Genomic DNA, 72,089 nt, shown 5'->3' on the forward strand with positions numbered 1-72,089 from the left:
TATTCTAGTGAAGTAAAACTATAGCGACGAAATACAATAATTCATGCCGATAAAAAAAAAACGATAATTCATGCTCTCTCCGTCTTTATATATAAATATTTTTAAAAAAATTATTTTACTCTTAAATATAAGAGATGTTATAATATTTTTAAATAATTAAAAAATTTTGTCCTTGTCTTAAAAAGAAGAAGAAGATATATTAATTGGATGCTTTATTTACCACCATCACGATATTGGTTACTATTATTGGGAGTAAAATTGAAAAATAATTACAATTTAATGTAAAACAACAAAATTTTATTAATATACATTATTGAGTTAAAAAAATATATTATATGTAGAGATGGAGAGAGTATATTAAACTTGCATATTTAAAGCAACTTCCATTAGCACGTGCATCATGCATATAAAGCCTTGTGCTGCCTCCCATGTTGGAAAAATTTGGAGAGGGTTATGGATATATAAATAGATATACTGTACATTTCAATGAGTCAGTTTTTTTTATGAGAGAATAATGCTCTTATAATAAAGTAGTTTTAGAGTTGGATTCAAGTTTTTTCAGTTGATAGATCACTTGTAATGAGAGCATCATGAATTGGTTAGAGAAATTATTATATTACATATTAAAAGGATTTGAAGAGAATCTTAAATGTATAAGCAAGTGCGTTATACGTATGGTTGAGTTAGTTTTTGATGAGAATAATGACTTAATGATAAAGTTGGCCAGTTCAAACTTTAAAGGGATAAATGAACGTTTTCTTTGGCATACACAAGACAATAAGTAAATTATAACTGCTGAAATAAATATGTAAAATCAATACATATATTTTTTAATACAAAAAATCAATACATATAGCTAAACACAAGGTATCGTTATTTCAGTATTTTTTTTAATTACGTCTAAATTCTTTTAATCATTCCTTATATCCCCTGCACTGTTTTTCGTTTGGCGAATGGACGCGTTAATTAATTAATTAATATTAATTAATGTACACAAGATGCTAAAATATATCTACATATATAAACAATCACGACTCTCAAGTACACATGTCAGTATATTATAAAGCCACATCAGCTCCATGTTTTTCACCCATGCTGATACATGTACATGGGTTAAATATTTTCTCAATAATAAATTATTATTTATTATTTAGAAGTATAATGCATGCATTTAATGTGTATGATGCAATGAATTAATTCCGTGATTTTTTTCTTTAATTTATGAAAATTTTAATCATGGGATAAATTTGTGAGGAAATTAAATTCATGAATCCATTTTATTTTGATTATTAATTTTAGGATTTAATATCAGGTAAAATAACTATAATTTTGTACTTTTCCTGTTAGTAACTTTTAATTATTATGTTTCCTCAATTTTTTCTTAATTTTCTGATTATGACCATTTTGTGCTATATTTAGCTTAATATATTTTAAGTTTAATTTTTTTGCACTTCTATATAAAATCTATGTATATATAATTTAAAATTTAAACTAAATTAAAAATTTAATCTTTGGGAAACTAATTCAAACTACATTTACATAGATTTTATAGAGGAGCAAAAAAAAAATAAGATTGGACCCAATATTAAATTATTTATATTTAAGATCATATTGTGTATTTAATTTATATATAGAATGTTGATCTCACATTTTGATTGGTAAAAATTTCTTGAGAAATTCTTATATAAACTGATTTCTCCTTCAATTTGCTAGATTTAAAAAATAATTAATTCATAATGCATGCATTAATTGATTTTGTTACGTCTATATTTTTTACTTAAATAGTAATAAGATTGGATGAAAATTTAAATTTTAATAAATTTAATGATTATTTTATTTTGTGAATATAATGGAAATGTCCTAGGATATGTTAATTTATAGTGTCATTACATTAAATACACTATAAGTATTTATTATATGATACTACAGCACTAATATGGGTAAAATCAATGGCATATCTGAAGGACAATATTCTCTAGGATATTATTAGTGTGTTTTAAATCTCTTTTTAAAAAAAATGGTTTAAAAGATTGAATTTTTTTTCACTCAACCCAAAAAAATATGGCCAAGATATATAACACATATTTATATTAAATATTAATTAATATTTTAAAATTTTATCCATTTTGTACTCAGAGAGTGTATGTATATATGTTTGAGCGCCTTGTTTTTTATATCTATATCTATATAAAATTGGGGCATGCACGCACATGTGTCATCATAGTAGCAAGACATGTCAAATGTGCCTTTTTCTCCCATCTTGACACTTGGATGACTGAATCATTATTTTTTTAATACTGCTGACATAATTTATGATGACTCGTCAGTTTCAAATATACTATTATTAAAAGAATTCAATTAATGCATATTTTTTCTTGGAGATTTTTCCTATTTGGTTATTTGACATACATACATATAATCTCACCATGTGCATTGAAAATAAATTATGCTCCCAACAAATGGTAATTTCGGCCAAGTAAAATGGGTTAGCTATTTAAAGGATTTGAATTTGATGATTGATTTAAGCCTCCTCAATCAATAATAAGTGTCTTATGCAACATAATAACAATTATTCAATTTAGTCAAATGGTTATCAAGTATTGTCATATAATACTTAAAAAGTATCAAATCTCATTTTTTAAAATATTTAAGAATATTTGTTTCTATGATAATTGTTAAGGGGTTCAAGTAAAAATAAATTAGCGTGAGAGTTAAAAATTTTGTCTTAATTATATGCTTTGACATAATTAGGTAATTAAAATTTTATAAGAAAATTTATACAGGATAATACATTAATTGGGTGTTTGTCAATTGGAGCTAGTAATTCAGACCAAATCTGAAGGATCAGCCTAGATAAATTTGAAAAATTTTTAAGATCAGAATTGATAGTTTAAAAATTTAATTTACTTTAGGCTTATTTAGGTCAAACTTAAATGAACTTAGCCCAAACACTTAAATTCTTTTTTAATTACTAATAAATAAAATTAACCTTCATTTCAACTTTTACTTAACATTCAGATGCTCGCTTTTAGACTTTCAATTCACACATTTTGTACTCCTAAATGAAGTTTTAATGTCCTAATAATTATTTTTTGAATAATTTTAAAATATTAAGAAAAAATAAACATAAGAGGTTACTTCATTTGCTTTCTTTTTTATTCTTTCAATGTTTGGTCTCATTTTAATAATGATAGAAACATGTTCATTGTAGTGTTATGTTACTCAAAAAATCTCAATTTTTTCAGATAAGAATTGAATTTGGCTCATAAAAGGAATTGAAATAAAATAATATTAATTAATTTGTAAATGTAACTATATATAATTTTTTTTTCCTAAATGGTTTACATTATTTTATGTGTAACACAATTAAAAATGAAATAAATAATTAAACTACAATGTACTTAATTAAACAAATAAGTAGTATATGGTAATTTATAGAGACTTGGCTTCCCTTCATTGAGGAAAGCCACCTTTGGACCATATGGATATCACAATTTAATATTTTTAATTTATACTTTTAAAATAAAAATATATAAATATTGTAAATTTTTTTAATAAATATGCTTATCAATTTGATAGTTTAGATTTAATATGGATGCTCTATATGTAATATTAAAAATTTAAATTGGCTTTTCAAATATCTAAATAGTACAAATATACTCTGAACAGAGCAGTAAATTTATTTAAAAAATTAATATTAAATTTGAACCATTCATATTAAACCTGGACTATCAAATTGATAAGCATGTTTATTAAACTTTTTTATACTTTTTATATATTTTTTATTTTAAAAATATAAATTAATAATATTAAATTTGGACTGTCCATATTAAATATGAATTGCCCAGATTTACCCCTCCCTCAGTGGAGGGGCAGGAGGCTTCCCTTATCGGAAGGAAGCCGACTCCAATTTATAGTGTCATTATTAAATGTTTTATAATAAGCATTAATTATATGATACTATCTCACTGATATAGGCAAAATAAACGGCATCCCTGAAGAATAATATTCTCAGAGATAATGTTAGTGCAATCCAATTTCTAACTCAAATAAGCTTAGAAAATTTTTAAGGTTGAGCTTGGGAAGATTGAATTTTTTTCACTCAACCTAAAAAAAAATAACAAGAAGATATATGACACATATTCATAATAAATATTAATTAATCTCTTAAAACTTAGTTCATTTTGCACTCAAAGACTACGTATATATTTGTTTGCATTGTTATGGATATTTTCTTGAAAAATTAAGAAGATTCATATTGTTATATTAAATTAAAATATAAATATAGCAAGAATGATGAAGCACACGGGACATAGTCAATTTAGTTGATAAAAAAGCATGTTGATTTATGAGATGAGGTGACAAAAGTTATATGAATTGTGAAACAAGTTGAAAATTTCTAGAGTCTTTCCATTGTTTAATTTGATCATTTTTTATGAAATTTGTCTAGTCTATTTCGATTTTAAACGGAAGGAATAGGGTATGAGATAAAAATTTAGTCCTTATCATTTTTTGTGATTGGACATGGGATGTGATTAAAAGTAGGGGTGGAGACAAGAGGACCAGCAGGTGTCATGGTCCCCTAACTGTTTAGTTTTGTTTCTTAGTAAAATGTTAAGTTATATATTTTTAGCCTCTAAATTTGCACATTATAGAAGCCTTAATATATTAGATGAAATTTTCGTAGTCATCTTTTACGCATTTATAGTCCAATTATTTCAATAGTTTGAAGATATATTTGTCATATGATCTACTTATTTTGAACTAGATAATGTTATAGTTGCTCTTAAAGCATTGATGTCATGTGATTTTACTTTTCTTTTATATTTGATGAAAGAAATTATGAACATTATTACTAATAAATGTTGTCAAGTGCTACAACAAAAATTTAAAGATATATTAAATGTTATGTGTTTGATATCTGCTATAAAATTACTTATTCAAAAGTTAAGAAGTTATTATTTAGATATGTTCTTCCAAAAAAATATTACTCTTTTTGTAATAATCAAGCTATTCAAGTTTATTATATAAATATTTTTACTAAATATGACATAAAATTACTTTTTAGATCTCTCATCGACATAAAGAATTTGTGATAATTAAACATCATTATAGTGTGGATATATTTATTTTACTATAATTATTAATTGAAAGAATTAAATATTAAATTCAACAAGCAAGTAATAGAGTTTTTTAGATTGAACAGAACTTTAAATTTCAATTATGCATTTAAATTATTAGGAAAATCACTCTAAGGTCTTATGGAAGCATTTAAAATACATTGAAGTCCCATGAGTTCATTAAATAGCTATCAAATTCCCAAGGACTTATGGGTAAATAAGTATGAAAATAAAATTATCAATTTGCCCTCCACCATTAAAAAGAAAATTTTGCTTGAATGCACATTTCATGAAACCCATGATCAATGATATTGAAGATTACTACATATCCATGATTGTTAATTACAGTGAGATAATTTTCACTTCCTCATATCCACAATTATCACCCTTATCTTCATCTAAGCGAGGTAGGAGTGTTTCATCCGCGACTGTAGGATTTCATCAATAAAAAAAACAATACAATAATTGTTGAGCAAGTAAATGATTTCTTGTGCGTTAATGATTTTATTATTGTTTAAGGGTAGAATAATGCTTTATGGGTATACCTGTGATTGTTTGGTTTGCATAGCTAATAGGTATGAAATAATCTGGTACAACATTGATATGTTAAAAAATATACTATATGAATGACTCTACATGTTATCAATGGTATATTCTCGTATTGTCAATATGCGATGGATAGTTGTCGATATACTATATCATGCAGGATGACCTGTAAGAATGCAAATACTACTGAAAAACATGTATTATGTTATTTACTTTCATATAGAGGGACATTTTATATATTATTCTCAAGCATATGATGCAAATTTGTTTGTTGAAAAATCTATATTGTACCTTATAAGACTGACTTGTGGCGCAGCATGACCTTCATAGGAAGAAGGTAGAATTCTTGTTATGGCTACTGAGTCATCGTGACAATGTGAAGGAGTACGAAGCCATATCTTTGTTAGAAAGATCCCAAGAAAGGAAGAAGAGAAAATAGAAGATTATTGATAGAACTTTAGGATATAACTATATTGATAATCATGTCCTTTTGTATAGTTAGCACATTTCATATAGTTAACTTAGACAATATTGTTATGAATGCTAATTACAAATTTGTAAATGTGGCAAATAGTTTGTTTTATTAATTAAATGTTGACAAGTGGCCAACTGTGATTGACAAGTAGTTTTCACTTTAATGATAAGCTATGCATTTATTATTGACTAGTATTGATATATTAGGTATTGTTATTTCCTTTTAAAAATCAACAATCTACAAGAACCTGTTGATTACTTGCCGTTGGCAATTAACAAGTGGTTATCACTATATTGACAAGCTATGTATTCATCATTGATAAATGCTAATACATTAGGTGCTGTTATTCCCTTTAAAAATCAACAAGTTATGAGAACATGTTGATTACTTGACATTAGCAATTGAGAAGTGGTTATCACTATATTGACAAGCTATGCATTCACTATCGACAAGTGTTGATACATTAAATGTTGTTATTCTCTTTAAAAATCAACCAGTTACAAGAACTTGTTGACTACTTACTATTAGCCATTAACTATAAGTTATCACTATATTAACAAGCTATGCATTTTTCATTGACAAGTGCTGATACATTAGGTGTAATAATTCCTTTAAAAATCAACCAGTTATAAGAACCTGTTGACTACTTGCAGTTGGCCATTGACTACAAGTTATCACTTCATTAATAAGCTATGCATTCTTTATTGACAAATGCTGATGTATTAGGTGTAATAAATAAAAAATAAATAAAAATAAATAAATTTTAGATACATCAACAAAAAAGTACACTTGTCTCTGATATTTTTTAGCATGGATTATAATTCTTGCAAGTCTTGAAGGTATGACCAGTCTCGTAGCATCTTGCATAATGATAAACTCTTTTGTTTTGGAATTGAGATTCCTTCTTTTACTTTTTTACCTACCCAAAGGTCTTATAGTCATTGGTGGCTTCAAGTAGGTTTGGGTTAATAAATTTGTCACCATCAATGCTTCTGGACATGGACAGTCATGTATAGCTACCGGCCTCATGCTGCTGGTATATATTTTTTGTTGAGCGGTAAACTTGTAACATTCATTTATAAAATTGTACATATTGCCATAAACTAGCTTGATTGCTGCACATGTATGTGCACAAAATATTTTACTCATTTGCCATGCTAAACGAGAGCATGTATGTGCTACTCATTTGATGATATCATTCTTGTCAGCTCTTCATACGTTATCCTTTCCTTTATTGTTCTTATTCTAATACGTCCCCAACATATTGTATATTTCTTTAGTCATCATTTTGAAAATGTCCCCTATATAGAAAAATGTAATATATGTTCTCCAGAAGAACTTGCCATCTTACAAGTCAACCTACACCACATACAACATATTGATAATTACACACAACATAATGACAACACACTCATTTACTATTGACGAGACACAGTATTGTTTTATAACAGAAATTTTTTAACAAAATAAACTTGCATTATATGCTTGGGAATAATATATAAAATGTTTCCCTATATGAAAAAAAATAACATAATACATGTTTTCTAGTAGTATTTGCATTTTTACAAGTCAGCCTCCATAATACAGTGTATTGACAACTATTCATAATATATTGACAACACAAGAATACACTATTAACAACATGTAGAGTTATTCGTATCAAATATTTTTTAACATGTCAATATTGCACCGGACTATTCCATACCTATTAGCCATACAAATCAAATGATCACAGATATACCCAGAAAGTATTATCATACCCTTAAACAATAATGAAATAATTAACGCACAAGAAATCATTTACCTGCTCAACAATCACTGTATTATTTTTTGTTAATGAAATCCTACAGTTACGGATGAAACACTCCCACCTCACTTAGATGAAGACAATGGTGGTAATCATGGATATGAGGAAGTAAAAATTACACTACTGTGATCAACAATCATAAATATCGCTGATCATGGGTTTCATGATATATGTATTCAAGCGAAATTTCCTTTTTAAGGGTAGCAGGCAAATTAATAATTTTATTTTCAAACTTATTTACCCTTAAGTCCCTAGAAATCTGACAGCTATTTGATGAATTCATGAAACTTCAACGTATTTTAAATGTTTCCATGGGACCTTAAAGGGATTTTTCTTAAATTATTTCATGCTCATGGGAAAGATGAAATCTTCATCAATTTAATGATAGTTTATATTGAGAGAAAAATTGCTAAAAAATTTATCATAGATATATTAATTAATTATTCTTATGTTATGAAAAATTGATAAGCGGAACTTAAAAAATGAAGGTATATATTCATTTTTGTTATATATATATATATGTAAAATCGAATATAAATATATACATTGAAATATTTATGCTATATTAGTGATATATATATATATATATATAGATTTAAATTTCTTTCAATTATCATATATGCTTTGTCATCTTGGTCCCCCTTGATAAAATTTTTTGGCTTTACTCTTGAGAGCTAGTAATTCAAGCCAAGCTCGATGAGCGAACTCGAATTAGCTCAAAAAAAGTTAAGGTCAGGGTCTGCTGTATTAGCTTTTTTAAAAGGATAGTATATCTCAAGCCTGATTCAAATAAGCCTGACTTGAATTGAGTTCGATTGATGAAATTTTCAACTCTATATGTATATAGAGTTGGTAATTTTGGCCAAACCCGACAAGCCAATCCGAATCTAATTAAAAAAGTTAAGCCCAACTTGAATTGAGCCCAACTCAAATAAGTCTGGCCCTCTCGAATTACTAGCTTTACCTTAAAACAATTCACTCTTGAATACCCATATTATCCACATCACTACTTATATTAAGTAGGTACGCTGTATTTAATCTTAGACTTTAATTTAAAAGGATAAAATAACCATAGAAGTTAAGAGATACATTTCAAAGTGTTTATACATGCTATATTGTGAATAAATTAGATAATAGTAAATCACAATTGACAAGTTCTTTTTTTGGTATAGTTATCTAATTGGGTTAAATTTAAGCTTTATTAGGTCCAATTGAGGATAATTTTTCCAAAGATATTTTATACATTCTCACATACTCAAACTTGAGACCTCATATTTAAACAGCTATATGACCCATTCTATTATGGATAATGCTTGTTTGTAACAAGTGGCAAATTTTAATATCCCAATTATATACTATATTATACAAAATTTACTATTTAATAATTGTATATATAAAATATTGTACAATATATTTATAAAAATAAAAAATATTCCGTTCTAGTAGAAGTTGAATTGAAAGTGTCATGCCCGTGAGAATCCCGTGAAATTCAACTTTTTTAAAATAAAAAAATATCAGCATTCGAGCTCAATCCTAATTAAGTTGAAGATCAAATCATCACGAGCTAACCCCTAGGACGGAATATGCCAGTGAAATTCAAATTCACACTTTAAGGTCACATCCAAGTAGTGCCAAATACCAAAATCACTGCTAATTAATTCTTTCTCTTATCATTTTCAGGCTAACGAACAGAATTATGAAGGGTTAACAAATTTATAAAATTAAATATACAAAATCTCATTATCACATGATGACTGGGGAATCAAGAAACATATAATTCATTAGTGATGTGAATTGTCTAACCATAGCCGCAACTTTTTCCTGTTTTAGTAATCTTCAAGTCAAAACTTAACACTGAATGGGACATTTGCTCCTTCTATTCGCCGACACCTCCATAACTCCATTACTTCACGCCCAAACCAAGTCTTTTCCACAGAGTCACCGTCATCAATTCATATTCATCGCCCCTCAATTTAGTTTTTAAGAAAATTATAAAGAGGAAAAATAATACGTTAAATTTGTCTGAGTAAATATCGTTTGGGGTTACTGAAATAAACTGTAGTGTTGGGGATATTTTACTTTTCTTTAAATAAATAACATATTCAAGAAAAACTAGATATCCTCGCTCGATATTTCACGGAGTTATTGAAAATATTTAGAGAGACCCCATTGATTTGCACACACTCCAAAACAGGTTATCCTTCACTTACAAATAATGCTAGTTTTGACTAATTATATATGTGTATGTACGTATAATTATACATGTGTATGTACGTATCTCACATATTTATATACTTAACTTTATATATTTAATATATTTTTATTTAATTAAATTAAAATATGTTAATTTTAATATGTTAATAATAAAAAATTTTATACATTAAATATTATATAAAAGATATATTTGTCTTAATTTAATTGAAAACAAGTACTTTAAGTATATAAAGTTAGGTATAAATTTTTTTTCTTTTTTAACTAAAACATGCTAACATGGGTAAGAATTTTTGTTAATTAAATAAGTAGTTGAAGATTTTTTTTTTATTCCATGGTTTTGTATCTTGAAAAACCAAGGGCCATCTTCTACTCCAACTAATCCAAACTCACAGAGACTGTTATTACTAATGACATTCTCATGTGTGTTTTAAGGATGTTTTTAATGTATTTATTTAATATAATTGTATATTTTAAGACTTGAACTTGAAACCTTAAAATAAGCTGATTCAATTTCTTTAACTAGTTAAATTAAACACCCTTGAGTCGCTAATCATGTCTTTCTATTAAGTATGATAAAATCTATATTCTTACGGCTGCAACTTTACATTCCACTATATATCGCCTCAAATTTTTGTCAGCATTTTGTAAACATATTTATTATTAATTACATAATGAGTTTTGTGCGTTATACAGTTTAAGATAAACCATATTTCAAATGACATTTAAATATTGTTTCATATAGAGATATACCGCCTCATATCCAAAATATAAATATTTTTTAATAATAATTCATATACTAATAAAATTTTTATTCCCATAAAAATATATATCATTTTTTTCTTTTTTACCCTTGGTTATGATTTATGATGAATGAGAAAAAGGTCATGAATTTACAGACAGGAATCCAATGAGAATTTAAATTAATAAATATAAGCAATAAAATGGAATTTTTTTTTGTCAAATACTAAGTTTATATTTTGAACCAAGAAGAGTAGGGAAAATGTTTATAGTTTGGACTTGGAGGAAATATATTTTAGAGAAAATTATATACAGGTCCTATTACGTAAGCTTATTTATAAATAAGTCTTGTAAAATTTAAAAATCAAAATCAAATCCCTCTGAACTTAAATGTATTTTAAAATTGAGATGTTAAGATAATATTATTCAAATGAGTATGTTGTTATTTTTCATATTAGAAAGGTGGTGATGAAAAATTAGGATGAGAGTATGCAATATGAATATAGGAGGGCAAAAGGAAGAGCAACAGTGAAGGCACTAGCACTTGAAGAGTTGAGAGTCTTTTATTATGGTGTTGATGAAAGATAAAATTTGATTTGTGATTTATTTATTTTTATATTTTAATTGTGAAGTTCTAGTTATTAATAAATGATAAACAATTTGATTTAACAATTGCTACTTGTAACATGTGAAGTTATATTTGCAAGTAAATAGTAAATAATTGAGAGTTCTTATAATGAACACAAAATTTGACTTGTGAACTAAAAAAATTTACTCACAAATTGTGAAATTACAACTATAAGTTTTTAATCGTAATTTTTACAATTTATTATTTAATTGATATATTTTTTAATAGGGATATTATAATCTTCACACTTTAATTTTAAATTATACTCATATTTTAAGAGATTTGGTTATAGTTTTTGAATTTCATGACTTTACTTTGTAAATAAGCCTATTTCACAGGACTTAAATGTAATTTTTCTTAAATTTTATATTAGCGTTAAAGTGCCTTTTTTCTTGTACTTTATTTCGAGAAGTGCTGGATATTTGTATTAATAAATTGGGCATTTTTCCTCCTAAATTATTTTTTAGAAGAGGGAGATTTTTACTCATCTAAAAAATAATTTAAGAAAAAGTTTCACCTATTAATATCGGGTATTCAATGTTCCTTGAAGAAAAGAAATTTTAGGATGCTCAGTGTTTTAAGAAAATTAATTCAAAGGCAAATTAACACCAAAAAAACATACTACATTAGCAAAAAATGATAGATTTAATGAATCACTAATAGAAATTTTAAAAGAAAAAATGTCCCACTTATTAATGTGAAATAGCTAGTATTCCTCTAAAAAAAATAGGAATAAAATGGACTTTCGCCCTTTATATTATACTAAGCGTGGGCGAGATATTATACATATTGATTATTAATTAATATTATATAAGATATAAAATTAAGTAATTAATGGCAACCATGGATACTACACGGAAGGGGGCGTTGACGTGTAAGAATTCTGTGGGCTCCTTCCTCCAACTGTCAAGGCTCTGTTCGTTGTCTATCTAATCCCCCGTGACTGAGATAAATCCAAACGGCGTTTGCGCGGGCTTTACAGTTACTGATCTCACTCCCTTTTCCATCTTCCTCACCACTTTCTTCTCTATCACTTCTCCCCCTGCATTTTGGATCGCTAGTTGATTTCTCTCCTCCTCTGAAGATTATTCCAAATGTACATATATGATATATGAGTCTGGCAGATGCTCGACGCAATTTTTGAAAGCTCTGGCCAAGTGATCCAAACACCAGTTTTCCGCATTCCTGGTTTATTTCATACCTTCTCTCTTGTTCTTCACGAGATTCTGAGTGGGTCTGAATTTGAGTGCATGTATGCTTGTCCTTTGGTTATACTTGTTGAAATGTGTGTTTTTATTAAGGTTTTTCGGGTTATTGTTGAGACTGAGAATTGGATTTGATGTTTTGACATGGCTGAATTGGTATGCTGATGGCAATTAGAGGCAGATCTTTCCGTCTTAGATGGGGAAGAAGGGTGGAGGCGGTTGGTTCTCGTCGGTGAAGAAAGTTTTCAAGTCTTCTCCTAAGGACTCGCCGGTGCCGGAGAGGAAGGTGATCGGTTTCTCTGTTCTTGTCTTTTTTGCTGTTCTTTTTATTTTTATTCTGAAATCGAAGTTCCGAAATTGCAATCTCATGATTATGCTATTCCATTTTCACCTTCGTTCATTAATTTGTTCAGTTTCTTCTGAAAACAGTCATAGTATGTATAGATACAACATCGAGTTCACAGGAATGAGAGAAATTTCTAGAGCTAAAAATACTGGCAGAACTTCAGAGATCAAGGGCTACGTTGTTGTTGCTCTTTGGGCCAGACAATGGCTCCGTTATCTTAATTTATTCTATGATAAGTCTACACATGAATCACCGATTAACATTAAAAGTCTCCTATTGCTAAAACTTTCATGTGTCATTTTGGGTAGAGTGTCTTGTAGAAGTTCTGGTTTCTGAATGAGTCAAGATTAATTTTATTAAAGATGAATGCAACGCGTTAATTACTAATTAAATAGATGTGTTTTAATAATTTAATATAATTTAATTATTATATTTTATTGTGTGTGTGTGTGTGTAAAAGAAATTGGCGGGTCACTTAACCGGAGTTCTGTATGTTTGCTGAATAAGTCATTTTCTCGCTTCCTCGAATTAGCAACCCAATCCAACCAACTTGAGCAAAATGAAAATTGCATATCTGGAGCATATAATGCAAAGTTAATAGGTATCATAAAAATCCTACCTTACATATTGAAGACTTGTCCCTTGTCCTCCTTCACAATTAGGGCTACGGCAAGTGAACAACATCCTGGATGCTGTTCTTGATTTTTTATGCACTGCCAAATAAAGTACGACCTGCCAGGCCATTTCTGAGGATGCTCAGGACCATGAACCCCTACGGTTTAATTATTATTTAGACATGGTCCCCCGTTCTGTCATGTGAATATATCAAATATCCATGTCACATATTGATAATTCCACCTAACCAAGCCCATCTTCCCTTTTATAGCGATCATGTTCACGTGCTCTCTATGTTAGATCCCCATCGTCATTGAACTCATTTGTTAAAGTTTTTGCTAGAATATTATTTCATATTTATCCTGAAAGCTGTTATAGCAATAATAGAAAAAGAAAAAAAATCAACTAAAAAAGCTGAGAGTTGACACTTTATGCATGATTCTGTCTAAAATGACGCTGTCTACTGATATTTTTGTACCTTGACCAGTAACAGTTTAAATAGTTTATTAGGCATTTTTCTTCTTCTTCAGTATTCCAAATGATTGCTAATTAGGTATGGGGCTGGATGTGCTTGATCTGTAGAAGGAAGATGAGGTGAAACGGCAACATGAAGCACCAGAGGTTGTGTTGTTTGAGCTTTTTCCTGCAGAGAGTTCTCCTGATGATATTACCAATGAGGAGAGTACCACGTCAACGCCTGTGACTGAAGATCGAAGACATGCCGTTGCTGTTGCGGCAGCAACTGCTGCAGCTGCTCAGGCAGCGGTGGCAGCTGCTCAGGCAGCGGCGAGAGTGGTTCATATGGCAGGTTATGGACGACAATCCGAGGAAGATAGAGCAGCAACACTCATTCAATCATACTACAGAGGCTACCTAGTAAGACCTCCCTGTCTTCCTCATGCAAACTCTGCTCTGCTAACAACTGCTTTCTTTAATGGGCAAACTTTATTAACTGTTCAAGATCATATCACATATCGTGGCTTATTTGGTATGAGTAATGATGTAATTATCGTGGCTTATTTCTGCATTTAATCGTTACATGTAATGATACATTGGCACTTTACCTGCAATAAGATGTTTGAAGTGTTGCTTTCAAGTTTTAACACTCTTGCAGAAAACAGAGTAGAGGAGTTTCCCAGCCTTAGTTGCCTATTTCCCATTAATGCAAATTCAGTGTCAATTAATAAAGTTAACGAAATGTATTCTAAATCTGGCAATCTTCCTAAATGATATTGATATTATATATTGAATTGATTGAATCATTTTGCAATCAATTTGGACTTCTTTCACTATACAAAATAAATTAATTATTGTCATTATATGTTTGTGGGTGTTAAATTGTGCAGGCTCGACGTGCACGGCGTGCTTTGAAGGGATTGGTGAGACTGCAAGCGCTTGTGAGAGGTCACAATGTAAGGAAGCAAGCACAAATGACAATGCGTTGTATGCAAGCGTTGGTGAGAGTGCAGGCCAGAGTCAGAGCTCGCAGACTCCAACTGACCCATGACAAGATTTACAAGAACGTGATGGAACATGATTTAGTGCCCATGAGCCCCTTATACAATGATGGTTGGAACGCTAGGCGTCACAGTTTCCAGAGAATCAATGAAAGTGACTTGTGGAAACATGAAGATGCAATGAAGAGGGAGAGGGCTCTTGCTCACGCTTTTAACTATCAGGTTCGTTACTTTTCTTTTTTGTGCTTGGTTCGTTGGTTTTGGTCTCCAGATTGTCAGTCTGAATAGTTTTAATCCTCAAAAATTATTTAGGGCTTGGATTAATATTTATTGCCCATGAACTTGGCAATGGCAATTGATAAAAACGCTTTTCTTGACTTTACTGAAGTGAAGACTGAATGTTTATATCCACACGCACAGCAGAGACTATATCAGGAATTGATATGAAAATATTTTACATTAAATAAGAAACTAATGGCGATAATTAAGGACACGATTTGCACTTGACAACGATCAAAAGATTGGTTGGAGAGAACATTTATGAAGTCAACTAGCCCTTTGATTGTGGATACATTGTTGCTGTATTTGTGATATTACTCATGTCAACAACAAACTTATTTTGACACATAATTATTTTATTTCAAGTGATTCAAAAATGCTATAATAGACTTTAGTGCGCTAAACTTAGCAATTTTCAAAGATAACATGTGCATTCACTAATTTGTCAGGACCAGGAGCAAATACGTACACGCAACAATTTTGTAAAATTATTCTGCATTTTTTCCTTTTATTACACAAGGAAATCCAATTTTTGAAACTTCTTAGCATTCTTCTCTGGCAAACCAATCACATATCTTGTCATTAGATTGTAGAAATATAATATGCAGTGTCCACTTAAAATTTAAAGTATTTATGTAGTTGGTCTAACTTGAATACCAAAAGTGATCGTATAATTAGGTACGAAACCACTTGTAAACGTGATTTTGACCACTTTTGTTTTATCTGCAGCAATGGAAACAGTGGCCACATGCGGGCCTGAATCCTGGTGATGAAGAAATGGGAACATATACCAGTGAGCTTGAACAAGCCAAGCAGGGTTGGAACTGGTTAGAACGTTGGATGTCCTCTCAAAAACATCAAGCGATGCCCTTGGGGCCGCCTGAAACCTCTTATCGCATGACCCAAGCTGTTACAACCACCACCACTGCAGATGACATGTCTGAGAAGACGGTGGAAATGGACATTGTTGCACCTCCGAACTCAAGCAACACCATCATGGGCCAAGGCCTTCTTCTTGATTCAAGTCCAATTCCCAATAGGCGGCCCCATGATCTGCAGCCCCTGGCCAACCCAAGTATACCGAGCTATATGGCTCCGACCCAGTCTGCAAAGGCCAAGGTAAGGGGTCAAGGCCCGGTCAAGCCGCGTGGCTCTTCTGTGCCACAGTGGAATTCTTCAACTAAGAAGAGCTCCGTTATTGAGTCGGGGTGTGACTCCCCTATCTCAGGTGGAGGAACGGCAAGTAATCTATTTATGAAGAGCCCAGGCCCAAAAATTAGTGGGGCCAGGCTACAGTCTAAACGGATCGCGGGAGGAAGCACAGACTATGCTGGTACGGAGGATTGGACACTGCCTCTGGGAGCACATGCTTGGGCATGATCTATAATAAGAATCGTCAAATATCAGGACAGGGTGGGTGCTCAATGCATTATATTTATGGAAATTTAATAATGTTCTTTGATGTTATGAACCAATGATAAATCAAACATTTGAAAAGGTATTTAGTTTAAATGTCTTGGGTTTATTCGTTTGTTTTCCATTTCTTTTTCAATAATTCAATATATTGTAGGATAATATTTTTTTTTTAATAAGATCCGTTAACCTCTATTTGTTTCATCCTAATTGTACAAATATTCCCTTGGTTTTTAGTATTCTATATTTTTATTTATTTTATAAGCATAATTTTATTTCATTTCTGACTTTCAATTTGATATATTTTTAATCCTATGCTATTATAACATTAAAATCAAATTTTTAATACAAGGCTGCATTTCTAAGCATGTTTACGTTCATTAGACACATGCACCCTTGAATTCTTCAAATTCCCGTCTTCACTCTTCAGTGTTGCGATCAAGGCTTCTCGAGTCAGGTGTCAGCAGTTTTATTCTCTGAATCTGCTACCATTGAGCGAAGCTTCCGCCACGGCCTAATCTTGCGCCACGGCCCTTTCCAAGCAAGTTACCTGTGTTATCCAACTATTCTTTCAATGCTTTTTAGTATTAGTATTATTAAAAAAAAATCTCATTGTTAAAAAATTAACTTCATGGCTAAGATGTTCAGTACATTAAAAGTGATTTAATTAAAAAATAGAATAAAAATTGAATATTGAAAATTAATTTATAAAATTTTAAATTAAGTAAAATATAAAATTTTGAAATCAAAGAAAATAAAATCGAAATGTCATTTAGGAAGAAAAACAACTTTTAAAGGAAGAAAACATCGATGAGTTAGTAAAAGGCAGGTGAGGGGAAAAAAACAAAAAAGGCGATGCCCGTGCTGCGTGTGCAGTAGATGACGGAGAAAAGAGCAAAAAAAATGAGGTTTAAATAGCAAAATTAATAAAGTATCAAATGACACGTAAGCTGATACGGGGGCTAAAAGTTGCAAGGTGTCACGAGTTCATTGGACATTCATAAATGATGTGGCAGAATAAGAGTAGCCTAGAATTCCTCGGTAACCGAACTCGGGATGCTTCTATATTTTCGCGCTTTTTCCAGATCTGACGCACCCTCTTCTCTCTCAAAATCACAGTCCAACGTACGTGCTCTGCTTCCTCAAGTCACGCACACTGCACTTTTATTTTCTTTGCTTTTTCAACCGCTATTCACGATCCCTTTCGTCTGCTATAGGACTCGTCTATCTTTCGGATTCTGTTATCCTCTCCGCCGCATGGAGTCTCTTGAGCTATCTCGGGTAATTCTGAGTGCTAATTCCGCTCTAAACAAAGGCAATTCTGGAGTCGTAAGCCAGCTCGGCTTCGATTCTCTGCTGAAAAGAAGATGTAAAAATGGCTCCCTGCGTCTCAGAAGCTCCCTTTCTGGTGGAAAGAGTGGTTCACAAGACGGGCCTTCTGCTTTTGAAGACGAAGGTCGAGAATTTAAGAAGAGAGAAAGGGCACTGGTATTAGCCAAAGAGACGGATGCTTCTGGCTTACTAGTTGGCTTTCATTTGATTCCTCATTCTGGTACGATCTTTTCATTTTTGTTTTTAGACTTGTAGTTTATAATCGACCTTTTGCCATTCCCGTTCATTTGTTTAGTTTTGTATGTCTAATTTTTTTTTAATTTAAAAAAGAAAAACACATATAGTTGCCTCTGAAGATACTTTGAATTTTGTATTCTCTTTTAGGCTTAATTTATTCACTTCACTATCATTACACTCTTCAATTCTAAATTTATCAATGATTTAGAGTATGTCTTCTCTAGTGGATAATGTCTGTAATTGGTATTTTAGAGTCAATGACTGATTACTAAGACCAACCTAGGGATTGGATTTAACAATAGCGAAGCTGATTAGATAAAGCATGACAGGGGCAATTAATTTGGCATCTGGATTTCTTAGCAATTTCTGAAACTCTGATCATTCATCTTTCGTGTAAAATTATATTAAGGTTAGTTGCTTTTGGATTGTCCATTTCCAAATGCATGTGACTTGAGTTCTCGTTGTTTCAAGTAGCCTTTTCCTTGGTGCAAAACCTGTATCTATAATATTGTTTTCTTTTCTTGCTATGTTCGATACAGAATACATGAGATGTGAAACGTATATTTGATTAAGTAAATTGGCAGTAGCACCCCTAGAAACGCACTACATCCTATGTACCAACATCTTATTGAAAAAAAAAAAGGAGTTCTGTGAAACCAAAAAGTATATAGTAAAATCTTTTGTACATTTCAAAGCTATGGTTATAATGGACACAAATAATCCTCCATCCACGAAGTTTAAGAGGATATAATAATTACATACTAGGATGTGAATTCGGTAATATGACTCCTGAAAAATCATGTTCAGGCACAATTGTAGAAGATGAAACTGCTGATAGAGTAGAACAATCTGAAAGCATGCAAGTTGAAGAATCTGAAGATACAGAAGGAGAAGAGAAAGCTCAAACTAAAGTTTCATATAATATTGTTTTTGTTACTTCCGAAGCTAAACCATATTCAAAAACTGGGGGACTAGCAGATGTTTGTGGTTCTTTGCCTATAGCACTAGCAGCTCGTGGACATCGGGTAATGGTTGTTTCACCCAGATACCTACGTGGTACTTCTGAGGATTCTATTTATTCTGGTACCGTTGATCTGGATCACCATTCCAAGATAAATTGCTTCGGAGGGGTTCATGAAGTTGGCTTTTTTCATGAGTATAGAAAAGGTGTTGATTGGGTAAGAGCTTCTAAATTGATTTCAGTTGTTATTTAAAATCAAAACTACCTAGTTCCTCACGTTGTAGAATCTACATTTTGTCTGTGATAATGATTTATACTTTCATTTTATGTTTAGGTATTTGTGGATCACCCCTCATACCATAGGCCTGGAAATCCATATGGGGATAGTTATGGGGCTTTTGGTGATAACCAGGTATATTCTTGTTGCCTAGTTTTGAAATTAGATTTGTACTTTTATCCGTGTATAATGAATAATGATGGACGTCTCTCGCATTTGGTTTCACAGTTTCGGTTCACTTTACTTTGCCATGCAGCATGTGAAGCCCCGCTAGTGCTTCCATTGGGAGGATTCACTTATGGAGAGAAATGCCTTTTCCTTGTTAATGACTGGCATGCCAGTCTAGTCCCTGTGTATGCATGCTACCTTTGTCAATTATTATCTTTTATTTTGACTTCTTCAAATTTAGCACTATCTCCTTTTTCCTCCAATGAAAAATTACAGTCTCTGTGAGTATGTAAATTTTGGTTTTTCTGTGCAAATCATTTCTGTCAAACAAATAAAGTTCTCATTATGATTGTGCAAGCATCCATCATCATAGCTGACGCAACTTACATTAGAAAATATAGGCATAGATAATTTCTCGCTTTGTGCTTAGCTTGCCATTTTTAAACTGAGGTTAACAGAATCCTGGACCAAAAGATGTATCATTTGAAAGCTTTCTTTTGCCAATTACTTCTTGAAGTCCTTAAGTTTTCTGTTTGTTATGGATTTTTCTTCTTCATTGATGTGCTTCAATTAAGGCATTGGTGTTTTCATAATTTGAGTTCCATATAGAACTATTTGTGATTATTTCATAATTTGAGTTCCATATAGAACTATTTGTGATTATCTATGGTAACATTGTTGAGGATGAGTACCGGTGCTTAAATTGTGTGCAGACTTTTGGCAGCAAAATATCGCCCACATGGAGTATACAAAGATTCTCGCAGTATATTGGTGATCCATAACATTGCCCATCAGGTAACTTAATTTAAATTCAATTCATTTTTTTCTTTTTGACATGATAGTATGTTTTGTTATCTCTAATTTCTTTTGTTGAACTTCTGAGCTTCAACAATAGAAACTTGGGCGAAGGATTTCTGCAACAAAATTGACCTTTGATTTGTATCTGATGCTTGTCGCCTTGTGCCTTGTTCATCCACCCCTTATTGATGGTGGTCAAGTTACATTCTAGAGAGTAGAAATCTGACAGATGCTGAAAGGCTATATTAGTGGTGCGTGCATTGGGAAAAACCAAACCTTTAAATCCCATCAAACCACATTCAAATCATGAACTTGGATGTGATCGTGAACAACAAGGTTGCATTAGTCACCCAAAAATTTATGAATTTCTGAGTATTTAAAGTTCAGGTGATAACTATTATAGCATGTATATCAAACAAGCTTGATTGTGTCCTGAAATTGGTATACATACTATTCCTAATAAAGTGTATAGTTGTCGTTCTAAAAAATGTGATTTGCTGGCTGATAGCCTACCCATGTACAATTCATTCTTGGATGGGCAGCGTTTTATTTTTCTAAATCATGAAACAAGCTGATGAAGGTTTATCATATATCAGGGAGTGGAACCTGCAATCACATATGGTAACTTGGGACTGCCTCTGGAATGGCGGGGAGCACTGGAATGGGTGTTTCCTACTTGGGCAAGGACTCATGCTCTTGACACGGGTGAAGCTGTCAATTTTCTAAAAGGTGCAATTGTGACAGCTGACAGGATACTAACAGTTAGCAAGGTCATAATGCTGCATGTCATATATTTTGCTTCCAGTTGCTTGGTATCTTTAAGTTTGAATCTTGATACTCATGGTGAAATTGATTTCTTTCCTAGATGCCAAATGATTATTCACAATAACAAATTGATTTGTTTCAATAGACTATGAAAACATGGATATTCATGCCTGACATGCGTCTTGTATTTTATCATGTAATGATATGCTGTGTAAAATGTGCCTCCCTTTTGAAGGGCTATTCTTGGGAGATAACAACAAGTGAAGGAGGATATGGTCTACATGACCTGTTAAGCAGTCGAAGAAGTGTTCTCAATGGTACCCATTTTACTTTTTCTCGTGTAGCATGCATTTTTAAGCATATAATACGAAATGTTATTTATTGTTTAAAAGATATCAAATTGATAAATATATAGTTTATGCTTCTGAAAGAACTTCCATTCATCAGCAACCGTAGCCTTAGTGACCTCTTCGCAAGAATAAATTCTCGATCAAATTTGCTATGCCTAAGATCAAATTTGATATTGGACTTTGACAACATTATTTGTACCTTTTTGAGGGAAGATACACAATCAATCCAAGTGTTTCTAACAGAATTAGTGAGCCTTTTGTCTGGCCAAGAATTAGTGAGCCTTATTACTTGAGATCATTACAATCTTAGGGACTAAACACTTGTATAGCTACTCCAAGAATATTTTAATAGTCCTCTCATAAAGGAAATGCATGCTATACGTTTACGTGGAGGAAGGAAAGTATTTGAAAGCAAACATGACTTAGTTATTTGTTATAATTTTTTCCTTCAAGCCGTTTAGTTCAAAAAAATCATTTGCAAGTCTTGATGTTGAATTTGGAAATTAGTGGTATCTATTTCTCGAAGCTTGTATACCTGGTAAAATTTCTCCTATCCTGCTCATAAGCTTTAAAGTGCATCAATATTATATTGAAATATTCTGTACCTTCGTTAGGTAATTGTGACTTGTGAACGCAGTGCCACAAATATATTGGTTTGTCTGTTATAAAGAGAAGTTTGAAGTTTGTCTAGTTATTCACAGAATACAGGCCTTTTTTACTTTCATAAAATTAATAGAGAAGATGTTATTTTTTGTCAATGATTATTTCCAAGTCGGGTATACTGGGCCTTGGTTTCAAAAGTGGAATTTGACTTATATCCAGGCCAGGATTCAGGTTAGGGGTCGGCCCAGTCTTTGTGCAGACCTACAGATGCATCTCCTGTGATTATCTTCTCTCTCCATCATATTTATGTCCTGACTTCTGCAAGTTCTTGTGTGAATGCAAATATGTAGAAGCACAAAAAGAAATCGCCTTCTTAATTGTTGCTGAATGACATACTTCAAAGAATGAACCTGTAACAGATTAATCATGACCAGGGATCACCAATGGAATTGATGTTGCTGAATGGGACCCATCATCGGATGAATATATTGCTTGCCACTATTCTGCTGATGACTTTTCTGGGAAGGTTGATTTAGTCTCTCTTTGTCATCCCTCTCATTTAAGAACTAGATTTATCTTACCTCATATCATCTGTCATGTACAGGTCCAATGCAAAATTTCTTTGCAGAAGGAATTGGGTCTTCCCATTCGGCCAGATTGTCCATTGGTAAGATTTGGTACCTTGGTAAAAATTCTTGTTCACTCTGTGTTATTAATTGCAGCTGAGCCTTGTAGATTGGATTCATTGGAAGACTGGACTACCAGAAAGGTATTGACCAGATTCGGTTGGCAACTCCAGAGCTCATGGAAGATGATGTTCAATTTGTAAGTTATTTTTTAGTTTGTTATATCAACTTAATCTGATGTGGTGCTAGCTATTCAAATCCAAGAGCATAATGTTTTTGTGTGTATAATGTAATAAAGGCCACTATAATTTTAACAAATACGTGTAAAATCTCTGAGGAATAAGTTCTGATTTTGTCTTTTGGCCTCTATTAGGTTGACAATATATATTTATATTTTTTTTAATAAGAGTCATCACTGATGGCATTTTCAGGTTATGCTTGGTTCAGGAGACCCTAGTTATGAAGACTGGATGAGAGCAACAGAGTCAGCTTATGAGGACAAATTACGGGGTTGGGTTGGATTTAATGTTCCCGTTTCTCATAGAATAACTGCAGGGTGATCCAAAATTTTCCACTTTTTATTTGAAATGTTGCAGGTTTTTTCTTTTTTTTCCCTTGTTTCTCCCTCAATTATGATCCTTACTACTGTGTAATGGTATGAACAGCTGTGATATACTACTGATGCCATCCGCATTTGAACCCTGTGGGCTAAATCAGTTGTATGCAATGAGATATGGAACAATACCAGTGGTTCATGAAACTGGAGGACTAAGAGTAAGTGAAGATGATGTCAGCAAATCCATGTTTATTATATGCCTTCATTCCATTCTCTTTGCTGTTTTACAGGATACTGTAAAAAATTTTAATCCATATGCTGAAGGTGGCAACGGTGATGGTACAGGGTATGTGTTCCATGAGCTTGGATGTTTTTCTTCGACCAAATATTCTCCAAAATATTTGATTGTTATATTTTGACAAATTTGGTGAAAAAATACTTTTAATTATTTTTCTCAGATCATTCAGGAGAGCTTGCTGTGATATTTGTATGAGTATATCAACATAGAGTAATAAATGCTATCTTAACCTTTAACCACAAACTAATATCTATCTACTCAAGGAATAAATAAATTTACACTATTTAACTACATATTTTAACACTCCTCCTCAAGTTGGAGAGTGGATGTCATCCATTCCCAGTTTGGATGCTAACTTATGAAAATGTTCACATGATAGTCCTTTTGCAAGTATATCTGCCAATTGATCATAAAAGGGTTTATAGGGGGTACAAATTAGACCACTTTCCAACTGTTCTTTGATAAAGTGTGGATCAATTTCAACATACTTGGTCCTATCATGCTGTACAGGATTATGAACAATGTTGATAGCTGACTTGTCACAATAAAGCCTCATTGGACCTTCCCATTTGATTCTTAAATCTAGTAAAATTATCTTTACCCACAACAACTAACAAATTCCAAGTGCCATAATTCTAAACTCGGCTTGAGCACTAGATCTAGATACTACAACATGCTTCTTGCTCCTCTAAGTAATGAGATTTGAGTCGAGAAACGTGCAATAACCTGATGTGGACCTTCTATTACCCATGTCTCCTCCATGATTTGCATCAATGTATGCTTCAATGGTCAATCTTTTCCCTCTCTTGAACATAATGCCTTTTCCCCAAGTGCCTTTTAAATACTCAAGTATTCGATAAACCGCCTGCAGATGAGACTCTTTAGGATCATGCATAAATTGGCTTACTACGATCATGACATAGGCAATGTCCAGTCTAGTGTAAGCTAGATAAATCAATTTCCCAACAAGTTTTAGATAGGGTTCCTTATTGATAGAAGGCTCTGGAGGAGGAGGTTTGTTAGACTTATGATTTTTCTTCGGCTTGCTTGGACATTTTCCTTCCTTACAAAGTTTGTGATTCTGTTCAATTGGAGTGTCCATAGACTTGCACCCCAATTTTCCTGTTTTAGTGAGGTGATCAAGAATAAATTTATGTTGAGATATGAAGATACCATGCTTAGAATGAGCCACTTCAATGCCCAAGAAGTATTTCAACCTCTCTAAATCTTTCATTTGGAATTCTTTCATCAGTTCACTTCGCAAAGACTGAATCCCTTCCAAATCACTCCCTGTTACCATGATATCATCAACATAAACAAGTAAAATTGTTACTTCCTTTGAAGAAATGTTTGATGAACAAAGTGTGATTGTCTTGACTCTGTTTGAACCCCATGCCAATTATGGCCTTCAAAAACCTGAGGTAAAAATGCAGAACTGAACCCAAACCTTTAAAAAAAACAAAAATACTCTAAACCTGAGATAGCTGTGATACGATGACAAATTCGGTGAAAAAATAATTTTAATTATTTTTCTTAGATCATTTACAAGAGCTTGTTGTGATATTTATAAGAGTATATCAACATAGAGTAAAAAAATGCTATCTTAACCTCTAACCTCCAACTAATATCTATCTACTAAAGGAATAAATAAATTTACATAATTTAACTACACATTTTAACATATTTTAGTAAATTAGATAACTCATTGACCTCCGGGCTGTGGGTGGTAAATGAGCATAACAATGGGGTTAATGTCTGAAGGATTTTAGAACTTTTATAACAATTTTGGCTCATCATGTTTAAATTTGTCACTGTGAACCAAGGCTGTAACTTTTTCATCTATTGTAAACCAGCATCTAAAGCATCTTAAGCCCCCTGGCTTGAATTTTTGTAAGTTCAATTTATGTTCGTATCGGACGTGAGCTAGAACTTCTTAGTGGCATGTAGTAATTGATACAAAAGGACAAAAATAAGTGAGATATAGGAGCTAATATGCTGCCTGAACTTCCTGGAACATGCTTAAAAATATGAAAAAAAATTTGGATTACTTCTTGCTAGGCGGTGATGTCATCTTGCAGTGACCATCATCATTTATGAAAACTTAATTCTCTATTGTGAACTTTGAATTCAATATGCCAATTTCTGATGTTTAGCATTTATGAATCTATTGATGATTCTTGCCGTGTTTTAGTCTTTTGACATTGCCATTGGTAATGCTACGATGGTTCTGCATTTTACATAATGTGGGTTATGACATTGTTATGAACTGTACGGACAGGTGGACGTTTTCTCCTCTAACTAAAGAAAGCATGTTAGTGGTAAGCTTATTGTCTTTGTACATGTCATTCATTTTATGGAAACAGATTCCTTGTTGACCTTTCCATCATTCAATTCTCAGCACACTTATCGTGTCAAATGCAATGGAAATTTTTTCCAGTCTACGCCATAGTTTTATCATCAAAAATTATGGGTTTGGAGCGTTGAGTGTTCACAAGTGTTGTTTTTAAATTTTGACAGGCACTGAGATATGCCATTCTAACATTGAGTGTTCACAAGTGTTGTTTTTAAATTTTGACAGGCACTGAGATATGCCATTCTAACATATAGAGAACACAAATCTTCTTGGAAGGGTTTGATGAGAAGAGGAATGGCGAGGGACTCCACGTGGGAAAATTCTGCTACTCAGTATGAACAAGTCTTCGAATGGACATTCATGGATCCAACATATGTTTCCTGATGAAGACCAATCAGTGGATAGAATGGAAGAACAGATCCACGCCACTTGACTTTCAAGTTCGTAGGAAGCTATTTTGAGGGTTGTACATATTCTTACCTATATTGGACCTCATTTTTGGTTTTTCACTAGACACTTACTTTTGGTCGTATTTATTTTTTTATTTGCAACTGTTTGATGCGGTTTCCTATTGTTTACAAAGCAAAGGGAAAGGAAGAATCATATTTATTATCTATGACTGTTATCGATTTTATACTTCGAAGATTTCTAAAAACAGTTTCCATGAGTCGGGAGGATATTGTGGACGGGTTCAGAATTATGAGCAATCATTTGTACAACTCGGCGTTCTCGCCTCAAACCACAGTAGGGGTTAAGGAACCCCTTTGCCCTTCCAACGACTAAAAACAAGTGAATGAATTTTTTTTTTTTTTTGGGCGTTAATTGACGAAGTCACATTCAATGGAGTCATCGTCCATGATCCTACCACCAAAGCAAAATAATATCGGTGTCAGTATGCAATAAAATTTGCAAGAAGTTTTATTAGTTATAGGTTATAAATAATAGTTTATTTTGAATTCTGAGTAATAAGCGTAAAGATGTATTTAATCTTATATATTTGTGAAGTTCATCGTGATGGTACTGTTTATCTAGAGTTGGATGAACAGTACCCTGAATTTTCCTTTTTTTGTTTTTAAAATTTCATACTTGCGTATTAAGAGTTTATATGAAACCCCTAACAAAAATTTAAAAAAAAAATAGGTGTTAGACCTATAGCGAAAAATGTTTGTAGATATGAGATCCATAATAAAAATAATATGCATGACCTTTAATAATTTTTTTGTAAATATGAGAGCCTTATCATTTATTGATTGTATTTTGTATATGTATAAAATAATTAATTATATATAATGTACAAATTTAAACAATAAATTATAAATTAGAATATTTTGTTATTTAAATCAATCAATTTATTCCTGTTTGCTTTTATGTATAAGCAAATTTTACTCAATTCATACAATTTAAAAATTGATTAATTCTAATAATTATGTCTAGAATTGAAAAGTTTGAATTAAGATGTACTTACGATTAACATTTTATTTTCTCTAATTCAATGGGACTGTTGTAAGATATCTTGTCATACAATACTAAAAATACCATCAAATTTTAAATTTTTAAAGGGGATAATGAATGTGAAAATTATTTCAATCGTAAGGGTTATTTTAAAATTTTATAAAGAAATGAATATGAATAATTTTTAAGCATTAATATAATTCAATGTATATAATTGATATGCTCATTAAATGAGTAGATTTAAGATATTTAGGGAATCCAAATTTAAAATAAATCATTATAATTCTATAATGATCCAACTATTTTTTACAAACAAAATCAAATTTTATTTAAAAGATTAAAGTTGCTAACATTGAGTGTTACAGGTAACTGTAGTCAATCATGGTTTAGAAATTATGTTTTAATATATTTACTTTTTTATTATAAATGTGGTTGTACGTATAATAAAAATATAAATGAAGAACTTATAATAAAATTTTAAATTTAATTTTTTTAAATTATAAAAATTCAAGTCTACATCTGCTGAAATTTAGGTCTACATGCATAAGGTAATAAATTATAAAATAAAAAATATTATAAAATAAATTTCTTATTTTTACATATAAGATATATTTTAAATTTGTTACCTAGTAAAATAAATTTGAACTAAAATAAGTTGGTGTTCATATATTTAATATCCATGGGGTAACAAATTTTAGAATAAAGCATATTGTTTGATTTTAAAGGTCCCTCAAATTTTATTAATTATTGATTTAATTTTTGAAGTTTAATTTTTTTTCAATTTAACTTCTTATATTTTGTTAAATTGTCACTTTAATGTTTGACGTTTGGAAACAAAAATTGATCCTTAACTAACATATAAATTATTTTGATGACCTGATACATTAGATGCGACTAAATGAAAACAAATTTGACTTCAAGTTAATTTGATTTTATCATTAATTTAAGTGACTGTCAATTTAATATTTTTTAATCTATATTACCAAATTTTAATGGTATGTTACTTTTTCTCCAAACAATAAATTTAAAAGATTAAATTGTTATTGAGGCAAACTTAAGAAACTAAATATGCAATAGGTACCAAATTACAAAATAGAATGAGCTATTGTCTGTGTTGAATGATAGTATTTGGACAAATTTTGTTGTTTATGTATGTTAGAATAATTGTTTATTTTTAAATTTTAAAAACAAAGTGCAAGGATCATAAATTTTATTTATAAAATATGTCACTTGTGCTTTTAATATACACAAAATGACAAGTCACAAAATAAAATAAATTGTTGAAAATGTAAACAATTCTATAATACAAAATTGCGTGAATGAAAAAAATTACTTTTGACAGAGCTATTTTAAATTGTGTTGAATAATACTCAAATTTGAATTAGTTAAATAACTATATATAAAAGTTATTATTTACATTTTTCATATGCACAAAAATAAAAAATCCTTAAATAAAATAAGTCATTATTTATATTTACAAGTAATAACTTTTTAACTAGAATATGTTGTTTAACTTTTAATTCATGTGGGGATCACATATAAAAAATATTGCACGTGATATAATATTTTTAAATAATTTGTGTAAAAATAAAATAAATTATTTTTTATTTTTTACTACTCATAAGTATCCTCCTATTCGATGCAATTCTATTTGAGACACGATCGAGTATTAAATGTGAGCACCTATCCTAATGTGGATTAATTTTTATCCTCCTATTGCTATCTATATACTTATTATGCATGGCTAGCCAATATTAGACAAAATAAGATTCTCATACAATTTAAAAGGAAAAAAAAATTCTAAAACAAGATATATGTTTTAGAATTTTAATTTACATGGATATAACAGTTCATAAATTAAAATAAATTATTGTCTATATTTGATTATACACAGGATGACAAATTTTATAATAAAACAAGTTATTGTTTATTTCTATTTTCTAATCACAAATATGCCATGGCAATAAAAGTATATAGTTATTTTTCATCATTATATTTATTTATATGTAACCACATATACGATTTTATTTCATACTTTCTATCAACTATTACTTTTGTAAAATCATAATTTAATTTCTACTCCCTCCATTAAAAAACATAAGGCTTTTTTTGAAGATTGGATATTCAAAAATATAAAGTATTTTTAGTCTTTCAAAATGTAATTATTATCTTTTTTTAAAATATCCTTGTTGAATAAATTACTTTATATTTATTTCAGAATAAAACATCCTATTTTTTAATAGGTAAATATGAAAATATAAGATTAGTTTGAAGACAAATAACTACTTTATTGAAAGTGAGATTTGATTAAAAATGCTTTATATTTGAATGGAGTATTAATTTTTATGATTTGTTTGGATAAAAAAATGGTCAGAGTTGGGATTTTAAATTTTAGTGACATTAATTTTAGAAAAATAGAGAATTGTGGCTAGAAAGTTTTTAATTGATTTTTTAGTTTTTTTTCTTGTACATCTCTCAAATAAAAAATTATAACATATTTTTCCATTTTTAAAAAATTAAACTCGTGAAAACATTCTTTTTCTTTTTTATTCGCTTTGAATAAAAAATGAGAATTAAAATCCCTTTGCATCGCAGAGCATAAAGTCTGGTTATCTTAATAAACCTCGATGTCAATGGCTGTTGATGCAAATTACCGACTACTGAGTGCATGATTAGACTTCATGTGTTGAATAACGTGGATTGTTTTTTGGTTACGCATGGCCATGTGCAACTTAATTTTTTAATGAAAGAAATTGTATTTTTAAATGTTATAATTTCGTTGATACTGTGTTATTTTTTAATCTAGCTAAAACTTTGCTTATTTTTAAGTTTTAGAGATAAGAATTTTTCTTTATTTTATTATTTATTATATATTTTAAGCTTTCAAAAATTTAGTACTAAATATTTTAAAATTTTAACCATGAATGATTTTTTTTTTATTAATGAATGATTTTTTTTTTCATTTCATAGCTTACAAACATTTATCAGTATTAGTTTTTTTTTATAGATATATTTGTATAAGATTCTCAATGAATATATTTAAGAGAGAATCGCACCTAAGGCTTTCAAGGAAGAAAAAATTTCACTTAGGGCCAATACAATATGAAATGTCTCTCAAAGCCCAAAGGCCTTGAATGAAAATATGTTTAACAAAAAAAAACCTATTTACCCCTCCCAAAACAAACCAATGTTCAGTCTGCTTTTTTTCTCCTCCTTTCCTTTTCCTCTCTCTTTGTACTCTCTTTTCATCTTTCTTCTCTCCTTTCTCTCATTACCTTTCTTCTCACCCTCCCCCATCTCATTTTCTTGTCGTGATTTTTTTTTGGTGATGTCTTTGATTGTGGTTGGTGAAGTGAAACGACTTCATTAGTGGTAGAGGGATGGATTGTAAGGTTATAGCTATGTGAATTTATGGGGTCATGTTGGCATTGGCGGGATGAGTCAAATTGGAGAAGAGTTCAACCATGAGAGCGAGCATGATTTGGCATTGATGATAAGTGGCCTCTGGGAGAATGGTAATAATGGCACTGAGTCTTAGTATAGTAGTGACAACTATTTTAGCTTCTCTAAGATTTTTGGAATTTTTAAGAATTGTTACAAAAGTTATAAAAATTAAAACTTGCCATCATTGAGTTGTAAATATTTAAAATAGAAAATTTTGAATTTTAAATTGCAAATAGCTAAACCTATACTTATTAATATTTAGTTGTAAATTTGTAAATTTTAATGACACATCAATTCTAAACATTTGTTTGTCAAGATATAAACTTTTACTTGTAAATATTTAAACTTATACTTGTGAATATTGTAACTTTTACTTATAAATTTTTGAATTTTACTTATTTTTGCATTGGTATAAAATGGTTCAAGTGTGACATTTTATATTCGGTAATAGAACAACTCAATAATATCAAAGATCAAAGTGCCCCTGCACTCACAATAGGAATCGAAGAAAAATAAAAATAATAGGATGAAGTACCAAAATGTAATTAGTATTCTTCTATGATCATGTCTGTGCTATCTTAAGTTGGTTTTTTTTTTTTTTATAAATAGATGTATGCCATATATTGTGGCATATGTTTGGAGAACATTTGACGTGATGTACATAAAATTATTTGCAATTATCATTTGTATAAGTTATCCCACTTAACTATACGAACCATATGAAATAAATAGATATTATATTATTAATAAATGGATCTTGTCATATTTTATATGAACTTTCTATTGTTCATATTACAAAGGCATTATAAATGTTTAATCACATGGACCATGTGAAATATATAAACATTCTATTATTAATAAGTAGACATTTTCATGCTATAAATGGATTTTTAATATTCATAAACCTGGGTAACTTGTACAAATGATCATTGTAAATAATTTTATTTACAACACAACATGTGTTTTTTAAACATACACCACAATCTATGCCATACATTTTTTTTGAGCAAAATCTATGCCATACATTTATTTGTAAAAAATCCAACTTAATATAACATAAACAAAATCTTAGAGGAATACTAATTATATTTTGATGCTTAATCTTATTATTTTTATTTTCCTTTGGTTTTCTACTGTGAGTACAATGGCACTTTGAGCTAGCATTGGGCAAATGGTCTACAAGATGACTAGAGAGCCTTCTCGTTTAGGTTGGTATTTTTCCAGACTGAGTTAGGCCAACCAGCCAAATAAAATGGGCTTGAAAACCTAACCCAACCCATTTTTGGTGGGTTGGCCAACCCGTTGGCTAGCCCATAAAAAATGCTTTAAAATCTTGTTTCCTTAGGACAATTTAAAATTTATACAACATAAGTATGTATATTTAGTCCACTGTAATGTCCATATTGACATTATCAGGATAACACTCTTACATGCCATTATGATAATTAAGATTAGATAAAATTTTAAGAAAAAGTTATCACAACTCAAAAGTTTAAAGAATAATTAGTTAAAATAATGAGATCCCAAAATTTTTTTTAAAAATTTTATTTCAACTCAAACCATAGTTGAAAATCTAATATATACAAATACAGAAGTATGGAAATCAAATAACATTTCAAAACAAGCTAAACAAGGCCCTTTTTTTCAAACATTTTAGTTCATCCATCATGGTGGATGGCACAGAGGGACGAGTTCCTCGAAGGGCATTTATGCTGCGGTGCCATTACCATGCACTGCGGCGTGCACCTACTGTCATAATAGTACTTTAAACTTTTGGAGCATGCTGTTTCACTAATTGACGTTCAATTTGAGCGGTTCAAATGTCCACATAAAGCTCTTTAAGCCTTCTAGCTAATGGTACCAGTCTCACACTCAAATAATCATCTGTTAAAAAGATGGACATTGAAATCCAAAGTGATTTGTTTTCACTCAAAACAATTTCAAAAGTGTCCAACTCACAATACCAAATGCCATTAGCCCCGGAAACATTTATGTATTAAGTATTCATAATAAGCCAATCATATCACATAATTAAGTATTCATGCTCAAAATGACTACCTAACCCCCAATTAATAACAACACAAAGGAATAGATAAAACTTAACACACATATCAATTTGGTCATTTTGACACATAAATTACTTCAAATATATTACTTGTAATTGTATCTTAGTTGAGCACACTCATTCAATTACAATAGCATCAACCTTACGCCAAGATATTTACACATATCTTAAATTCATACAAGTGATAATAAAGCAATGTCATGTTCCTAAGTTGATATTATATAATGGCAATATTCATTACAAATCCAAAAAGAGAAAAGGAAAGAGTTATACAATAATGCTCTTCATTCTTCAGTTTCCCTTTCCTTTCCTTTGTCCTTACCAGAGCCCTCACCTGTAAAATATAACCATAAGGTGAGATAAACATCTCAATAATAGAATAATTCACTACTATTAATTAATATGCATAACCATAAGGAGTAAAGCTATTAAGCATCAAAATATACTTTAGCGTATCACAACATACTCTTTTCCATAAACACAAATCATTTACCACCAGCATGGTCATTTTACCATCCTAGCCTCCATATCACCCTGATTGAAACCATAAGCTCTTAAACTAAGTGTACATTCACAATGGTCTGAGCTCACTTTTGGTGATAGAATCACCCAGCTAAATATGTCATATCCCACTTTCAGACTATGGTCTTCTCCTATTGCATACCAATTGAGGTGTTGTTATTCTAACATCGCATCACTGATGCTAAGAACCGTCACTCTCCAACGTCGTATCCTGTATGGATACTGAGAAGAAAATATTTAATACCGTGCCTCACTAGATATTAAGGAGATACATGTCATATGAACTTTCACTACTTCTTTCTACAGGTGAACTCCCACCCCTTAACATGATCATGCTCATTCTTGCCACACATTTCATACTTATGTAAAATTACTACACTTTTTACATAAGGATTCAAAATTCTTTACCATTTCAAAGGCGATTTCTAATGCACAAGTAAATCATCTTTCACAACATACCAAGCTTTCAAAACACATGTAAACAAATTTATTTACCTACTCACAAACAGTTAAGCAATATAATTAATCAGTGTAAATTATTCTGTTACCTCAATCTTTTATCACACAAAAGGGTTATTGTGGCTCAACGTTAGCTCTATACGTTTTATACACATGATTACATCTCCAATAACACTCAATCTACATAATTAAGCGATAATTATTAATTATCACTCCGTATAAACCCTGAATTCACTAGATTTTAAGTACTTATAACACCCAAATTCCTTATCTAACCACATCAATCATTTTCAAATACTCTAACCATTCCATTAAACATCCCAGCATACCAAAATTACTAGCCAATTCCCTACATTGTCTCAAAGCCTCTAGACTATGCCTAGGGTTTGTCTAGACCCTCAATAAAAATTTTAAGTCACCATAAAACTCATAAACCTAAAATTAAAGGCTTGATTTAACTCTTTAAAATTTTAAATAAGCCAATAGGTTCAGTGTAAACCCAAGAAAATTGAGATTAAAGCCTCTATCACCCTAAAAGTTAGAAATTTTCACATAAAAGGAAAGAAGAGGGAATGTGGGACTTACTTTCCAAATGCTCCTAATGTGGTTAGAGGATTGTGTTCTAGTAGACACCGATCATTTTTCTTCACCTCCTGACAATATCTCTCTTTCTTTCTTTGATTTCGATCTATTTTCTGCAAATTGATAAGTGCTGATTTTACATGTGCGCTGTGGTGCATTGACATGCCCGTTGTGGCGCATGGCACAAAAAGTCCCACCAAAGTTTGAATTCCCTTTCATGCCATAGCATGCTTAAACATCAACCTACTCTTCTCCTAAGACTGTCCAATAATCTAAAAACTATATTAATCTTCCATAAATCTCATTAATCAATAATTTATCTAAATTAACCAAAATACCCTTATAAATATTTATAATTCCCAACTTGAAAACTTAGGGTGTTACACCCACACTTTATGGCAAATTAACAATTAAAAAACTTATAAATAAAAAAATAAATATAGAATTTAATCAATTAATGAAATTTAATCAACCATAGAAAGAACAATATTTTGAAGGAGAGTATCTATGTGTGGATGAAGATGAAGAGAGAGTTTGGATGCATTATTAATAATAATACCATAGAGCACTAAGCACCTTAGTCTTTGTCTTAAAAAAAAAAAGTTAAGGAGTAGGATGATGGGAGTCTAATACACATGAGGTTTACCATGCCAATTTTTTAAAACAAGAAGAAGAAACGGGTTAGTGGACTAACCTATTTAGCCAGCAATTTTTAACGTTTTGCAAAATTGGCTCATTTTACCAACTCAACCAGCCAAAATTGGCTGACTAATGGGTTGGCCCATTGGATTGAGCCCATTTGCTCAGTTTTACTTTGAGCTTTGACATTATTAAGATGCTCCACTAGTTACTACAAAATGTCACATCATAACCATTTTATACTCTTGTTCAAATAAGAAAAATTCATAAATTTACAAGTAACTATTATATATTCACAAATATTTGTTCAAATATTCACAAGTAAAAGTATATATCTTGATAAGCAAGGGTTTAGAGTTGACATGTTATCAAAATTTATAAATTTACAACTAAACATCCGAATATTTATAAATATATGTTTAGTTATTTACAATTTAAAGTTTAAAATTTTTGACTTTAAATATTCATAACTCAATGATAATAAGTTTTGATTTTTTACAACTTCTGTGGCAATTTCCAAAGATCTCATTGTAGCTTCTAGAAATCTCATAAATCTCAGAGAGGCCAAAATCACTATCATTACTAAACCAAGACTCAACACCACTATTGCCATTCTCTAAGAGGTCTCTTACCATCAATGCCAAATTGTGCTCACTCTCATGGTTGAACCCTCCTCCAATCTGACTCACCCCGCTAGCGCCAGCACGACCTCATAAATTTGTGGCAACTACAGTCCTACAATCCATGCCTCTGCCACTAACAAAGACGTTTCCCTCCACTAGCCACAATCAAACATCACTATCAAACAATAATCATGACAAGAAAAATGAGAAAGAGGAGGGAGAGAAGAAAGGTAACGAGAGAATGAAGAGGAAAAGGGAGGAAAATAAAATCAGATCGAACATTGGTTGGTTTTGGGAGAGGCAAATAAGTCTTTCCTTGCTAAAATATATTTTCATTCAAAGTCCTCGAGTCTGTAAAGATATTTTAAATTATATTGAGTCTTAAGTGTAATTTTTCTCCCTTGAGAACCATGGGTACAATTCTCCCCAGAGAGCCATGGGTACAATTCTCCCTGTGTTCAATTGCTATAGATCACAAACTAATTTATTCATCATTTCAATTAAAATTTTGATTTTAAAAATATTTCTAAGGTCCAATACTTTTTAATTACTCATCCTGTCTTAAATTATAAAATAATGTTAAAAAAATTATTTTAAAATAGAAAATAATTTAAAAAAATTAATATTTTATTAACGATTCTTTTTTAATTTTTATCCGACTTCAACAAAACACTTTTTGATTGAAATGAGCTAAACAATTAAAAGTGACTTACGGTAAAATAACCCCGGTCCCAACAAAATACTTTCCGATTGCCTGGCATGAAAGCACAGAGCATTGAAATAACTACCTCGGTAGCAAATTAACCAAACAATTATGTCTTCCCAGCAAGTACTGCTCCCCGTCGCCTCGGTTGTTACCTCCCATTCTTCTTTACTGCCAAAAACTGCAACTTTGATGAATTTACGTTTGTAATTTTTTTTATAGGAAATAAATTTTCTTAATTTCAGGTTCTGAAAGGGAAAGTCTGGCGCGCACGCAGCCAATCAGTGCTCCTCTCTCTTTCCTATTTCTTCTTCAGACGGCTCTCGGAACCAAGTTTTTCATCTCTCTTACCATTTCTCTCCATTGTCAAAACCCTAAAAAGTTCAGCTATAAATAACGATACCCAGCTTCTGGGGAAGAAGAACCAATTATGAGGGGACAGAGGTTAAGGATTCCCTCGTGATCGATTCGTATTCCAGGATGCTTCCAATTTCGTGGGAAGCTTCGAATTGCCTCTGCTAGCTTCCGCTAAAATTCCTTGCATTCTAGCTTCTGAAGATTTCTGTTTCTGTTCCGGATCTTTCAAATGATTTCGAATCCCAACTTCATCTATTATGCTTGCATTGCCAGAGAAAACACAGTCCTCGCTCAATATGGGTCCAAGGAACGGAAGATCGAAGAGTTAGCTGCGGAATGCCTTGCCAAAACTCCTCTCCACCATTCCATGTTCTCTCACACAGTCAAGAAAAAAACCTACACATTCGTGATTCATGACCCTTTTGTCTATTTTGCGATATTCGATGAAGAGCTCGCGAAGTCGGAGGGTTTCTGGTTCTTGAATCGCATCAAGAGTGTATTTGATGAGTTATTAGAAGTCAGGTCGATCCTGGATTCCGACGATTTTACGCCGCTTTGTTTCCAACCACAATTTGACCCCTTCTTTCGCGAAACATTGGCTTTCGATTTGGATTTGGATTCGGACTCTGTAGATACACAGAGGGACGAGGATTTAGACGGCCGAAACCCTAGTATGGATTCAGTCCAGGGGAAGAGATCGGCGATGGCACCCTTGCTTGCGATGCCAGGGCTGAAGAAGAAGAAGAGGGTGAATACGGCAGCCAATGAAATGGATGTGAAGAATGCTGCAACAGAGAACAAAGTGGATTTATGTGATTGCATCGATGGTTTTTCCAGAGATTTTCAATTTCCGATGCCTAATAAGAGTGCGATCAACGATCGACAAAAAGCAAAGCAAATATGGAAAAAGCATGTGTGGGTGGTTCTGATGCTGGATGTATTTGTATGTGCAGTTTTGTTTGTGATATGGTTATGGGTTTGCAGAGGGTTTAAGTGCATGGACAGATGAAGTCAATAATATTGAAAGATCCTCTTTTTTGTCCCTTGTTTGGGGATTCTTCGCTCTTGTTCCCTTCCAAGTTCCTGTCGATGACCATGAACTTCAGGGCCACACTGTGTAAATGGGAAAACTGGGCATGTATGTCCGTATGTGTAATTGGGGTTTGCTCCTTTTTGATTTCCCCTGGAAATTTCCCAACTCAATGGAAATAATTTATGAAGATTTAGTGTTTTCTCTGGTCTCATACTCGCATTTGATTTGACGAATGATTACAGCAAATTATTGCCTGTAATAAGTATTTACATGGACAAAGCCGTAAAGTTATCATTCATGGTTGTGTTATTTTTGAACACATTCTGATAAGTAACATAGATGTCAACAAGTTCTGTTCTTTGCACAAAAATATAGTCAGTGAAGTTAATAGCAGATAAGATCGTTGACGATTCTTTCTTGCCATGTAGCGTCACAGTACCATGAATATGCATTATCTTAGGAGAGAATCAACAGTGCAAAGCTTCATTGGAAGCTTCCCAGTTGATGTGGTATCAGCTATGCTTTTTGTTTCCTGCAAAATGTTGTATTTGAAGCATTTCCTGCTAGATGATGACCTTAGATGTTGCTATGTGAGGACAGATGGAGAACAACACAGTAATTTGATTGCCTATTATGGGATTAAATAATGTTAGCAGAAGTTTAAAGGCACATGCGTGAGTCAAACAATGGAAAATGGAGTGTGAAGTGATAATGCAGGAGAAGATTTGAAGGGGTGGGGGATAAGAACGAGGAATGGGGTCGGTGAGGTAGGGCCCACACAGTGGAAGTTGCAGGCGGGAGGGGCAGCTCACACTTCACAGGACCTAACTTCAGTGCTAATGCTCCAATAAAATCTGAACATCCAGGTTAAATAAAAATTTATAAAATAATTATAATAAATTTTTTATTTTAAATTTATTCTAAATTTAATTTAAAGAGTTTAATTTAATATTAAAATTTTTATTTTAAATGTACTTTACACAATATCTCAACGTACATTTAATATTCAATATATCACAATTATAAAAAAATTAATATTAAATTAGACATTTTAAATTAAATTTAAACTAGATTTAAAATAAAAAATATTAAAATTATTTTATAATTTTATAAATTTTTATTTTAATAAATATAAAATAAAAGTATACAATAGTAGTTTAAATTTAAATTATTCAGATCAGATTTCATTACAGCCATAAGCATTGGAAGATAAGCTTGAAGCGCACATCGTGAGGCAGGCCCCCTTCCCTTGCGCTGTGTCTCAGACATCACTCCAATCATTTACCCAACACAGCTCAGTCACTACCCTCCTCTCCGACTTTCTTGCAAACTTTTAATTTTTTTTTTCACTCTTTTTTAATGTTATTTATTACTCTCTCTTGTCTTAAATTATAAAATAATTTTAAAAATGTTTTGTCATCATAAAATATAAAATAATTTAAGAGAATTAAGGTTTCATTAATTATAATTTTTTAACATTACTCTTTAAGTAAAGAGAGAAGGAAAATAATATTGTAATGTACTCCTTTTGAATTATATAACATAAGATATTTTTAAAAATTTTGCTTGATTTAAGATATAAAGCATTGAGTAGGTGTTAAATATTTTTTAATTACACCTTTATTTTATTGAATAATTAATGATAGTATTTAGAATGATTGAAATGTTATATTTATTATATTCAATGACACAATTGAAAAGCTATAAAAACTTTTAGAAAATTAAGATGTTAACTAACTTTAAAAAAAAATATGCTAGTTAACAGTAACTTATATTATGATCGAAGTAAGTAATGATTAAGTGTGTAGAAATATTTTTAAATATTTATAGTTTTGTTTTAAAAACTTAAATTTATAAATTATTGTTATTAAGTTTTATTAGTAAGCGCAATCTTGTTTTAGATATCTTATAATTTTGGGATGAAGGAAATACTACATTTCAAAGGCAATCTAGAGAAAATGATAATTAGGTGTCCAAAAAAATTGATCTAATAAGAAATTTTAAATTGCAAAATGTGTTTTACATTTTAAACTTTAAATGCATTATCTACAATTTAGATTTTTCAATTTATAATTATTGAAATTGGCATTTATAATTTATTTTTAAAAGAATTTATCAGGGAGCTAACTATAATCAATCCTTTAAAACTTAATTGTCATGCCGGAAGAAATCTACTCTATTTTGCAGCGAAGAGATGAATAGATAAATAGGGGATCTTTATACCAGAAATTTGAATACTTTTCACATTTTCGTTATTAAATTCAAATTGTTAAAGTTTAACATAATTGATAGAGAATTAAATATTATGGAAAAATCTTCACAAAAAGAGAATATTAATGAATTATGTAATTAAAAAAAATGGAAACTACAACTAATAATACTTGCATTATTTAAGTTGAGGAGAACATGAACATGTATCTTGATTTTCCAGGGAGGAATGTAACCTTTACTAATTATCACAATTCCAACCACTCCGACTACCGACACAACACACAACAATACTAATGCCCTTGTGAGTTGGGACTCAACAATAGCTCAAGTGCAGAACTTTCCAAAACCGGCATCTGGGGACAATCATACCATCATTGCTATATTTCTGTAAGACTTTCAACGTTTATGCCATTTAAAGAAAAGCTTTTTGGACAGTAAGTTGGTGACCTGAAGAAAATGCTAAAAATGGATGATATGAATGAATCCCATCAATTCTACGAACCCTCCCTTGATCCTCTCTTACGCTAAACATTCGCATCACCAATCAGCCAACAGACTCAAGTCACCCCAATCTCTATTCCCATGCGTTGCATGGCTCTCTCTCTCTCTCTCTCTCTCTCTCTCTCTCCCCCCCCCTCTCCCTCTCTTTACTTCCAGCATGAACCAGCACACTTCATGAGACCTCTTTTATATGTGGATCCAAGGCTTTTCTCGAGTTGTGATAAAGAGAACATGGTGGAACTTGAAGTAGCTAAACGTCGGATGGAATGGAAGTGAACTCTCCATTTGATTGAACATTTCCTCCCTTAAAAACTTGCAGCAGCGCGTTTCCAAAATATAGCTAAACCCGAGTTCGCGCTAACAGGTTACAAGATTCTTTCTAAGTGCCTATGACATAATCATTCCACATAAAATGAAACAACCAGAATCATCATGCCCTTTCATGATCGACCAAAATGGTGTGCTGTAACCGCGTTTTAGTTTAGTTTTTTTTATAGTACATGACCACAGAAAACCGTATAGGAAGAATAAATTAAATCAAGTCTAGACTCATGAAGATTCAACTTCTAAGGGTAGATCATCAAAAACAAAAAATATCATGATTGTCATTCACATCAAAGCTTGATGAGTAAATCAATCCACACATTTATTAAATTCTCTAAACATATGATTGAAAGTTATAATACAATCCTTCATATGATTAGGCATCTAATCTTCTTTATAATTTCATTGAGAAAATGATTCGAGTTATGCTCATGGTGAATAAGTGTCAAAGCTTTAAAAGAATCAAAGTAATCACTTACATGGGCAAACTTTTTCCTCTAATAAAGATTAAGACTCTCAAGGATGTTCAAAAGCTCAATAACAGTCCTTGGATGACCACTAAGGTATTTGATAAAACTTTTTATTCAATTACCTCAGCCATCGCAAATGAAGTCATCACAAGCTACAACTCCATTGATGAAGATTGAAACATTGATATCTAACCTAACCCAACTGGGTTTGGATGGACCGTGCGTTTTTAGTTAGACCCAAAAGAAACACACTGTTTCCGCGAAGGGTAGATTCATTAGTCACCAAAGGAATATTTAGTAATAGTACACAGCACATTCATGGCAGAAAGTCCTGGAAGCTTTGCATGGATTGTCACCTATTGCAAGTGACAATTGTTGGAACGCAGAGCCCAGACAGCCAAATCCAAACCAAGGTACATGCACAAAGATCACAAGGAAACAACACCTGCAAAACACGATGGAGAATTGGAGACCTTTGCACTGTCAAGACTATGATTATACATGTATTTAAATAAACATCTTAACAAACTAAGCATCTGATTAGCCAACTACAAAATCTGGCCTCAATACAATCAAAGCTTCATCATACATAACCCCACTATTCATTAGCCATGCATGAAATGTGAAGATAAACCCTACCCCCTTAACCACATGGGGTGAGTTTCTTGTTGCCTGCACCTCGAGGATTATCATCCTTCCAGTCATCCCAGGCTCTTGCCTTCTCTTGTGCAGCATCATCATCATCATCTTCTTCTTCTCCTGCCCTTGACTTCCTATCATTATGCCAAGATGAATTGGCTTCTTCCATGAGTCTGGCATTTCTCTCTTGCCATTTATTCATCATCTCCATTTCTCTAAGCCCAGCTTCCTCAATGCTCATGGTTGGCATCCTTCCACACAATATTCAACTTAGCATCTCAAAAAATGAGTTGAGAGTAACCAAAAGTACATAGAGGTCCATACTTAATCTAAAATAACGGTGTTTCGTGAAATTCTTCAACAAGTAAAACTCTTGATTATTTAAACCATTTCTCTAGTATATCCTGACAAGATATTCAATTCAACCATATCAAACAAACCCAGCTACTAATTCTCGCTTCATCAAAAGCAACAAAAGCAGCTGGAACTGAAAATGCAGATATTTAGAGGCATTCTGTGTTTTACAAATTCTTTTATATCCTTATTCCTAAGCTTTTTTTCAATCACCAGGCTACACGTTTAATCTATCTAAAAGACCATAAATATATACCTATAACCAGGCTGGAAAACCCTAGCTGCCATTCTTTCCCTCTCACTTGTTAGGCTTCCATTCACAAGGCTGGCAGGTCCAAATATTAGCGGTTGGTGTTTGTGATCATGAGCCTGGGAAACATTTGCCCTTCCTTCTAAAACATCTTGAGCAAAGGTGGCACAAGTGATTGGCACTGCAGGTTTAGCATACTTAGCACGAGCTGCAGAGTCACGATGCCATGCTTCAGCCTTTTTGGCACGTTCATCAAGAAGGTCTCGAGAGAATTCCTTTTCTCCATCCTAAACCATGTCAAAATCAAAAGAAACAATTAAGACCTATGGGAGTCAGCAAAAGATCTGCATTGCCCATTCCTCTCTGAAAATAAACATATATATTTAAGGGAAAACACAATAGTTGGTCCTTATAGTTTCATCGGGTTTTGTTTAACCCTGTAGTTTCTTTCCAGTGTTTTTAATCCCTATAGTTTTAGAAAAATTAGATAACCTTTGTTTTTCAAGTCCCTATAGTTTCCATTTTTCAGTAATTTTAGTTCCTATAGAGGCTGAAAACACAGGAAAAAAAAACTACAGGGACAAAAAGCAAAACTCAATAAAACTATAGGAATCAAAGATTATGTTTTTCCTATATTTAAAAAGCCAGAGTGCAGACTCTGTGCCAGAGGAGCTTTGATGTTCTTTTCTACTACTTTCAAACAAATAAGTTCTTTAAAGTATCCTAAAAAACCTTTCACAATGTATGCTTCATATAATTACTACGGGATATCTAGGTGTGCTTTAGAAATTAGCACGCCCCAAGCATTGTACTACCTTAGATTGTCTCTCCTTTATAGCAGAAAGCATCTCTTCTTCTTTTTTCAACATTTCCAGCAAATCTAACGCCTGAGCATTGCATGAAAAAGCATGAGCGCACTGCATATAGAAGTTTCAATAAGGGAAAGTGTAGCTTAACTATTTACCCAACCTTAGAGGTTGCCAGAGATATGGTTGCGAGCCAAGCCTGCAGAAACCAAGAAAAGGTACAATAAGCAGATATAATATATATAACAACGAGGCTGACCCTGACCAACCAACAGCCAATTTTTAGCCAAACTATTGTTCATTGGCCAAGAGGCTTCAAGCAATAATAGCTATACATATTAAAGAGCTCTCAACAATTCAGCATATTTAGAGTCCAAGCCATGCGCAGCAAGAAACCCAAGCCCAGACGAAGAAATTTTCTTGTGTGCATTAAAGGAAATGAAGTCTGAAAAGTCAACATTGCATGAGAATTAAACTCCAGGAAAATCCCCCTACTCCTAAAGCATTAAATTTAGTTGTGGGTGTGTTTCTATACAGCATTAAATGTCCTTTGCAGAAAAACATGACACGTGGGTGGTTCGCTATTTTCTTGTCAGACTATATTATCAGTGTCATTTTCTAGTCTATTTGCTATTAATTAGCAATGATAATATGTAGAACACTTTCCTAGACACAAAGAGTAGTTCTGGAAGACATTTACCACCTTCCAATACAAGTTTACAAAATTCCAAGTAGACAATAAGATCTTGCTAAAAAAATTCGATACAAAACATTTTTTAATTGTTCTTCTGAATTAGAACCCTTCTTATTACTCTCAGATTGATAAAAAGGAAGATATTTGGGAGAGAAAACTCAAACATGCCATATGGTTCTTGTTTAGCAAATTATAAAACCTAAAAAGCAGGTGCCAAAATTTAGGTTATCACAAATATAGGAAGCAAACATTATTCAAAGTACTACCAAATATTATTGTTTCAAAATAATCTATAAGCTATTTCTTGAAGAAGGTTCGTTTCACAGTGCACCTCCCAGTTGGCGGGATCCAACCATATACTATGAACTACAAAGTAGAGGAAGAGTAACAGAAGATAAGAAGCATTGCCACATAGCTTATAAAGGATCAAGATGCAAACCTCTCTTTCCTCTTCTCCATCATCATCCAGTACTTCTTCCTCCCCTGCCTCAACAGGAGTGGACAATGCAGCTGCTTTTGTAGAACGCCCACGTCGCTCCTTTCGTTCCTTTATCTCCAACAACTTAGACTCTGCAGCTCTTTGACGTTTAAATCGAGCAATCTACAAAATAGGCTCCAAAATAATCAACAATTAATTGTAAGCTCTTATTCTCATAACACAAAGTACTTCATTTAAAATTTGCTGGTCCCATTTCCATTTCCTGGATATAGAAGGTTTAGATGCAAACTTGCAATGTCTGACCTTTATGAATAATTTTTTAAAAAATAAAATGGAAATAAAAGGAACCTTTCTAGCCCTTTGATCTGCAACAGATTTTGGCGCCCCTTGAATATAAGATTCTAACTCCTCTTCAGGTACAAGCTCCATTGCCTCACAAAATGAGATAAATTCCTACAAAAGGCCCTCTTAAATTACATTTGAATGAACGGTAACAATTAAAAAGTGTATATCAGAACATGTCTAATAATAATAACAATTCAAATCAAGCAAATGAGCTGTCCCACTGATGGATGAGTACTAACCTTTATTTTGGCCTGGGAAGCCACAAGAATCTGTATCCTGTCATCCTGAGCTATTTTTTCAGTTAACTCAGCAAGATAAAACGGCACCTGAGGGAGTTTTCTTGACAAGTTAATAAAATAAAATCACTGATGGCACTAAAATAATATCTCTGCAAGCTTAGTTCCTCAGTAATTATCAAAAGGTAGGCCCTAAAATGGTGAAATAATATTTTTTTTTTAAGTTGCGAATGCGTCTAAATTTACTGCATGCATACATATCCTGAAGCTCAGTTAAATAACCATTGAAAATTACAGTCATTGCATAATTAAAAAATAATAAATCACTAATGTGGTTTTGTTTCCGATTTGCCAGTAATAATTGTTCCGCTTTCTTTCAGAAGGTGTTGAGGAAAGACAAGTAAAATATCATTCACATTGTGAAATTTATTCGATGGGAAAATCCAACATTAAATAAACTTAATCTGACTCCAAATCTACAATTGACCTTTTTTAGTGCACTGTCACTCCAAAAGAAAAAGCCCCTCAATATCCATAGAGACATAGAGTCATATATAGTATGAAAATAACGTGCATTACCTTATCTTCCTTCTTTTCTAGGTGGAAGCAATCATTCAAACAAGATATCCAGATAGCACTAAAACTAAAACATGCATGTTTTGATTTTCAGGGTCCGATCACCTTTGCTTTTCAATCATGAAATAGACGGTTAGAGCAGCATGCAGCTCCTAAAATTTAAACTATCCTCAGTCATGGGAGCATGATTCTTCAATTTGGCTTTAGACCAAACAATTTCTCAGTCAAAACATGTTATCTTTCAATATCATCATGTTGAAAACACATTGCCCGATCTCCTTATTATTTGTCTCACTTTTTATATACCATTAGATTCCTAAATATGCCATGCTAATTTCTAATTGTTATTTCCACAACACCAAATTGACGTCAATCTTACACCTCCTTTCACATGCAATATTAATTACAAAAAGTTGCTTTTGTTATTTTGCATTGAACCAATGGTAAATGATAAGTATAAAATAATGCGAGGATGAATGCGTGAAATACCATTTCTCTGCTGAAGAAAAAAAGAATGATAATATTCCCTTTGTTGCTCGGGGGGTTCGTTTCCTGTAAGTTTACAACTATAGAGATCTAAATAGTTAACACAGGCAAGCATCCCTCTGTCGTTTCCTTCTTCCTAGCTCTCTTCCATGTTCCCGACGCGCATACCCAAAGTTAACATATATTCAAAATAACATGAAGAGAAGAAATATTCACAAAGCATGAGGATCCATTGCAAGAGGGAAACACACACACGCACTAGATGTCAGATAAGTAGCGCAACCATTTGACCACTAATTTAGACGAAAAATAAAATTCAGAAAACAATTACTTGGCTGATTTAATCAAATTACCATTAATCAGTTACATTGAAAATAATAATTGAAGAACAATAATTACCAGAGAATACTTGAGGTTCGTTGTACTGATATCATCTTTGGTCTCGTTTGCTGAGAATAGACCCAGCTTATTTATCATATCCTCACACTTCTCCAGAGCCTCGCATCCCTTCCTCACGAGCTCCTGAACAAAACCCATAAAAATTAGCATCTCCGAAGAAAATTAAGCGCAAGCCCAACTAAGCAGTGAGACGAAGAATCAAACGAGCGCAAAGACATACCTGGTCCGCCCCAGACTCCGTCACAGTCGTATGGATCTTCCGAGCTTGCTCAAAGAGAGCCGGCAACGGAAGGTCCTCCATGATGTATTCACCCATCACCGAATGAATCGAACAGAGAGAAAACCCAGGAATGGATGTTCAAAACTTACGATTCCCTTTAGATTTCCAGCGATGACAAATTGAAGCTTTCAACTTGAGAGGTTCTTGGCGCAAATTGGAAGCTACAATTTATTGGGGGGTGGCAGAGATGATAAATTCTAGAAAAAGATCGAGAATGGTTCATTCAACGCACGGGAATTCAAAGCCGCAAAGCGCAACGCAACCGGGATCAAGGCGCTTCCCGTGTTGGATGTGGAAGGGAGCACGGCACTTACATGGACCCTCCACTCAAATGACGACACTTCAGCATCCCACCCCCGGGCCCCTCTTGGGAGAACTTAAATTTACAACTTATACCATTTTTCCCCATAAATTTGAATTTAAATTTAATCCATGTAAATTTACATATATTATATATTCACATCCATATCGTCAAACCTTAATTTTTCTCGAGACTATAACACATCTAAACTTAATTCCTTTATGTTTAAGTAATGTAAATGATAAAATAACACATTCATATATATATATTCACATCCACATCGTCAAACCATAATTTTTTTCGAGACTATAACACATCTAAACTTAATTCCTTTATGTTTAAGTAATGTAAATGATAAAATAAATAGGATTAAATGAGTTAGCCAATTTCCTTACAAATCAATGGCCCAATTTAAAATGGTGGAATGACTTTTAATAAAATGAGAATAAAAATAAAAATGGAAATAAAAATAGAAAAGGGAATGTGAGTGAGTTTAAAAAATATATTTGGTATGGGGATTGAATGAATATATAATTTTTATTTTATACAAGTAATTATAATAGTAAAAATTCTAAAATACCTCTGAATACCCACCACCATCATCTTCCTCCTCCAACTTCTTCCTCATTGGAATACAACAAATCCAGCAAATAAAACTCGAGCTATATTTAAATTCGATGGCAAAAGAAATTCCAAAAGAATAGAAATCACATATTCCACGTTTAAATTCTAACGAAAAGAATCAAATACAACAGGCTCAGGAATTCCAAAAATCAAAAGCTTTGAGATCATCGAACTTGAACCAGGTCCAGATGATTCATGTAAACCTAACATAAACCCATGTGATTCAAAAACTGAAAATAAACCCAGCTTTACAACTTCAATTAAAAAAAAAAAATCGCAATAGATCAACAAATAACAAATATCCAAAACCAGATCCCATGAAAGAGGAAGGTGAACAAATAAGATCGACGGCAAAGCAGAGGGTTAGATGACGAAGATTGATGGTGAGACCGCGAAGGGTGAGCAAAAGAAGGTCTGATGGTAAGGAGGTGAAGGTCGTCGAAATTTCGAACCCAGATTTGACAACAAAACACGACGGATAGGGATTTTCGTTTATGGTAAAATAGGAATTTGAAAATTGTCACAAGGACAATTCAGTCTTTCAAAAACTCATACCTATGAAATGGACCTCTTCCCATGATTCAGCAATGAAATGGGAATTACCTCAACCGAGGTAATGAGTCACTGAATGCCACTGTCATACACCACATAAGGTAATAATAAATCATTCTCACTCATTCTTACTCTTATTTCCAGTTCATTATCCCATATTCCACCGTGCCAATGGAAAATATTAGTGAAATCTTTTATACATGATTTTCCCTAATATAAACACAAACATGAAACCTTTATTACATAAACATAGTAAACCTTAATTTAATTAAATCTAATCCTACCTTTCAAAACCTGATTGAGTTATACTCCTTCCATTCAAAATATAAACACTTTCCCTTAGTGATTTAAAACAAAAGCAATATAGGACATCTAAAAAAAAAATTATTTTACCCCTTGCATTTATTAATCTAAATATTTATATAAATGTATCTCTCACTCATCATAAAATGTATTGGTAATTGAGATTAAAAATAAAAAAAAATATGTATTTTTATGGAAATGAGTGTTTTATTGTATGCAGATTGTTTTTTCAAAAAACTACTTATATTTTGGACTTGAAAAATTACAGCATTATTATACAAGCTTACATCATATTATTGTTATTATTAGGGCAAGATTTACATACTTACCCTTATATAATTAATATACTTTCATCCAAGCAAATCAAGACACATAAATTCTAATATGTTAGTAATATTAATATTAAGAATTTATTATGAAATAAATAACTTATAATAAGTACATATATCTTAATTTAATTGAAAACAAACATTTTAAATATATAACGTTAAGTATATAAATTTTTTTTTTATTATTATTAATTGTGGTACATTAGTGGATTAAGCCAAACAATCCCAACTACATCGTACCTATACACCTTAACAATTTTCAGCAATTAACATGATAAATAACTTTAAAATATATCACTGAAAAATGCATGTCAGCTGTCCGGATGTGAAAGGAATTAATTTATTAAATGTCAGTCATTGCAAGTGGTCGTATATACAGGTAAGCAAAGGAGAGCTATTTGCATTTTCTATATCCCAATTAACCCCAGATATTTTTTTTATTCTTTTTGTTGTTCAGCTCAAGTACTTTATATTGTCAGTAATGGTGACAAACCGCCAGGAATCTTGTAATTTTGCTTCCTAAAAACTTGTTATGAATATGATGACACAGTGAAAAATAAAAAAACGAAAGGAGTTGGTGGTAGGCGAAGAAGAAGAAGAAGCAGAAGAAGGAGAATGGGAAATGATTAAAAAGAAGGAAAGAGAGGATTGTAGGGGCTGGTAGGCCATTCTCTCACTGAAAACCAGGGAACAAAGTTCGTAGCTTTTCTTCTATTCCGTTAGAAAGCACACTTTTCCTCTCTTGAACATGCACTCTCGCACGTGGAATACCCCAATCTTTTCGCGCTTCTATAAACCCTGACTTTCACATCACACACATGGATTCTGCTGTTTGGTGTGACTGGTGGTGTCAAAACCTCCATTGAAATGTTCTCTGGATGTGAGATGCCCAAGAGTTACTGTAAGTTCTTGAATGTTCAATGACAGAACTATTGCTTTAATCACTCATCATTTTTTTCTGGGTCTTGAATCACTCATTATTGTTATTATTACTTGGGTTCTGTTGTTTCTCAATTATTGTACTAGGCATATTTGTTTCCCCAATTATTGAATCATTCATCAACGATCTGTGCTTAACAGAGTGGCTTAATGATGAAAATTCGGTACCGCAAGATTTTCTGAAATGTTCTGGGACTTTGATTTCCTTGCAGAGGCGAAGAAACAAATCTCTAGAAATGGGTGAGAGGGAACTTGCGGGTCTTGATATGTCTGGATCTGAGACGAAGGCTGATTCTGATAACATGTACCCGATGTATTTTGGAGTATCTTGTGCATTTCTGGCCCTCCAAGCCCTCTCAAATCCGAGCGTTGAAATTGAAAGATGGTCTGAAATTCGTGATAACATGCTTCGAGGAAGTGCCAAACTCTTGGGATTGCTGGTGTGGAAAGCTCAGAAGGAAGGTTCAAATGGTGGAGAGTGCGATATATACGACAAACTCAGGGTTGCTGAGAGAGAACTTGAACATTTGAAGAGGATGAGACACGAAGATGCCAAAGCGAACGAGAAAGTTGTGGGAATCTTCGCTGCACAGGAGCAATGTTGGCTCAATGAAAGGAAGAAGCTAAGGCAGCAAATTGGGGCTCTCATGAATGAACTGAGGGTGTTTGAGAAAAAGAAAGGGGAAGTTATTTCTGGACTGAATCTCAAATTGAAGGAAATGGAGGGTTTGCTCGACTCTAAGGATAAGGCTTTGAAAGAAGAGGAGCAGAAGAGGAAAGAGATAGAAGAGAAGCTGACAAAAGCAGAAAGGGATAAGGAAGAATTGAGAGAATTAGCCAACCGTGATGCTCAAGAACATTCTTCTGAGCTCAGGAAGCACAAAACTGCTTTCATTGAGCTTGTATCAAACCAGAGGCAGCTCGAGGCTGAACTGGGCAGAGCGGCTAAGCAAGTGGAAGCGACAAAACAAGAGCTTGGTTCAGTGATAGAGCAGAAAGAGGAATCAGAGTTGCTGGCTCAGAAATTGTCTATGGAGACTGCGAAGTTACGTAAGGATTTTGAACAGAAAGATAAGATTTTGTCTGCTATGTTGAGGAAATCTAAGCTGGATACTGCAGAAAAGCAGATGCTTCTGAAGGAGGTTAAGTTATCCAAGGCAAGGAGGAAGCAAGCTGAACAAGAGACAGAACAATGGAGGGCAGTATCAGAGGGAAAACGCGACAGACATTCTCTAAAAAGCATGTTGGGTAAGATTGGCTCGAGAGTTGATGTCTTCCCAGGTTCTACAGGGTCTTCACATGTTGCTAGGGACACACACAAATTTTCTCCCCTTTCTGATCAATACCGACCAGAAAGAAATGAAGAGTTGGGTAAGAATACATCTTTCAAATTCTGAAGTATCTTTATTTGTTTGCTGTTAATCTACAAAATTCAATAATTATTTCCCCCTTTTTTCCGTATCTAGCCATTGGTGGTAATGGTAAGCGTTTGGAAGAGTGGGTACGAGCTGAGGCAGAAAAATACGCTAGTATGATTGAGCAAAGGCATCACATAGAGCTTGATGCTTTTGCAGAACAAATGAGACTCAAAGATGAGAAGCTTGAAGCATTTCGATGGCAGTTGCTGAGAATGGAATTGGAATCAAAGCAGCTTCAGTCACATATGGAGGGACTGATCAAAGATGTCACACAACTCAGGCATGACAAAATGAAACTGGAGAGCTTCCTATTAGAGAGAGAAGAAGAGCTTACATCCCTGAAAGAGCAATTCTCATCACAATTGAAGTCATTAAACTGCCATAGAAACAGCTTGCATTTACCTTCACAATCTCCAGAGCTAACCCAGGATCATCATCCCATTTGGTCCAAAGTCAAGGTGGTCAAGAGAAAACCAGGTGAAAAGGAGCAAGAAATAAAGGAAATTGTGATAGAGGAAGATTGTGCAAAAGATAAACAAGCCTTGCCATTAGTAGTTCAACCCCCAGAAGGTAATTTTGAAGAAGAAAGCGATGTTGTTCCTAAAGAGGATAGTCCTCTAAGTAATCATAGCCAAGTCAAGCCGATGTTGTTGATACTGCTGCAAATGTAGCATCAGGCAGTAACACGAAGAATTCTTCTCCCTGGAAGATGGATCTCCATGCTCTTGGAGTTTCATACAAAATCAAGAGGCTGAAACAGCAACTTGTTCTTGTTGAAAGGTTGACAGGAAAGCAAGCCAATGATGAAGATGCAGAAGCTAGTGGTGGCAAAGCTGGTATGAAGGCTTATTATTCTTTGACATCTCTGCTCATTAAACAAGCTGGAAGGTACCAATCACTTCAAGAGAAGACCGATGATCTCTGTAAACGCATGGTAATCATCGATTCTACCTCTAGTTCATTTGGTAGAGATTATTTTTTCAAAAAGAATCGCTGAGCCTTCATTTAATAATTTAAACTTCCAAGTTTAGCTAGCTATTGCTATGATTAGCCTTGACATTATAATTGTTCTTAACCGTTTGATCCGTCAACATGTTCTCTCATCTTGTACACCATTTCAGCATGAGAATGAGCTCTATGCAAACAACGGGGGTTTAAAAACTGCAAGAACAAAGGAGGAAACAGATAAACTGGGACACTTTCTAGAAGAAACATTCCAACTACAGAGGTATATAGTTGCAACAGGACAGAAACTGATGGAAATTCAGTCCAAGATTGTGTCAGGATTTGTTGGGGTGGCTGAAGAGATGGAGAAAAGTGCAGGTATTGACATGAAGCGCTTTGCTGATAGTATAAGAAATATGTTTCTGGAAGTTCAGAGAGGTCTAGAAGTTCGGACAGCCAGAATTATTGGAGACCTCGAAGGAACACTAGCTTGTGAAGGGATGATCCATTGGAGGAGGTAGTAGTAATAATGAATTTCCATGTATTTACTGATTTCTGTAGTTACATTAACATCAATCTGTATATGGAAGTCACAGAAAAGATTCTGAGAGCATTGAAATTCATGAATAGGATTTTACTTCTGTTCTTGATTGACTTGAAGCAACTCATAGATTGACAGGAAGAAGAAAAGAAAGGAAATAAAGAATTGACTAATTGAGAATTGCCCATTAAAGCTTTTCAGGTCGTCAATACAATAATATCCTACAACTATTCTATTTCCTACTTTGGTAATATTTGACTTAGTGGATGTGAAAGGACCTCTTGTTTCTTTAAAAAAGAAAGAAAAGAATCCACAAATCGATGAATCATTCTTGAAAAGATAAAACGTTAAGATCTGGAAGGATAGGCCGAGTGTGTGATGTGAGCTGCAAGGAAAAACTGAAATGATTTTTTGTGTATCCAATACTTCTCCACCTTCTCGCATGTCATGTGTGGCTGTCTGTTTGTCTGTCTGTGAGGGGCCCCAGCTCGTTTATGAAAATACGGGCGCCTGGCCTGTATCATTACCCCTAAAGACAAGAAAAGGCCTGAGCTTAATTGAATTCTCACTTCTTCCTTCATTGGGCCTTCAATGTTGGTGCATGGGTCCTAGAGAAACATTTGGGCTGCAAGAAAACGAAACGAGTTGCATTTGGTTTTCTCTTGGATGATGAGTATACAACTTGCTTGAAAAGATGTGAGAAATCACAATAAACCAAAACATGCGATGAATGTCGAGAATTTTTCATAGAATCTGAAGACTGAAAATTGCATTTATGTACCAAACTCCAAAAGTGGTTGTATTACGAATATACTGTGCAACAATTGAATTAGAAACTATTAATAATCTCCCTGGTCCTATGAATATACTGCTCTATAACATCAGAATCAAATTAATGACCTCATCTGCTGGTAAAAGCATTCCTATTTTCGTGTTGATGTCTTTAGCGGCACAGCTATGCGATCTGCAAGTTGAAGTACACAAATATGCATTAATTCAGTACTGTCACAAGCGAAAAGAGCCACAACTGTAATCAGTATCTGAGTGGAATTCAGTGCCGAGAGAATGGCATGATGATTCTGGGTTTGTTGAAAGACGTTTAGTTGGGGGTTGTGCTTAAAATTTGAATCTATGGCAGAATACATAATAATGGGGATACGAAATATCGCTGTGGATTAGATGAGAACGTAGTTAAGACCATTAAGTTGTTTGATGGACGACTGTTCCTTTTTCGATGGGACCTTGCTCTTCTATGCCAACTGTTTCCTTCAAGACCAAATCAAGGGCACAACGCTCGCACGCACGCACAATATAAGAACATGCCGGATATATAGGAAAGGAACAACAGGACAATGTGGAAATTAATTAATATATAAAAATGATGTTGAACGTGTTGTTACACGCTACAAGGCTGGCATAAAACAAGTGTAAAAGACGAAATTTATGACAATATTTTTCAAATTTCAAGGCAAACAAAAAAAAAAAAAGGAAAAGTCGTGTGTTGCAAATGTAGAGGGACGCCGGGAAGAAACAAGAATGGGAAGGGTTGAGGAAGAAGAAAGAAAAAAGCAATAAATGGGAGGGTTTTGTCGTACTCGTCGAATGAATAGCAAGTACTATAGACACGTCTCTGTTGCAAGTGGCCGTGTAGGGGTGGTAGCATTTAATTTGCTCTTGATTCATTACTATTACATATCACTTCATTTTATTTGTGTTCTCATTAGAAATAATATACTCCTTCATTAAAATATTTTTTAAAAAGTTAAATATTTAAAAATATAAAGTGTTTTTAATTTTTTAAAATATAATTATTATCTTTTTTTTAAAGTATCCTTATTAATAATGACTTTATATTTATTATATAGTGTTTAATAGGAATAAATATAAAAAGATAAGATTAGTTGGAAAGTAGATAACTACTTTATTAAAGAGTGAGATTCAATTAAAAATGTCTTATATTTTTAAATAAAGTAAGTACGTTTATGTGTGTTGCTCTTGCTTTTATTTCAAGAAGTTTGGTTTGTGATTGAGTTCCCATTCTCAAGAAAAATGCAGAAAATACTGTTATAATGACCAAGTAATCTTACTTGTATATGTGGGAAAATCACTTATACATATGTGTGGGGAAAATTTTAGTGAGGACTCTTTGATCTAATTTAATTTCAGTCAGAACCTTTAAAATTTTAAAATTTCACTCTACATGCAAGGAACTAACTGATATTAAAGAGCTGACTAAAGTGATCTTATTGTCCTTAGTAAAATTAAGAGCATGAACAACTCATATAGAGAAATTAACAATTGTCATATGGGAAATAAACAATTGACATAAGTAAAATTTACAACTCTTATTAATAGCATAATACTACTATAAATTTGCAACTCTCATTCCACCTATATCAGTTATTCATTTTCTATACATCATTGGTTCATGCACCTAATTTTACTTATTTATATTCCTAGTGGTGTTATACTGTGAATGAAAATTATAAATTTCACTTATATCAGTTATTCATTTTTCATATATCAATTATTAATTTCCCTACACCAATCGTTCATGGCCTAACTTCATTAGGGACAATAAAATCATTATAGTCAGCTCTTAAATTTTATTTTAGTTCTTCACATATACAGTGAAATTTCATAATTTTAGAAGCTTTAATTAAAATCAAGTCTAGTTAAGGGATACTCACTCAAATTTTCCCTATACACTCTCTAATCCTATTTATAAGTTATTTCTACCAACCTCAATCAATACCAGTACAATAAAAGTATAAGGAATAAAAGTAAGTGAAATTCTAAATATAACCCTCAAAAAAAAATAAAAAGTAAGTCAATCATATAATATTATTTTTTTGTCTTTTTCTCTCTTACTTTTTAAGGATAATTTAGAAATTTTAATTTAAAACAAAACAATCCCATCAACAAATGACTTATAAAATGAACCAGATTATATTTTTAAAAAATAACTTATATAAGAGTATTTATCATGCATGCGGAGAGAGGACAAAAGAAAAAAGGTTTTAGGAATATTCCAAAGGCTGGGCCAGAAAATCGTTATTAAGAACATGTCGTTAGTAAACAAAACACAGAAAAGTAGCATTTTCCCGAGTGGGCCGAAAAGGAAGGAGCTGGAGAAAGAGCGTGCATGTTGGATTGAAACATGTTATTTAAAAGAGGGGGAAGCTAATAAAGATTGATACAATTAATAAAAATTTAATTGACTCATAACTTATAAAAATTATATAATTAAATTCTGATATTGATGTGAGAATTTTATTGGTGAGTAGTTTATAAAAACCTCTAAATATTCTTTGAGCTTGGCATATCTTAATCTTAGTAAGTTTTTAAAATTTAATCCACTAAATTTTTTTAAAATGAAAAAAAAGTGAGAGGAAAAGAGAAGAAGATGAAGAATTTGATTAAGTAATCAATAATCTTTTTGAGTGATGATTCCAAGCACGTTCTAAAAAGCAGAAAATAAAGGTGGCTAAACAAGAAGCACTGGACAGCATAGTGCTTAGGATGTCCTCTCTCAACCTTTTCCGCTTTTCTTTCCAATCTTTAGCGATGAGTTGGAATCTTGTCTACCTCCTTGCATTATGTTGTGACCAATACTTCTCTTTTTGAATATTGTTTTGTTTCATGTTCTGGAACTTCATGTTTCACGTCTCTAAATAATTGACATTTGATAATAATGTGACCTCTCCCTATAATCTAAAGGACACCCCCCATATGTTTGTCCTTTCCTTAAAAAAAAAAATCCCTTTACAGCCATGTAAGTATATATATCATTTGCATTGATTAATTAATTATTTGTAGCTTCTTCTTTTTTTCCCGTAATTTCTTCAGAATCTCTACCCTTACCATTTACTCAGGCTTATGCTCATTCGTGGATCCTTATTGTTGTGTTATACGTAACCTGTACTATAATAAAGTCTTTTCTTAGTGACTTTGTTTGTTTTATTGGAAATAACGAATGTCTTCATCTTTTTTTTTTTTTCTATAGTTAAGGTCCAATTTTGCTCATGTATTTATTTTTCAAGAGGGTTGGTACTAGCCTTATACTATTAAGTGAGGTAATTTTATTCTTGAACTATTTTTTTAAGGAACAAAAATCCCTTCTGTTAGTCAACCAATAAGTTTTTCATTTTCTGTTAACATGGCACGTGCATGGAGCCCACACATAGTGACATGTAAAACTACAATTATATCTTTTGATATTAATTTGTCCTTAAATTTTTTTTCAGAAATGTTGGGCACCCTAAAGTTTTATTAAAATAAAATTTAATAAATATTATTAAAATATTAAATATTTTAATATTTAATAATTTAAATATTATTATTTAAAACATTACACCACCCAATTTAATATTTTAATATTTTTATATTTTACAATTTTATATTAAAAACAAAGGGAATAAACTTCCAAATTGATGAAGAATTTTTTTCCTTATATTTTATTTTTCTCTTATTGAGTAACTCTTTTGTAGCACATTAACAGAATAAGTGATATATTTCAAGTAAACATCTTTGTTCGCATATTGTTGGTTGTGATTTGTTATGTTTTTCATTTTATTCCTAACACTGCAACATATAGATAGTATTAAATTTTGATAGTGTAATATTATTGAGGAAGATCGTTAACTAAACAAAAAAATTACATAAAATGACTTAAAAATTTAATAAACTTAACAAATATTAAAAATATAAGTAAGTCCTAAAACGCCCAAAAAGCATAACGATTTGGGTACTTCCTTAAAAGAATATTGAAGATCAATATATAAAAAATAAGAAGTCATTTATAAATCTAAAAAATACTACTTTGAGTTGTTAATATTTAAAAAATAATTTATAAATTTTGAATGATTATTTATAAGTAAGAGTATTTAAATTATTAAATATAAAAATATTTAATATTTTGGCAATATTTATTAAATTTTATTTTAATAAGATTTCAAGGTACTTAATGCTTCTAGAAAAAGACTTTAGGGTGCCCAATGCTCATGAAAAAAGAGATTATGGGCATATTAGCACTAAATGATATGGTTTAAGTCTTACCTGTTATTGTGTGTGGGCCTCATGCACATCCACGTCAATAGAAAATGGAGAACCTAACAACCTCCTGACATAAGGGTATTTTTGGACCTTGAAAAAATACTTCAGAGAAAAAATTACTCCACTTTAGAGTATATAGTGTTTAGTGCTACAAAAAAAGAAATACAAGGATAGAATTGGATCCTAACCCTTTTTTAATAGGAGTAAAGTTTATTTTTGCTCTTGAACTATACTTCAAGAAGCATCTAGTGTCCTATACTTTTTTTTGTCCAATCCACACCTTAAACTTTGAAAATTGAATCACCTATTGTTTTGCCGTTAAATTTAGTTAAGTTTGATCGTTAAATCATTTTGGTTGACTAAAAATTGACACTCGACAACCCACGTGGGCACCAAATATTTTATCTCAGCCTATGTGTACACTTGCCGCATCAATTTTTCCCTTTACTGTCAACTCCTTTCCAACCCTTCTATCTTCCTCTCTCATGTTCCTATCTCAATTTCCATCAAACCTACACAAGGTGTCCTTAATCCACATCTCATTCAAATCTAGGTGATGTTTAATCGAAGAAGGAGAAGAATAGAAGAAGGAGGAGATGAGGGAAGAAATAGAGTGAAGTCCTCCATCATCGTGACCGATATTAGCTTCATCAACTTCCGTCTTTGATCTTTAGACATGAAATCTTCTTGATTTGCTACCTTCTTTGTCCTTTATGTTTGTTTGTCACGTTTGAGGAATAGGGCTAACAAAGGAAAGGTGGAAGTCATGGTGTTTTCATCATCGTCAGTGGATGAAGGGAGTTAGGTCTCAATTAAGCTCGACATTTTGGCTTCCAAGCATTCTTCATCCACCAGTATCTTATTTTCAGATCTCAAGAGATTTAATTTGTTGGGTTTGATTCTTGGGTTGGTTTGAATCCTTATCCTGGCTCCTTTGACATCACCCATTGACGGTGACCAAGTCTTTAACTCCAACAAATTCGCCTTCATCATTGTTGATCTTGACACTTAGCATAGGGTTTGGTACAAGCTTTGATTTTTTTGTAAGGTTTATGGCTTTTGATGAGGCTTTGATTTGATTTAAGTATTTTATAGGTTTGATTGTTGTGAGTTTGATCGATTCAATCTATTTTTTTGGGCTCGATTTTTAGGTTTATGTGAGTTCAAGTTGACTGATTGTTTTTTTAGATTTATGGGTTTGATTCTTTCTTTGTGTTCACTGATTGTTGGATTTTGATTCTTTCTTTTTTTTTCCCTGGATTGTGTTCAATTGAAATAAAATATGGTTCTTTTGATAATCGATGCTTCAATTTCAAAACTTGATCTTTCATTGGTTTTTTCATTTCTAGAACAAGCTTGTTTGGTGAGAGGGAGAGTGAAGGTGATGAGTAAGGGTGCGCTAGATTGCAAATCCACTAGATGAACATTGCAGATGTTTTGTTCTTGGTGATGTGAGGATGGAGGGATTTGCAATGTGGATGTTGAAGGAGAAGGTGAAGATTGAAGATTTTCGTTTTGGTGATGTGAGGGAGATGGGGAAGAGAGAGATGGGTTGGCAAGACATGGAATATTCACGTGGGCTGCTAAGTGTCAATTTTTAGTCAACTAAGATGATTTAATGATCAAACTCAACTAAATTTAATGGTAGAACACTGAGTGAATGGTGATATAGTTTTGAAAGTTTAAGGAGTGGATTGGGGCAAAGAAGAATATGAGATATTGGATGCTCATTGAGGTATAATTTAGGGGGGAAAAATAAACTTTAATCATTTTTAATAAAAAATATGACTACTTCTCTGCATTACTTAAGCATAAGTGTGAACATCGTATTTTGTCCGGGCATTTTTAAAAATAAAAATAAAAACAAAAAATATATAAAATACAAAAATGAAATTTAATCTTTTTTAGGATTATATTTTCAAAAAAAAACTGTGAACACCGTATTTTGTCCGGACTCTTTTTTTTAATAATAAATAATCAAAAAATATAATAAATACAAAAATAAAATGTAATCCTTTTTTAGGATTATATTTTCAAAAACAAGAATCTTGCTTAATTTTTTTTTAAAAAATCTCTCAAATTATCCCAACCATTCAAAGATATTGGGAATCAATTTTTAAGACTCAACTATTTTTAAATTTCTCTCCTTAAATCTTTTGTTTTTCATTTAAAAATATATGTTTTAAAATTAGACTTTTCTTTCTCTCCCTCAATCTAATTAATAAAAAAAGGGCATTAAAGAATGAAGAAAAAAAAGAAAAAAAAGAAGAAGAAGGAATAGATACATGCAGCATCAGGACACATGAAATACACGTACACACGCACACACTTTCGGCCATACAGCAGGAAAAGAAGAAAAAAGCAGAAACAGCACACACGAAACAGAAAAGAAAATTAAAGAGCAGAAAAGCACAGCAGAAGGAGTAGACACCATGATGTGCACACACACAGACTTCTATACGTAGAAGAAGAACAAACATGCACGCACAAATGATACACAAAACCTGAGCTACAGACAACACGAAGAGAGCAGACTTTTCAGCCAAAGAGCATAGAAGAAAAGACCAGAAAAAACACCAACGCAGAAATGCAGCACTCACACAAAAGAAAGAGAAACAAAGCAGAGAGCTTTCGACGCACACAGAAATTGCAGCAGAAGAGAAGGGAAAAGGAAGAAGCAGAGCAGGGGAGTAATCATTCAGCCCTTCCATTCTCTATATAAGGAGTGACAGGGTTGAGCAGAAAAAGGAGGACGAAAAAAGGGAGACTGAGGAGGTAAAACAGAGAAAGAGAGACTGAGGAGACAGAAATGTAGAAAACAGAGATTGAGAGAGAAGGTACTGTTCTGGCAAGCTGAAGAGACAGAAATGCAAAAAATAGAGCACAAAAGAACATAAGAGGAGAGGAAAAGGAAGACGAGAAAACTGAAAGAAAAACAAGGACAGGGAAGAGGGGACGGAAGAACGTGAAAACAGAGAAAAAGAGAGATCGAAAGACGTGAAATAGAGGCTGAGAGAGAAGGAGCTATTCTGGCTAGAGAAAAGGAGAGAAATCGAGAAGAGACGAGGAGTTGTTCTGGCAGACAAAAAACAGAGGCTGAAACGTGAAGGAGAGAACTCAAAACTGAACAAGAAAGCAGAGATGACGGAAAAACACAAAAAAAAAAAAACAAAGGCTGAGAAAAAGAAGAAATGAAGAAAGGAGAAGCAGAGATGACGGAAAAACACAGAAAAGAAAGCAAAGGCTGAGAGAAAGAAGAAACGAAGAGAGGAGGAGAATACGTCATTCGATATAGTCATTTTTCTTCTTTTTCTTAATGATCACTGGTTTATTATTAAGTAAACAAGATATTATGCATATAATTTGCCTTACTTTCTTGCTTCTGAATTTGAAAGGCACACATTCGATTTAGATTTATTTTTCATGTTTAAATATCTGTCCCACATTTTTTTTTAGTTCTCAAATGAAAATCAATGTAATTGTCATTTTTTTTATAAAAAAAGAGAGCGTGAAAAAGAAGGATAAAGAGATTACAAATAATAATTTTTGCTTGCTATTATAACTAAGCTTAATTGGATTTTAGGCATAATCTCATTTCAAATAAAGAATTAGTATAATTATTAAGTAAGGTCTTTAATGTGTTTTTAGCATGAAAGGGCATATTAATATGTATGAGCATGATTTTTTTTATCTCCATTAATCCTAAGGTCCTTCACTTGTCCATAATATTGCTACACTCATATCGTATGGCACTCTCCATCATGATTCCATGTATGATTTCATTTATTATGACAAGCCTATTTTATAAAAGGCAGAGGGGAGAGAATTCGATTCTTACCCAATTGAAAAAATAAAATGAATAAGAGAAAATTTATCTCTAATCATTTATTTGTCGCGTGAGATTTTAAGAATTTCTGCAGACATTTAAAGTGATCTCATTTTGTGTAAATTAATAAGATTTCGCAGGAATAAAGATCCAATTTATATGTATAATCAATAGTTTTAATGACCCATCGTTAAAATTAACTATTTTTTTAATTTAAGTAATTTATTTAAGTCCCATGTGAGATTTCAAGAATTTTCATAAGGACTTAAATTAATCACATTATCGTGTAGGATAATAAGTCCTTGCAGATATAGTAATTTTTAATCTTTATAATAAATAAATAATTTTTGTAAACAATCATATAATACACAATTTAGAAAATTAATTAACCAAGTTAATGCATTTAAATTGTAACCATATTCACCAATTATACCTCTTAGTCATGTGAGATTTTTGAATCTCTGTAAACTTCTAAAATAATCGTATTATCGTATGAGTCAATAAGACTTTGCAGATATAACTATTAAGCTTTTTAAAATATATATATATATTATATTAAATTAATTAAATTAAAGATGTATTTAAATTTAATTCCTTTATTGTGTGAGATTTTAGAATCTCTGCAGATATTCAGGATAATCATATTACCGTATAAGTCAATAAGGCTTTGCAGGTATGTTGATTAAAATTCTTCAAAACATGTATCTACATGCTAAAAATTATTGTTAACACTTAAAAATATACATAAGAATATAAATAAATAAATTAAATTACCAAACTCTTTTATCATGTGAGATTTCAGAATCTTCATAGATATTTAGAGCAACTACATTACCGTATAAGTCAATAAAGCTCCGCAGGTATAGCAGTTAAAATTCTCAATCATAAAACATAAAGAAAAAGAATTTTAAACCCTTTCCTTTCTTTATTCCAAAAATTCAAAAATGAAGAAAATAATTAAAATTAAATTACCTTTTACAATTTAAAACACACATATCAAAATTTCAGAAATTATTTTATTTGCAAAATGGTAAATTATTTCTAATTAATTTCTTTTTGAAAAAATATTTTCACCAACAAACTTTTAAGCCCGAACTATGAGGACTTTGATTCCCATCACAGGGTACGTAAGCCTTAGAGTCAGATTCTGAGTTAAGTCCGTCCTTCCTCGTAAATAAATAAATATTTCTCACTTAATTCTTATCATTTTTATCAAACACATGAATACAAAAGGGATAATTAAAATAATTATAAAACCATATTAATAGAGCACAACGAATTTCAGGTAACCATTCTGACGAACGGGTATTATGGGGTACCTAACACCTTCTTCACACTCAACCGACTCCCGAATCCATGTTCTGATTTCACAGACCAACCTTATCCTCCTTTTAACTGGTTTTCAAGATTTATCTCAAAATTTTGGTGGCGACTCCTCGTTCGATCTGGTTCCCACCGCGAAGGCCGGGACCTTCGCTCGCGCGCCGTCCACATCACATTTTTTCAAGTGCGACAATAAGCTACAGTAATAATTAGCATGATATGATTGTGATAATAATGACTTGTGAGTAGTTTCTCCAAGTACCACTCGAAGGGGAGATTAATGATTATAATTTGTTTTGTTTAGTAAAAAATACTCACTTATTAAAAATATGCTCCCTGCATTAATTTATATGATATCAAGGGAATGATTTTTTTTATTCAATCCATGAGTTGCCTGTATTATTAAATTTTTATTGTAATTTTTTATTTTACTTTCTATTAAATATTTATGAAAGAAAATAATATATTATTAAAATATATATATTTAATATGAATAATATTAAAATTATTAAATTTTTAGATAGAGTGAATAAATTATAAAATTTTTCTTAATTTTGGTAAAAACACATGGGAGGTGAACCATAAATAAAATAGAAAGGAATGTCATTTAAAGTAGTATTTGCACTCAAATTAAAAAACTACAATTAATACGTAAGAGGATAAAGTGTAATTTTTGTCCTCTAATTTTATAAGGTTTTAATGTGGTCCTTTAATTTTATAAAATATTTTTTTAATCATTTAATCTTAATATTATTACATTTAAATGATTATTTTTCATGTTAATCATTGTTATTTTAAAAAATTAAATTGAATACGTCAATATTTAAAAATATTTTATTAATATTTAAAAGTTTAATGTAGGAATTTCTTATTGATGAAATTAATAATGTTAAAGTTAAATAATTAAAAAGATATTTTATAAAATTAAGTGATCAAAATAAAATTTTATATAAAATTAAAGGATTAAGTATATATTTTGACTTCCATATGCATTACTAAATTTATTCCTAAAACTTAATAAAATGTACTGCTGTTTTGAAGTTGTTGGAATTAACAGGAGTATATTAGGATTTTTTTTAATAAATGCTGTTTTGAATTTTTAAAAAGACATATATAAAAATAAAACAAAAAATTAAAAAAATATTTTTATTTTGGAACAGATAGAGTATGAAGGAAATTTATTAATCCGCACCTGTGATTTTCTTCGTTTCTTTTATTCTTTTTAAACCTTGGATACGAGACTGTGAAAAATGATTGCTCGGTTTTGCTTGCACCGAAGTGTGTTTTTTGTTTGGTGTGTATCAAAGTCATCCTCCTCTTTACAAATTAACTATATTACTATGTCAATTGTGCTGGAATTTGTTAGTTTTGTTATTATTTCCATTTGCTTCTTTTCTTACAAGGTATTTATATTTTATTAAATAATTAACTAATTTGAATTTAAAATCTAAGATACATAGCATATTTATATTTTAAAGCTAAATTACACAATTAATTCAACAATAATTTTAAAATGCAAATTATTTACAATAATCTATTAAACTGGATCGAAAATTCAAGTAAAAATATTTTTTTCACTCACGGGGGAATTAATTTTCACGTCGGTTTTTTTGTTAAAGTATAAATTAAATTTCCCCATTGATTTCTCACAGAACTGGCGTGAAAAGCTCATTTCAATCAAAATTGACTTCTTAAAATGCTGTTATTAATATTTTTTAAGTCGATCGATTTTGTACGCAAAAATTAAGGCGTGAGAGATGCCCTATTACTAGTGGGTATTACATACTCAGCCAATATATGCATGTACATCTGTGTGTGTGTGTAATAACGGGATAATAAATCTGAAATATATTTTAATGGTTTATGAATTTTAAAACATACTCTCTCCATTTAAAAATCTTATATTTTTAATTGAATTTTATCTTTTAATAAAATAATTATTTATTTTTAAATTAACATTATTTTTTATATTTACTTTTATTTAATAGAATATTTTACTCTAAAATAAATATAAAGTAATTCATTCAATAATAATTATATATTAAAAGACTAAAAATATCTGGTACTTTTAAACATTTAAATATAAAAAAAAATACTCCCTCCATTCAAAAATGTAAAATATTTTTTGAGGAGTTAGATGTTAAAAAATGTAAAATATTTTTAACCTTTTAAGATATAATTGTTGCAGTTTTTGTTTTAAAAGTGTCCTTATCGATAAATAACTTTATATTTATTATAAAATATTTAATAAGGGTAAATATAAAAAAATAAAATTAAATTTAAAAGTTAGTAATTATTTTATTAAAAGGTAAGATTTAATTAAAAATATTTTATATTTTTAATAAAAGAAATAGTTTATATTTTTAAAAAGGGGAATAATAAATTAGAATTTTGACTTAAGCAGCGAGCTAGAGACAAGACTCAAAGAGAGCATCTATCCTCCAGGGTCTGATCAGCGATCACCGAAGGAGATGGCGTTGGCGAGTGCAATGACATGTCTCGCATTAAATTAAATAAATATAAAATATAAAATACCAAACTAGACTTTGGGCATTTATTTTTAGATAGACCTTTTTTTTTTTTGCCATAACATTTTTAAATAGACTAGCCTTTAAAATGATTTTTTAAAAAAAATAATTCCAGTCTATTACAATCACAGTAATAATCGGGTGGCGTAACGATGGGGTCAGCATTTCAGTTAATCTGTGCTAATGGTTTAAAAAATCAAGACGAAACAAAGTTGGAACACAATGAAAAACAGAGACAAAAAACCATAATATGGTAATCACATCAATGCTCCGAGACGTGATCATAACAGGCCGACCGGTTGCACCAATTATGAATGACAAACCAACAATAAAATATTTGTGGTTCACACGTTATGCATTTGCAAGCCTCGTATAACCTCGTGATGTTCTTTACATTGCTCAATTTTTGCATTAATATTGACTTTTTGGAGTCATTTCATCATGAAAATGAAGTGATGATGTTACAAACTTGCAATTGCTGCAACCACTTGTAATTAAATTTGAACTGTCGTTCTAATGGTTGGTGGATGGATCAGAATGCAAGTAATACAGCTAATTAACCAATAAATGTTAGGGATATTATTCTCCATCTAGTTAACTAAACACTGCGAAGGCCTCAAGTGGTTTCCTCCGTCAACATAACTCACATTTCGTCAAAGAATATTATTCTCATCACTGTGAAAATATTAATTTACCAAGGGGTTTTCTGTCCTCACACTCTTCTTCTTTAAGTCTCCCATATCCCATCCCCTCTAATTTCTGTTGGATTGACACTGTAGAACTGTAGTTCTACAGTGCCATATGATGCATGTTTTTTAAATTTAAGTTGTTTCAAGAATTTAATTTTTAATAATATCAATTAAAATTAAAATTATATTTTATGTTTTAGTTTTTTAAAATTTAAATTGTACTTAAGATATTTTTTCAGAAGCTGATGCTAAAAGTATTTTTTAGTGTTTTAAGATGTAAGTAATGTGCTTTTTTTAAAAATACCTTTAATAAATAAATTACTTTATATTTATTTTAAAATAAAATACTCTATTAAATAAGAATAAATATAAAAATATAATATTAATTTAAAGATAATTAACTATTTTAACGGGGTGAGATTTTATTAAAAATGTCTTATATTTTTTAAAATAAAATATTAGTCATATTTTTATATATTCTAAAATAAATTGTGTGAAAATAAAATAAATTATTATTTATATTTGTGTATTCTAATAACTAAACAAATTCTTATATTATAATAGGAATAAAAAATATAGTTAATATCAGTTGCTAAAATAATTAAAATATATAGTTATTTTTACTTGTCCTCTTTTAAAAAAAATTAATAAAATTTAACCTCTTTTTTTTTTGGCCGGAAATTTAACTTTCACTCTTCTTCTCTCTATTTCTTTTAAACAACATGGATTAATGTTCCTGTGCATTGCACAAGTCTAAAACCTAGTTTTGGTAAAAAAAGAAAGAAGAAAAAAATCTTTTCCATCACTCTGCTCTGCAACCAACACATACTCATTTACTAATTACTGCCTTAGACGCAAATCCAACTAGAGCCTGAAGACGAACTGAGTTTATCTAGTTATTTGCTTTTACGAAATTAGAATGTTAAAACAAAAAAAGGGAAGTAAAATAGGCTTTCGCACTCAATCCAGAATTCAATTAATAAGAGCCATCCTTAGAGAAATAACCAATTTTAAAACAAAAGACTTTAGACCTAAGCTCGTATGAGTTAGGTCCCTCATTTGAGCATTTCTTTTTCACTTGGTAAGATTTTATATTATTATAACATGTGATTGCTAGTTTTTTAAAAAAATGTTTTTCCTCTTGAAACTTATACATAAGTAACTTCAATTTTCATTGTTACCTCTGTTTCCGTCTTTTTTAGGTAGAATTTTTAACCATTTATTATTTTTAGAAAATACATTTATGAGTGGTTAAAGTTTGTACTTATTCTTTTTAAAAAAATTACAGTGCATTTATTGAATTGACCGAGATAGAGTCTAGAGTCTTTACCAGCAAGAAGAGAAAGAGAGAAGAAGAAGAAGAAGAAGAAGAAGAAGAGACGACGACAGAGTCAAAGTGGGGCACCCAATCATGAATTTTTACAGGGCGATTTAGGTAAATTCACACCCTCATGCAAGGAATAAAAACGCGCGTAGCTGCGTTCACCGAGTAACCCTCCTCCCTCGCCACACCGCCCACCCTTGTTTCCTTCTCCCCTCATTTCTCTCTCTGCAAAGACACAAACACATAGACACACCCGGTTCGCTAACTTACCATAAAAGTGCCCTCTTACTCTCACCTTCACTTGCAATGGGATCAGGAGCTGATTACGATCACCAAATCTACTCTCCGCCCAAGCTTTCCATGTTTATCTCCCGGCCGATCGAGCCGCCGGAGGCAGCGCCTCTTCCTCCGCCACCCACCACCGTGTCAATTCCCTTCCAGTGGGAGGAAGCTCCGGGGAAGCCTAGGCCCTGCCACACCCAATCGGAGCCCGATAGATGTGGGAGAAGAGCCCTGGAGCTGCCTCCCAGGCTGGTATTTCCGGAGGCCAAGGTCCCCAACGTCCTCTCGCCGACCACCGTGTTGGATGGGCCGTACGTGGGCCGCGCCATGTCCTTCACAACGTCGTATAGGAGCCCCCGTATGGTGGGGAAGGACCATTGGAATGGCAATTTTGGGTCTAGCAGGTGGACCGGTTCCCGGAAGAACACGAGGCAGCAGTTCGGGGGCAGTATTGACTTTTCAAATGGTTCTACCTTTTGGGACGACCGTGGCTTTGAGGCAAGTACTACTGCGAAAGCTAAGATCGCAAAGGTTGGAAGAAGAGGAAGCTTGTTCAGTCTCTCTCACTCTCAGTCAAGATCACATTTGTGGGTATGTGTCCTTTCCAGTATGATCTTTGTTTAATATGAACAAAATTAAGTATATATGCAAAACTGAAATTAATCTTGTTTAATCGGCTTTTGTTTCAGTATATCATTGATTCGGCTACTATATATATATATATATGTATATATCTTTAAATAAAAATTCCCATGGGGCCTTTTATGCGAGTTTTCTTTGGTTCTTGGTGTTTTCACTTAGGAGTTGTCTAGGTATGAGATTGAAGTTAATTAATTAGGCAATTAATTTTTCTGAAGGATGAAAATTGAGAATGCACTTATTAATTAATTAGTCGATGATATTTAGCACACTTTCAGACTTTGAAGCTGAAGTAATGAAGTGGCGTTCATATTCTTTATCAAACATTTTAAGGACATGGTGTTTACTTTTGTCTGCCAATTATTGTCTCCTTTTTGTTCTGTCTAATCGAGCATATATATACCTGGCAATTAGAATTAGTAGCATCGAGATGGAATATGCGTAATTAAACAAAATGCTCGAAACAATTAAAAGGGAAAGATCTTGTTTTGACTATTGGTTTTCCTTTAGCTTTCTGCGGATGGCCAAAAAGGAGCCAGGAGATTAAAGATGATGATCAAAAGTTTTCTGTTCTTAGCTCATTTTCTGGGGAAAGTTTCTAACAGTTGACAAAGACTTCAATAAATTTTCTTCCTCTTACTGTGAAATATTTAAGTGCAGAAAAGCTGGACCTTGTGTTGAGCCAGTAGGATGATTTCTGCTTTTAGATGCGTATTATGACTAAGGAGTGGTTAGTAATCTGTCTAATCTAGTAATTTTATGGATACAGGCAAGCATTTATGAGAGCTTGAAGCAAGCGGTCCCATGGAAACGCAAGCAAGAAAAGCAGAGAAAATGGGATCTCGCAAGAAACTGATGTCATTTGACTTCCTTACCCTTCAGTTCTCTCATAAAACCACCCTTTATTTGTACAGGATGAGAAATATGCAAGAATGACGAGTTCGTCTCATCTTAATGCAATTCTACGCATACATAAAGACGCTTTCACCGCAAAAGTGAACCGCGTTATCTTAGATTAGATTTATATCACTAATGTAATACTAATAATAGCGTATATTGTTTCTTATTATATGATAAGCTAGTGATCAATGATACGGTTGTTTTAATTTATTTATGGGGTTATTCACTAAAGCGGAAGAGAGAGAATAGAAAATGCACATGGATGTGAAAGATATGTCACGAGTAGGGCCAAAAGATCTTATGAGCAGATTATAATAATGGAGTTAGTGGTGATAATGCAGTGGTCGTTGCCTCGCCTGAAAAGGATACGAATTACGTGTAGACGAAGAAAATGTCATATTCATATTCATTGACCCCAATAAACAAACAGATCCTCAAGCATTATTCAACGCACTCATTTCAAAGGATATTTTTAGTTTTAACCATTTGATGTGCGTGTAAAAGTCACGGCTCTGCTCGTATGCTACTTAGCACTGGTTGACTCTGAACACGAGTCTATTGAGAAAGGAAAATGAACACCTTTTTTTAATATGCTTACCTGGTGTTTGATATAAAAAGTGTTAGTTACATTACAAAATAAAAATAAAAAATTATTAACATATTACTCCTCCTTTATTTCATTGCCAAGTAATATTATCACTTCCAGTCTAGATTAATTTGAGCTCTACTATATAAAATCATTATTATTAATAACGGTACTGTTGGTATCTTGAAAATGCCTTTAATATTCTTATTTAATGCATTTGAATATTTCATGACTCAAATTCAAAACACTAGCTAATTCAATTCTCTTAAGCGATTGCATTCAGCGCCTCTCATTACATTAAATATATTATTGCATGACATTGAAACGAAAAATTATGCTATTTTACTATTTATAATTATTAATTAAACCCTGCAATTTTTACGCAAGCGCAATGAGTTAATTTTGAAGTTATGGTGTTTATAATCAGAGCTCAGATACGTTTAAATTGTCTCATCTAAATGAGAGAGATTGACCTGGGTTAACAAGAAAAAAATAATGCTACACAAAGAATGATAGCGTAAAAGGCCTAATTGGAATAGTTTCATGTCGCCCATGCCGGTTTGTCATCACCTTTGAGAATTGGGAGCCGGAGAACTACATTTCGGAACTTAATTTAAAAAATGTAATTTTAAGAGGGCATGAAAGAAAAAAAATCCACTAAAATTTTGAGCCGTAAATTTGTAGAGGCACAATCTTCACTAATTTTAATTTTGTTCAAACAACACGTGTGGATATTATTATTATTAATCTAAGGACCAAAGTCAGGCCCCAAAAGAAAAATAAACAAAAAAAATCTAAGGACCAAAGGTATATTAACTAATCTTCCGTGCGCGCGACTTAATACATTCAGAATATAAGTGACATAATGTGATGAACGCGTATTCTCTTATTGTTAGCTTTGAAATTGAATTGATATTCAGTCCACTGCCCCCTTCTCTCCTCCAAACAAATCTACTTTATCCATCGCCAATGGCTTCTTGACTCGTTCATACTATCACTGTTCACTATAGTGTTGTCTACGTTCATCTCTTTCTCGTTCCCCGCCGAACGAGTCAAAGTCTTTCTCGTTGAATATTGCCATCACATCCTCGTCATCTTACTACTTTACTCTATTTGTTTAGGCCAATTCAAAGTTGAAGTGTGCCTTGGTTTACATTCCCTTCTACGTAATATTACCATTTTCAAGAGGCTCAATCATACGTTCATCATCTCCTTATCAACTGCCAACACGAGAATATGCTCTTAAACTCCCTCAAATTAACTAACGAAAGCAAAAGCACTCGTTTTTGTCAAAGATTGGTGGGTTAGAAGGTGCATCCACACAACAAACAACCAAGCAATTCTACTTGAGCAAAGCAAAGCCTCGGCCGCGTAGAGAGAAAAACACTTATAAAAAAACATCGAATAGAATTTATGCTACATATTTCCACCAAAGTAGCAAAGTTTGCTGCCGATAAAAGTGTTTCTTGTTGTTTCTGTAACATTCTAACGTAGTTATCGATACTTTCTCATGATTACTTGCTTGACCAGGGGACTTGCATACGTGTGTTGACTGTGAAAAACACCATTCAGGTGCAGGGTATCAACAATTCTTCCAAGGTAAGAAACAAAGTTTGAACTTTGCACAGTAACATCATTGAGCTAATTAAATGCAGTCAAAAACATGGATAGAATACATCTGTGTCAAACGGAAACGCCTTGTACAATACGGCAGAAAGCTTCATTCCCAGATATTCTTTCCTACCTAAACTGATCTAAATTCTTAACACGGTTGGTATCCAAAAAAGAAAAATAAAAGGAAAGAAGTCCAAGCATATAGTAGTTCACTGTTCTATACACCTAAGGTTATCTAACTCCACTATCTTGCACACAGAATCTGCCTCTAGTTTCAATGGTTAAAAAAGTAGTCAGGCTTGGGATTGAAACGCC

At 32.1% G+C, this 72,089-nt stretch overlaps 7 protein-coding genes across 12 annotated transcripts in view; 5 read left to right on the top strand and 2 right to left on the bottom strand.

Moving 5' to 3' along the window:
* The first annotated feature begins 12,505 nt into the window (after nt 1-12,505).
* LOC129302053 (protein IQ-DOMAIN 21-like) lies at nt 12,506-16,942 on the top strand. 5 transcript variants are annotated; one of them, XM_054940715.1, is made up of 5 exons: nt 12,506-12,780; nt 12,909-13,019; nt 14,277-14,570; nt 15,041-15,373; nt 16,160-16,942. In XM_054940715.1, the coding sequence occupies exons 2-5, from the start codon at nt 12,930-12,932 to the stop codon at nt 16,808-16,810; spliced, it is 1,368 nt and encodes a 455-aa protein (XP_054796690.1). In that variant the 5' UTR covers nt 12,506-12,780; nt 12,909-12,929; the 3' UTR covers nt 16,811-16,942. The 5 variants fall into 5 exon arrangements, with proteins under 5 accessions (XP_054796690.1, XP_054796692.1, XP_054796689.1 ...); XM_054940717.1 differs by having other exon boundaries at nt 12,915-13,019; XM_054940714.1 differs by having other exon boundaries at nt 12,506-12,716.
* A 975-nt stretch (nt 16,943-17,917) lies between these two features.
* On the top strand, nt 17,918-26,803 carry LOC129304127 (soluble starch synthase 1, chloroplastic/amyloplastic). The gene is made up of 16 exons (XM_054943785.1): nt 17,918-17,968; nt 18,061-18,395; nt 19,220-19,590; nt 19,708-19,785; nt 19,879-20,003; nt 20,532-20,613; nt 21,213-21,386; nt 21,617-21,698; nt 22,769-22,860; nt 22,939-23,001; nt 23,070-23,159; nt 23,392-23,516; nt 23,626-23,734; nt 23,807-23,862; nt 26,093-26,132; nt 26,393-26,803. The coding sequence occupies exons 2-16, from the start codon at nt 18,101-18,103 to the stop codon at nt 26,549-26,551; spliced, it is 1,941 nt and encodes a 646-aa protein (XP_054799760.1). The 5' UTR covers nt 17,918-17,968; nt 18,061-18,100; the 3' UTR covers nt 26,552-26,803.
* A 9,977-nt stretch (nt 26,804-36,780) lies between these two features.
* LOC129303675 (phytolongin Phyl2.2) lies at nt 36,781-38,245 on the top strand. The gene has a single exon (XM_054943149.1). It carries the CDS (start codon nt 37,243-37,245, stop codon nt 38,020-38,022), a length of 780 nt encoding a protein of 259 aa, XP_054799124.1. The 5' UTR covers nt 36,781-37,242; the 3' UTR covers nt 38,023-38,245.
* Nucleotides 38,246-42,010: 3,765 nt separating this feature from the next.
* Nucleotides 42,011-47,512, bottom strand: LOC129303106 (PP2A regulatory subunit TAP46). 2 transcript variants are annotated; one of them, XM_054942152.1, is made up of 9 exons: nt 46,997-47,512; nt 46,777-46,899; nt 45,319-45,405; nt 45,083-45,187; nt 44,735-44,896; nt 43,765-43,800; nt 43,611-43,682; nt 42,802-43,082; nt 42,011-42,442 (listed from the first exon to the last, which is right to left on the bottom strand). In XM_054942152.1, exons 1-9 carry the CDS (start codon nt 47,090-47,092, stop codon nt 42,196-42,198), a joined length of 1,209 nt encoding a protein of 402 aa, XP_054798127.1. In that variant the 5' UTR covers nt 47,093-47,512; the 3' UTR covers nt 42,011-42,195. The 2 variants fall into 2 exon arrangements, with proteins under 2 accessions (XP_054798127.1, XP_054798128.1); XM_054942153.1 differs by lacking the exons at nt 46,777-46,899; nt 46,997-47,512 and adding an exon at nt 46,381-46,715.
* A 2,159-nt stretch (nt 47,513-49,671) lies between these two features.
* Nucleotides 49,672-53,117, top strand: LOC129303888 (uncharacterized). The gene is given in 5 exon segments (XM_054943455.1): nt 49,672-50,066; nt 50,317-51,475; nt 51,571-52,157; nt 52,160-52,456; nt 52,644-53,117. Coding segments are annotated over 4 exon segments (2,364 nt in total). The 5' UTR covers nt 49,672-50,066; nt 50,317-50,340; the 3' UTR covers nt 52,989-53,117.
* Nucleotides 53,118-67,912: 14,795 nt separating this feature from the next.
* Nucleotides 67,913-69,784, top strand: LOC129303653 (uncharacterized protein At4g00950-like). The gene is made up of 2 exons (XM_054943107.1): nt 67,913-68,626; nt 69,444-69,784. The coding sequence occupies exons 1-2, from the start codon at nt 68,060-68,062 to the stop codon at nt 69,528-69,530; spliced, it is 654 nt and encodes a 217-aa protein (XP_054799082.1). The 5' UTR covers nt 67,913-68,059; the 3' UTR covers nt 69,531-69,784.
* A 1,960-nt stretch (nt 69,785-71,744) lies between these two features.
* The window catches only part of LOC129301849 (protein RKD4), a 1,073-nt gene continuing 728 nt past the window's right edge, over nt 71,745-72,089 (bottom strand). The window contains exon 2 of the mRNA XM_054940461.1: nt 71,745-72,089. This exon is cut by the window's right edge and continues 143 nt beyond it. Coding sequence (XP_054796436.1) covers nt 72,068-72,089 — 22 coding nt within the window. The 3' untranslated portion in view covers nt 71,745-72,067.

Source organism: Prosopis cineraria, unplaced genomic scaffold (assembly GCF_029017545.1).
Source record: "Prosopis cineraria cultivar Desert tree isolate PC_DT_omini unplaced genomic scaffold, ASM2901754v1 PC2, whole genome shotgun sequence".
NCBI lineage: Eukaryota > Viridiplantae > Streptophyta > Magnoliopsida > Fabales > Fabaceae > Prosopis > Prosopis cineraria.

Excerpts from the sequence above, each read along its gene's own strand:
- LOC129302053 (XM_054940715.1), top strand. The coding sequence starts at position 12,930 with ATGGGGAAGAAGGGTGGAGGCGGTTGGTTCTCGTCGGTGAAGAAAGTT. Across the intron at positions 13,020-14,276 it reads CGCCGGTGCCGGAGAGGAAG|AAGGAAGATGAGGTGAAACG; the intron begins GTGATCGGTTTC and ends CTTGATCTGTAG. Across the intron at positions 14,571-15,040 it reads CATACTACAGAGGCTACCTA|GCTCGACGTGCACGGCGTGC; the intron begins GTAAGACCTCCC and ends TAAATTGTGCAG.
- LOC129304127 (XM_054943785.1), top strand. The coding sequence starts at position 18,101 with ATGGAGTCTCTTGAGCTATCTCGGGTAATTCTGAGTGCTAATTCCGCT. Across the intron at positions 22,861-22,938 it reads CTGATGACTTTTCTGGGAAG|GTCCAATGCAAAATTTCTTT; the intron begins GTTGATTTAGTC and ends TGTCATGTACAG. Across the intron at positions 23,517-23,625 it reads TCTCATAGAATAACTGCAGG|CTGTGATATACTACTGATGC; the intron begins GTGATCCAAAAT and ends TGGTATGAACAG.
- LOC129303675 (XM_054943149.1), top strand. The coding sequence starts at position 37,243 with ATGATTTCGAATCCCAACTTCATCTATTATGCTTGCATTGCCAGAGAA.
- LOC129303106 (XM_054942152.1), bottom strand. The coding sequence starts at position 47,092 with ATGGGTGAATACATCATGGAGGACCTTCCGTTGCCGGCTCTCTTTGAG. Across the intron at positions 46,900-46,996 it reads CGGAGTCTGGGGCGGACCAG|GAGCTCGTGAGGAAGGGATG; the intron begins GTATGTCTTTGC and ends GGTTTTGTTCAG. Across the intron at positions 43,683-43,764 it reads TATCTCTGGCAACCTCTAAG|GCGTTAGATTTGCTGGAAAT; the intron begins GTTGGGTAAATA and ends TGCAATGCTCAG.
- LOC129303653 (XM_054943107.1), top strand. The coding sequence starts at position 68,060 with ATGGGATCAGGAGCTGATTACGATCACCAAATCTACTCTCCGCCCAAG. Across the intron at positions 68,627-69,443 it reads AGTCAAGATCACATTTGTGG|GCAAGCATTTATGAGAGCTT; the intron begins GTATGTGTCCTT and ends TTATGGATACAG.